At 42.4% G+C, this 71,652-nt stretch overlaps 6 protein-coding genes across 6 annotated transcripts; 4 read left to right on the forward strand and 2 right to left on the reverse strand.

Moving 5' to 3' along the window:
• Nucleotides 1–5,127: 5,127 nt before the first annotated feature.
• On the forward strand, nt 5,128–6,114 carry LOC129339259 (olfactory receptor 6C74-like). The gene has a single exon (XM_054993851.1). It carries the CDS (start codon nt 5,128–5,130, stop codon nt 6,112–6,114), a length of 987 nt encoding a protein of 328 aa, XP_054849826.1.
• Nucleotides 6,115–9,217: 3,103 nt separating this feature from the next.
• Nucleotides 9,218–10,174, forward strand: LOC129339260 (olfactory receptor 2AP1-like). Its single transcript, XM_054993852.1, has one exon. It carries the CDS (start codon nt 9,218–9,220, stop codon nt 10,172–10,174), a length of 957 nt encoding a protein of 318 aa, XP_054849827.1.
• A 6,723-nt stretch (nt 10,175–16,897) lies between these two features.
• Nucleotides 16,898–17,860, forward strand: LOC129339261 (olfactory receptor 11A1-like). The gene has a single exon (XM_054993853.1). It carries the CDS (start codon nt 16,898–16,900, stop codon nt 17,858–17,860), a length of 963 nt encoding a protein of 320 aa, XP_054849828.1.
• Nucleotides 17,861–33,007: 15,147 nt separating this feature from the next.
• Nucleotides 33,008–33,949, reverse strand: LOC129339262 (olfactory receptor 13H1-like). Its single transcript, XM_054993854.1, has one exon. The coding sequence runs from the start codon at nt 33,947–33,949 to the stop codon at nt 33,008–33,010; it is 942 nt and encodes a 313-aa protein (XP_054849829.1).
• Nucleotides 33,950–48,769: 14,820 nt separating this feature from the next.
• On the reverse strand, nt 48,770–49,726 carry LOC129339264 (olfactory receptor 6C65-like). Its single transcript, XM_054993855.1, has one exon. It carries the CDS (start codon nt 49,724–49,726, stop codon nt 48,770–48,772), a length of 957 nt encoding a protein of 318 aa, XP_054849830.1.
• Nucleotides 49,727–58,457: 8,731 nt separating this feature from the next.
• On the forward strand, nt 58,458–65,463 carry LOC129339265 (olfactory receptor 11L1-like). The gene is made up of 2 exons (XM_054993856.1): nt 58,458–58,792; nt 64,845–65,463. The coding sequence occupies exons 1-2, from the start codon at nt 58,473–58,475 to the stop codon at nt 65,461–65,463; spliced, it is 939 nt and encodes a 312-aa protein (XP_054849831.1). The 5' UTR covers nt 58,458–58,472.
• Nucleotides 65,464–71,652: the final 6,189 nt, after the last annotated feature.

Consider the following 71,652-nt stretch of genomic DNA (forward strand, 5'->3'; position numbering starts at 1 on the left):
TGTTTGAGTTAGGCTATGTTCAGCCACTGCTGATTTTTCAGGCTGTCCAAGTCTGCAGTGTCTTTCATGTTCTTTTATTCTTGTCTGGATGCTACGCTTTGTGGTCCCGATGTAAACTTGTCCACAGCTGCAGGGTATACGGTATACTCCTGCAGAGGTGAGGGGGTCTCTGCTGTCTTTTGCTGATCGTAGCATCTGTTGTATTTTTCGGGTGGGTCTGAATACTGCTTGAAGGTTATGCTTTTCCATAAGCTTTCCCATCTGATCAGTAATTCCTTTGATATATGGCAAAAACACTTTTCCTGTAGGTGACTGTTTTTCCTTGGTTGTTTGATTCATCCTGGGTTTGATTGCTCTTCGGATTTCATTTCTGGAGTAGCCATTTGCCTGAAGTGCGTGGTTTAGATGATTAATTTCCTCATTGAGAAAGCGCGGCTCACATATCCGTCTTGCACGATCCACTAATGTTTTCATTATGCCTCTTTTCTGTCGGGGGTGGTGATTGGAGTTTTTGTGTAAGTACCGATCAGTGTGAGTTGGTTTCCTGTAGACCTTGTGACCTAACTGAAAGTTTGCTTTGCGGATGACCAAGGTATCCAGGAATGAGAGTTTTCCCTCACTTTCTTTCTCCATTGTGAATTGTATGTTCAGGTGGATGTTGTTGAGATGATTCAAAAACTCCCTCAATTCTTCCTCCCCATGGCTCCAAATGATGAATGTATCATCCACAAACCGGAACCATACACTGGGTTTGTGGGGTGCTGATTCTAGAGCTGTTTTTTCAAAATGTTCCATGTAGAAGTTTGCTATAACTGGGCTGAGTGGGCTCCCCATGGCCACCCCATCCATCTGTTCATAGAATTCATTGTCCCATTGGAAGTAACTGGTTGTCAGACAATGATGGAATAAGGCTGTTACATCCTCTGGGAAAATCTGATTAATCAGTGCAATAGTGTCTACACCTGGTGCTACACCTCTGAAGATGCCAGCCACAGCTGCTGGCGAAACGTCAGGAACTACAATGCCAAGACCACGGCAATACAGCCCGGAAAACCCCCAACAACTAACAGTCTCTCTGTTTCCACTTCTCATTCAAATTATACCCATGAGCTCCAGGATATAAAGCTTACAATTATGAAATGGAGCTCTAAATTGTAGATGAAGAGATAAGTCTATTTTTGTACCATTCCATTGTGCAGATGGGGATTGCCCTGATCAAATGCATTTCCTTACAAAACAACAACAACATGCTCATCACACATCTAATTCTGAACTTGGCTCCAGAGCACAGATCAAAAACTCCAAACAACGGCCCCTGTTATACACAGGGGAGATTTTTCTATGGAAAGGGAAGAACTAGAAACCTAGGGACACTTCTAGCATTGCAGAATACACAGGTATTAGGACTGTGTTGTAAGGAATTGGCTCAAAGAGATGTTTTGGTAAAAGGATAGGGACTGTAGACGACACTGCTGTGCACTTTCTGTTTCTGTCTTTTATTATGTCATGTCAAATTGCTTATGTTTTGTTTTAGCATTGTTTTGGCTCTGTATCACATTTCTGCTTCTTTTAAAATTTCTGAAATGTATACCCTATTGTGCCCTGACCTTCTGAAATGTATACCCTATTGTGCTCTGAATTAGCAAAGGCATGAGGGAAGACCTCTTGGTTTGAAAGGAATTTCTTGATTCCTTCAATGGGGTATCCTGCTGGAGGGAAGACTTGTTGCTGGAAGCAGAGCTTCAGGTGACTTCTGATGCCTCTGGTTTTACGATTTTGGAGCATATTTTAGGGGGCATTGGTGTGCTGACCAGTGGCCAGCAGATTGGGTGAATGAGGGTCTAACTACTGATTTGACATTTTAAAGTTTTTTCACACTTTGGTGGCAATTCACCTGAGGGGGGGAGCTGGCCAACCAATGTGTCCACTTTTGGTGTGACAATTTGGCAGTGGTTCATGTAATCAATGCCCTGTCATCTAGGCCGTCCCGGTTTATGGGGCTGGTCTACCCATTTGTGCTCAGTTGCCTGCGGTTGAAGGTATTGTTCAAGGCTAGGCACATTCCGGGGATTGACAATGGAGTGGCAGAAGTATTATCTCTCTAACAGATGGAGCGTTTCTGAAAGACGGCTTGGATGCCCCAGGAATTGTGGAGGCTTGGAAGGCGGAAGCGTTCAGGGCAATGCATCTAGCCATTGTTCCTAGCATCCACATGTCATATGATTGCATTGTCCATTAATTCTCAGGCTTTAGGTGGGCAGTGGGACTGCTACAGACATGGATGATCCCTGTGGAACACATGATGCAGTTCTGCATGGAGGGCAAAAGCAGGGGTTTATCGGTGAAGTCTGTAAGAACCCAGCTGGCTGCTTTAGCCATTGCAAGCAAAGCCCAATGCATTAGGGAGTTTACAGGAGACTTTAGGCTTAGGGAAACTAGGGACCAAAGTCAGCCTCTCTCTCCTGCTATCCTCCAGGGGCTATCCTATACTGCACATTTGTCTAAGCCAAATTTCATTTTGGCTCAGCATCACCTTTCCAGTTCCTACTCACCAGTCACTTTCTGTGCGCATTAATGATGATGATGATGATGATGATGATATCACATGACATTGTTGCTGTTGCTGTTGCTGTTATTAATGCACACAGAAAGTGACTGGTGATGGCGACTGGCAAAGTGATGCTGGCAGTGGTGTGCCATCTACTGCTTTCCTCCCTTGTGCAAAGCAAGCCTTTTACAAATCCATTCCTTTGAGGACAAGCCACTCAATGCCAATACCATTTTCTGGGAGGTGTCAAAGAGACAAAATACAGTCATGCAAACATGTACATTTCCTTCCTGCCAATGATATACTAGAGCTTAGTCTCTCCCCTTGGAATCCAATTGGTGGTCACTGTAAGAAAAATGCTGCCACCCATCGAGGTCTCCTCATGATACATTTTCATGAAACTCATATAACAAAGAACTCTGTTTCATACATACAGGTTTTTTAAGAAACACTTGGACTTTATTCATTTATTTGCATTATTTACATTCTACCTTTCTCACCGAGACTCAAGGCAGATCACACAGTGTAAATTAAGATGATCAGCAGCTGGAGCATTCAATAAACAGTACAATACGGTATGGTAGTGGTGGAAAGTGCCCTCAAGTTATAGCTGACTTATGGTGACCTCTGGTGAGGTTTTCATGGCAAAAGATTAACATACGTGGTTTGCCATTGCCTACCTGTGCAACCCTGTCCCTGGTCTTTGTGGGAGGTCTCCCATCCAATTACTAACCAAGGCCAATTCTGCTTAGCTTCTGAGATCTGACAAGATCAGGCTCACCTAAGCGATCCAGGTCAGGGCACAATAGGGTATACGTTTCAGAAATTTGAAAAGAAGCAGAAATGTGATACAGAGCCAAAACAATGCTAAAACAAAACATAAGCAATTTGACATGACATAATAAAAGACAGAAACAGAAAGTGCACAGCAGTGTCATCTACAGTCCCTATCCTTTTACCAAAACATCTCTTTGAGCCAATTCCTTACAACACAGTCCTATTACCTGTGTATTCTGCAATGCTAGAAGTGTCCCTAGGTTTCTAGTTCTTCCCTTTCCATAGAAAAATCTCCCCTGTGTATAACAGGGGCCGTTGTTTGGAGTTTTTGATCTGTGCTCTGGAGCCAAGTTCAGAATTAGATATGTGATGAGCATGTTGTTGTTGTTTTGTAAGGAAATGCATTTGATCAGGGCAATCCCCATCTGCACAATGGAATGGTACAAAAATAGACTTATCTCTTCATCTACAATTTAGAGCTCCATTTCATAATTGTAAGCTTTATATCCTGGAGCTCATGGGTATAATTTGAATGAGAAGTGGAAACAGAGAGACTGTTAATTCTGAATCTCTGTGATTTCTCTCTTTTGCATATTACTCATGATCTCCAGGGCCAGATATGTCTTCTAAAGAAGGATGCACTTGGGAGAGCAATTGATGTTGTGCTCTTTTTCTGTACGCATTTTTCCTACTGAGAATAAAAGCTTGATGCAATCGAACTGTGTGTGTACACATAAATAACAATGGGACAACACAGCAGTAAGTGTAATTTCACACTACCAGAAGAAACCCATCAACAGGTAGAGAGATTTTATTTGGCCTTCTGAAAAAAATGCATGAAATGAAAATATCTTCTAAAAATAGGTACAAACTCACAGAAGCAGGGGCAATTTGCTGTTTGTTTAAATTTGTTGTACAATTGCTTAAAACAGCAGTTTTAAAACTTGGGTTGAGAGAACTTTTGGCATTCATCAGAATTTTGCTCAGGGTTCATCAATGGCAAATGGTAGCAAAGACAAACAAGTTCCTCAGAAATCTTCTTATCCACCAGACTCCAGTCCTTAAATTTTTACGCAGTATATACGATGGGCTGATCCTATTATCTTTTTCACTGGCATACTGACCTCATCAATTACGCTCCTTCTTGTAGCCATCTCCCATTTGGCTTTTTGTCCATCCAAACATTTTCCATCCATACATTTTCCCTGGGAAAAGGTACCCCTCCTTTCCCCTGTAGAAAAGCTGATGTAATCCAATCCAAGATATGAGAGAGAGAGAGAGAGAGAGAGAGAGAAGGCCCTCATCACAAGGAACTTCTGACTTAAATTCCAACAGCACCTCAGTAAAAACAGATGAAAGAGAGAAAAGGAAGAAGGAAGATTAACAGGAAGAATTACAGATATTAGTTGATGATTAACAGTTTGTTCTTTTTTCTTCTCTTTTCTTCCTCTTTTTAACCACTATGCCCTGTTGCTGTGTGTTCTGGAAATTATTTGCTCTCTTCAATTACAAGGACGGGAGAATATTCAATTAGCCTTCTTTTTCACACACGTTCTTCAGTCTCTCTCACAAACATGCATAATAGGAATGGTCTTTTTTTAGTTCTTGTTTTGCATTTTGTGTTTTTGTCCATAACTGCCTTAGTTTATGAAAGGTATTTATGCAGTATTTGATTGGCATGCAGTTATGCAAAAATATTTATATGTTCCCAAAAGTCTTTATCTGAATAGCAGTGTGTATTTGTATGTGTGTGTGAGCGGAAAATCTTTTCTTGTATTCAGTATATGATTTACTATTTACAGATGCAGCATGTGAAAAACTCCGAGTGGCAAAACAGAACAACAATCACCCACTTCATCCTCCTAGGGTTTGGCAATGTCGAGGACTTGAATGTTTTCCTTTTCCTATTATTTCTAGCTATCTACCTTGTGACTTTGTCAGGCAATCTTCTCATTGTTGCTCTCGTCATGGTTGAACAGCACTTGCATACTCCTATGTACTACTTCCTGGCAAATCTATCATTTTTGGAGTCCTGCTACACTTCTACGATACTACCGAGAATGCTGGTCGGTTTTGCTACAAGGGACCAAACCATTTCTCTTGTGGGCTGCATTCTACAGATGCATTTCTTTTCTACCCTGGCAGCTACAGAATGTTACCTCTTGGCAGTCATGTCATATGATCGCTATCTAGCCATATGTAAACCTTTGCATTATGCCACACTTATGAATGAGAGAACATGTATCCTGCTTGTTTCAGCATCATGGACAATTGGGTTACTGCTTATAACTATCTTAACGTGTTTGTTGTCAGAACTCAGGTTTTGCAACCAAAATACAATTGACCATTTCTTTTGTGATTTCACCCCTATAGTTAGACTTTCCTGCAGTGACACACAGGTTGTTGAAACGGCAGCTTTTATAACATCCTCTATAGGGATCCTGCCTACATTTCTCATAACTGTGACATCCTATGGTTTTATTATCACAACAATCCTGAAAATCCCATCCAATACTGGAAAACAAAAGGCATTTTCCACTTGCTCCTCCCATCTCACTGTAGTTTCCCTTTTTTATGGATCCTTAATATTTGTTTATGTCTTGCCGACAACTGATAAGTTCAAAGATCTCAATAAGGTCTTCTCTTTCTTGTACACAGTCCTAACCCCGATAGCCAATCCTTTCATATATAGCCTAAGGAACAAAGAAGTGAGGACCAGTCTTAGAAAAACATTTAATCAGTTCCGAGAGTTTTCTAGGATACATAGAAAATTATGCATGTTTGATTGATATGATTTATTCAATTGTTCTTGCCGCTAGTAAAAATCTATCAGTTTTGGTTTCATAAAATTTCTGAGTATTTTAATACTTTCTATTTATTTTTGAGGAAGAAGTGTTGCATTCACTCATGTATTGTGTGTCCACAAAGACCTAGAATTAATTATTGTCTCCTCCAGATAAAAATATGGCTGCAGCCTTGTTCACAGAAGTTTCGCCCAAGGCTTAAATTGAGAGAGACAGAGAGAGAGAGGAGGAGGAGGAGGAGGGGGAAGAGGGCAGAGAGAGAAATGTCCTGCCTGAGCAAGAAGACAGGGCTGCCCTCCTGCACTCCAGAAGAAATGCCTTGCATCAAAAGAGGAGAATTTCTATGCGAGTGCATGGGAGCGTGCACACTGCAGAGAATGCCGGTCATTGGGGGGCCCAGCAAGGTGCCTTCTTCAAAGTTCAGCTCCTGAGGTGGGGGCCGGTTCCACCTCAATTGAAATGCTGGCCCTGATCCCACCATCCTTCATTCCATCTTTTTGTCCTGAATGTCAAACAAAGCGAGGCACCTCAAAATTGTTCAGTGGCTTCGGGATGATTGAAAGAGTTGCAGTGCTATTCAAGAAGGGAATCAGAATATCCTGGCCCACATAATCTCCTGAACCTCCATCCCTTGCTTTTTTCATTCGAAGCCATGGTTGTCTCTTGCAGGCATAGTCATTTGAAAATAAAGTCAAGACTCTCAACATTTTGCTCAGGCTTTAGAATTATGGTAAGAGTTGCAAAATGAAAGCAACAAGAACATCCTTGTTACAAACAGAATTGAAAGTTCAGTTGGTTCCAGCAACCCGGCCCTCCTCTTCCAGTGCCTTATGTGAATCTGTATAGTGGATAATATTGCTCATGAGTCACGGCTGAACCAAATATAAAAATGCTTTTTATAAAGTATTCATATATTTACCTTTTCTTTTATGTCCACAATCCCATGATTATTTTGTGACTAATCATGACTTAACTGTACATTTTCTGTCTTGCATCATCTGGTTTATGCTAAAATTGGTAATGGTTTGCATAAGTATGAGCTTCAAGGCCAGAAATCTCACAACAAAAGATAAACAACAATGAACTTGCAAATTGCAATGGCTGGTGAGACTTCCGGTGAATTTTGCATTTGTACTATTGCTAATTTTCTGACCTATGTTTTATAATCTAGAATGCTTTTTAACACACGTGAGAAGGAAGAAGCATAGGCTGAAGAAGACTAAGGATACACACTGTGGCCCTAGAACAGTTTGTTCAATTCTGATATGACGCATGTGATGTCCCCCCTCTCCTCCCAATTACCCAAATGGCTTACATGTTTTGCCCTCTGGCCCCAGGAACATCCCCTTGAACATGTACAAGGTGAAAATTGGTACAACTTTTAATTTTTATAACTTGTATTTAGACATGTTACAGCCAAGTGTTTACCAGGGTCTCAGATCTGGGGAGCGCTCGTCAGTAAATATAAGGAAAATGCTGCCACCCACCAAGATCTCCCCTTTTGTACCTTGAACCATTGTGTGGCTTTTTTGATATGTTCTCTGGAGCCCAGTTCAAAATTAGATGTGTGATGAGCAGGATTTTGGTTTTTTTGTAAGGAAATGCATTTGATTATGGCAATCCTCATTCACACAATAGAATGGTTCAAAATAGATTTACCCCTTCACCTACAATTTAGGGCTCCATTTATTTCCAGTAGGTTAGGGATATAATTTGAATGAGAATTGGAAAGAGAGAGACTGTTAATTCTGAATGTCTGTGATTTCTCTCTGTTGCATATGATCCCCTGGGACAGAAATGTAGTCTACAGAAAGATGTACTTGGGGAAGCAATTGCAGTTGTCCTCTTTTTCTGTAAACATTTTTTCCTACTGAGAATAAAAGGCTGATATAATTGAGCTGTGTATGTACACATAAATAACAATAGAACAACATTGCAGTAAGTGTAATTTCACACTACCAGAAGAAACTCATCAACAGGTAAACCAGAGAAATTTTGTTTGGCCTTCTGAAAAATTCATGAAAAGAAAGAAAAAAATTCTAGAAATAGGTACAAACTCACAGAAGCAGACACAACTTACTGTTTGTTTAAATTTGTTGTACAATTGCTTAAAACAGCAGTTTTCAAATTTGTGTTGACAGACCTTTGGGCATTCCCTAGAATTTTGCTCATCGTTCATCAGTGGCAAAAAGTAGTAAAGATGAACAAGTTCCTCTGAAATCATCTTGTCCACCAGACTCCAGTCTTTAAGTCTTTTTATGCAGTATATTCAGTGAGTGTAGCACAGACAGACCTATGGGCTGATCCTACTACTGGCACTCTGATCTCATCCAATTACATTCCTTCTTGTAGCCCTCTCCCATTTGGCTTTTTGTCCATCCATAAATCATAATGCTTGGCATACATTTTCCCTGGGAAAAGACAACCCACCTTTCCTTTGTAGAAAAGCTGATGTGATCCAAATCCAAGATATGAGACAAAGCGCGTGCGAGAGAGAAGGCCCTCATCACGAGGAACTTCTGAAAAGGTACCCTGGCTTTCCCTTGTAGAAAAGCTGATGTGATCCGATCCAAAATGAGAGAGAGAGAGAGAGAGAGAGAGAGAGAGAAGGCAAGGAACTTCTGATTTAAATCCCAACAGCATCCCAGCAAAAACAGATGAGAGAAAAGGAAGAAGGAAGATTAACAGGAAGAATTACGGATATCAATTAATAAGTTTGTTCTTTTTTCTTCTCTTTTCTTCTCTTAACCACTATGCACTATTGCTATTTGTCCTGGAAATTATTTGCTCTCTCCAGTTACTGGAGTGAGAGAATATTCAATTAGCCTTCTTTTTCACACACATTCTTCAGTCTCTCTCACACACGTGCATAAAAGGAATGGTCTTTTATAGTACTTGTTTTGCATTCTGTATTTTTGTCCACATTTGCCGTAGTTTGTGAAAGATATTTATGCAGTATTTGATTTGCATGCAGTTTTGCAAGAATCTTTACATTTCCCCAAAAGTCTTTATCTGAATAGCAGTATGTGTGAGAGAGAGGTGGGGGGGGATCTTTTATAGTACTCAGTATATGATTTACTATTTACAGATGCAGCATGTGAAAAACTCCGAGTGGCAAAACAGAACAACAATCACCCACTTCATCCTCCTAGGGTTTGGCAATGTCGAGGACTTGAATGTTTTCCTTTTCCTATTATTTCTAGCTATCTACCTTGTGACTTTGTCAGGCAATCTTCTCATTGTTGCTCTCGTCATGGTTGAACAGCACTTGCATACTCCTATGTACTACTTCCTGGCAAATCTATCATTTTTGGAGTCCTGCTACACTTCTACGATACTACCGAGAATGCTGGTCGGTTTTGCTACAAGGGACCAAACCATTTCTCTTGTGGGCTGCATTCTACAGATGCATTTCTTTTCTACCCTGGCAGCTACAGAATGTTACCTCTTGGCAGTCATGTCATATGATCGCTATCTAGCCATATGTAAACCTTTGCATTATGCCACACTTATGAATGAGAGAACATGTATCCTGCTTGTTTCAGCATCATGGACAATTGGGTTACTGCTTATAACTATCTTAACGTGTTTGTTGTCAGAACTCAGGTTTTGCAACCAAAATGCAATTGACCATTTCTTGTGTGATTTCACCCCTATAGTTAGACTTTCCTGCAGTGACACACAGGTTGTTGAAACGGCAGCTTTTATAACATCCTCTATAGGAATTCTGCCTACATTTCTCATAACTGTGACATCCTATGGTTTTATTATCACAACAGTCCTGAAAATCCCATCCAATACTGGAAAACAAAAGGCATTTTCCACTTGCTCCTCCCATCTCACTGTAGTTTCCCTTTTTTATGGATCCTTAATATTTGTTTATGTCTTGCCTACAACAGAGAAGTTCAAAGATCTCAATAAGGTCTTCTCTTTCTTGTACACAGTCCTAAACCCGATAGCCAATCCTTTCATATATAGCCTAAGGAACAAAGAAGTGAGGACCAGTCTTAGAAAAACATTTAATCATTTCCGGGGGGGTTTCTAGAATACATAGAAAATTATGAATGTTTGATTGATATAATGATTTATTCAATTGTTCTTGCAGCTAGTAAAAATCTATCAAGTTTGGTTTCATCAAATTTCTGAGTATTTTTATACTTTCACTCCTACTTATATTTTAGGAAAAAGTGTTGCATTCACTCATGTATTTTGTGTGCACAAACATCTAGAATTAATTATTGTCTCCTCCAGATAAAAAGATGTCAGAAGCCTACAGGATTAAACATGAAGCAAGAACGGAAAATAATTTTTAAAAACTGAAGCAAAAAACAAAGTTTCTCATTGTGGTTGGTTGCACCAAGTCTGGTTTGCTCTTATCAGTCAAGCTTCTAGTGAAGTAGGTATTCCTGCTGACTGCACTAGAGAAGGTGGACAGCAGGGCTTGCTCTTTTTCACTAGAGACATTTTTTTCCTTGAACTGGTTCATCATCAGAAGACTGTGGGTCAACCAGTTACTAGTGAGATTCTCTGGAATCTTGCTTGATTCTAAGCCACACGACCTTGGCTGACCAGGCTTTTTTGTGGTTTGAAGACTCCAAGAAGCTTGAGCTAGGTAGACCAATGGTCTGCCACTCTATAAGCATAGTTCACTGGATTGTTGATAAAACTTTGGAATACAGTTTCTGATTTTAACAACTGGCAGTGCAATCTAAAGAACAGTTTCCTGGGAGCAAAACCTATTGAGTAGATATAAGTAGGGTTCTGAGACAACCTACTTAGGATTGCACTGCAAATATGGTGAATATCTTACGCTGATATTGTGGCTGCATTTTTCCTTGAAGGCCAGCTATAGCAGGGAATTTGAGTTATAAATGCTTAGGAAAAAGATAACACCGAGGCTGTAATTCAATGTACATACTGATGGGATTAAGCCCCATTGACCATAAAGGGAATTACTTCTGAACAGAGTAGATTTGTACAGAGCTGTGATGATTATAATGAGTACCACATTTTTTCCAAAATATTCAACTAGCTTTTTCCACTAATGGAAATGAGAGGATAGACTTGAGCCTGACCATCATAGCTCAGTAGGTGAGGCAACATTTTGAGCTATATCAATGTGCGCAATTGCTTTAACGTTTTAAATGCAATGTTTTTGAACTGTAAAGATGCAGTACTAAATTCTGGAATTCAGAATTATTGTTTTGTTTTGGAGATATCAAACTGTCAAGATCTGTTTGGAGATCTCAAAACTTTCATGACTGATTGATAAAAAATAACACTTGATTTATTTGACTTCATGGTCTGTTATCTACAATCCAAAAAGTTCAAAAACCGCTTTAGAACTTACATAACCTACAGTCCAATTGTATGCAAATTTTCTCAAAAATGTGTGTTAATGATGAGTTCAGTAGGACCTAGAAGAGATGGATTGTAGCCCTAGATGTTCTGAAAACAAATATCTACTGAAATTTCAAAAGACAATACTTTTTTTTATACATTCTGGTATACTCCCTCTCAAATTCATGTGAACAGTTCATATAGACAAGATATACCCCTAACCAACATCCTCCTCTGTACAAAAGAAAGACAATAAGAACTCCCAACTCCTGGTTTTACATGCACATGTGCCATCAAAAGATGGTAGTGTTTACTGCAGCACTCTTCACTACAGCTCAGCCCAAGAGACAGTTGTTGTTGAGGAGGAGGAGGAGGAGGAGGAGGAGGAAGGAGGAGGAGGAGGAGGGAGGAGGAGGAGGAGGATGACAGACATTCACAGGTAGACAGTAGAGCAGTTTATACCAGGGCACAGGGCTAGGGCAGTCATGGGACTTTTCTTGGGGTGATCAAAGGAACTGTTGGGTAGTGCCCCCTATGGGCCACACCATAGTTACTGACCCAGATAGAGGGCCAAAGGGGAAAGAAGAGAGTCCACTAAGCCCTGTACCAATGGTTTCCAATGTATGCAAGTGCATCTCTCTAGAGATAGATTTAGCTGTTTTCAAGAGAAAACAAGAGAAGCCAATATTGCAATTTCTTGTTAAAAACATTCAAAAGTGATGAATATTCAACATAGGTCTGTCTGAGACTAATAGTGCAATCCTAAGCAGAGTTAGACCCATCAAAGCCCATTGACTTCTATAGAATTAGAAGGGTATAGCACTGCTTAGGATTGCACTTTAAATTGTTGTGAAAGGAATAGAGCGAAAACAACACAAGAAAAAGTACGTTTAGATGTCAATCATCCATTCATTTTATACTAGATGATTTTTGGTACTGTTTACAACAATAATTCAATACATCAGGAGTAGACATGGGCATGAACAGCATTACAAACGAAAAAAACCCACGAACAGGCCACTCGGCTGCTTGCGAACGGGCTGTTCGTGATGCGCCACTCCAGCCGAACTGGCAGTCGGCTCAAGCCTTGTTCGTTGCGCTCGGCCACCGTTTGAGAAGCTAGACACTCAGGCACCTTCAATCAATTGCCTTAGCAATGGAGGGGGGGTGCCTGAACTCTGTCTGCACTCCCTCTGTCTTCCCAGACACCCCAATCAAAGCCCAACTTATCTTGATGGGCAGGTCTTCCTTCCAAGCATGGAGCTGCAAATCGGTAACAATTGGTAACGTGGGAGCAGACAGTACAGGGGGAGGTAGGGAGGAGGGGGTTGCCCTGTGGCCATGGGAACTCCAATCTCAACCCTGCAAACCCTGTTAGGCAGTTCTGACTGCCAACCACAGACCCCCTGCGTTTCTCCATGAGTCCTCAGCTTATAAAAGGGCACTGCGCTCCCAGTTCTGGTTTCACTTTCAGCAAGCAGTGGAGTGGGACAGAGCTCTCAATAGTGTTTGGGAGGAGAGAATGGGAGAGTGCATTGGAGCTGGGCTTTTTTCTGTGTGTGGTGGGTGGGATAGGGAGCTATCCCCTCTGGTTCCAGGGCTGTCGCCGGGCCCTGGGGCCAAGCTCAGTGGGCACCTCGGCTGAGGGCTCACATTATTATCACTGCCTGATCTGGTCAGATCTCTGAGAGTGTTGGGCTAGGGCTCTACCCCCTCCCTCTGGTTCCAGGGCTGCTACCAGGCCCTGGGGCCAAGCTCAGTGGGCACCTCGGCTGAGGGCTCACATTACTATCAGTGCCTGATCTGATCAGGCTTCTGGGAGTGCTGCTGGGCTAGGGCTCTAGCCCTAGCTTCTGGGGGGGGTTCTAGCCCTAGCTTCTGGGGGGGGGCTTCTGCCGGGCCCTGGGGCCAAGCTCAATGGGCACCTCAGCTGAGGGCTCACATTATTATCTTGATCAAACTTGGGTGGTGGCTGGAGAAGAGCCTGCTGCACATTCCCTGTGAATATGGGCGCTCTAAGTGTTAAGGGGGCCCCCTGGCACCGACGAACACCGAATACTGAACACATTTGGGAAAGGGACATGTTCGGGTCAGGTTGGCTGTTCATGTTCATCGTCGGGAACAAACACCGAACAGCCTGTTCAGGGTTTTTTTCCCATTCGTGCCCATGTCTAATCAGGAGAGGCTACACCTCAGTGGCAGAGTACCCACTCTGTATGCTAATGTCCCATATTAAATTCTCAGCATATTTAGAACTGAAAAAACCTCTGTCGAAGATCACCTGGAAGAGAGGTTAGGTGGAAGAATGACCTTTCTGTAACACAGTTTGTTTTGTTTTATTTTATTGGAATCAGTAGCTTTGTACTTGCACAGTTGCATCCACTACATGACCTCTGCATGGGATATCTCTTAACATCAGAACTACTTATTTTTTGTATACTGTGAGAAAGAATATATTTCCCTTCAGAAACTAATTTCATCTCTACTACATAACCTATTCCCAGGAGAGGACAGGTATTTTCCTTTCCCCATTGATAGTGGAACCCTAGGAGGTCCTTACATATATAAAAGGAGGGGAATGGGAACTAAGGTGTGCTGTTTCACTTGTTAGCTCACTTCTATGAGACAACATAATATAAACAAAGAACATTTTGTTACATCTACCACATATTTTATTATATAAAGAAACAGTTGATAGAACCACATAAGCCAAGTAGACTTCAGTAGCATTTGGTAATGACAACCCATTGGAGGCCTCATCCTGGTCATACCATTGACGAAGGTAACACAGCTTGTCTCTCTATCGAAAAGGAAAACCGGGTTGGGGAGGGGGATAGATCTTATTAATTTTTTTTGCTCAACCTTACCCTCATTTTGTATATCTCATCCCATGCAACTTTTGCCTACATGGGGTTCACAATCCACAGCATAGTCTTTCAGTGGACCAACTCATATACATCTCCTAGGACGCTGGTAATACTACGTGTCTGTGAAACCTTTGTATACTACAATGAAAAAAATGGTTGTAGTGGATAAGTTATCTGAAAGAAATGTATGTATATTTCTGCACAGTAAAGAATCTCAAGGGGATAGTTCATAGTTCTCATCACTGCTGCTTCAACCCCAAAATTCATATTTTGGCTTTGCTTTTCCTTTCTGCAAACAGGACAGAAGAGAGAAATACTGTGTGGAGCTAGTGAGAAAAATAATATTTTCTGGTTTGCAAAAGAGGCTTCTTCAATAATAGGAGGTTTACAGCAACATCCTAAGTGGAATTAAACTCTTCCAAATGCATGGAAATCAAGGACCCTAGCAGAGTGTAACTCTGTTTAGGATTTCTCTGTTAGAGGATGGTGCTTTGGGACTAATATTTCCATCCTGACTGCTTCCATTTGGTCAACAAATACCGTACTAAACAGAAGCTCATAACAAAAGGCTTCTCAGATCTGTAATATCTTCTGCTTGCATGCAAACTGTGCATTGAAAGAATGCCTGGATCTTTCTGATTTTCAAAGGAAGGGATTGGCAAGGTGGCATCATTGATTTTTGTATTGTAGTGTAGCTTTTGTTCAATTTTATTTAGAAAATGTCTTATCAAAGTACAACTATTTAGTGTTTTGTTTAGAACTTTCTGATTGTGTTGGCTTCTGAGAACCTGTAATCACAAGAAGCTTCAGCAAGACTCTTGATTCTGTGTCTAGAGGTCGGAACATATCCCAGTCTCTTTATTGTTTCTTACTCTTTCCTTCTCATTCTACAATCCCATATCAAAGATCAAATGACTGATACATTTTTGCAAGCATTCCGTGCTTTGCACATTCCCCCCCCCAAAGGATTCCCTGTCACTGAATTTCTTTTGTAAAAAGTACTGTTACTTTATACAAGGTCATTTTATTTCCATTGAACGAGACGTTATCAATGCAACTCAAAGGCCCCATTTTGTGAATGTTGTCTGCATTGAGTTTAATACTACATATTGATGTGTGTGCGTTTATATATATTGGCAGTTTCAGGTAGGTAGCTATGTTGGTCTGCAGAAGAAGAGCAGGGTTTGAGTCCAGTGGCACCTTAGAGACCAACAAGATTTTCAGGGTATAAGCTTTGAAGAGTCAAAGCTCCCTTCTTCAGATACCCGAAGAAGTTATCTGAAGGTATCAAAAGAAGGGAGCTTTGACTCTTGATAGTTTATACCCTGAAAATCTTGTTGGTCTCTAAGGTGCCACTGGACTCAAATCCTGCTGTTAGATATACTGTGGTTTTCAAAATGTCCCATGGGGAGGAGATGAGACTATTGGCAAATGGCCTTTATCTCATCATATAAAAAGCTGTCACTATGGCAAAAGTTGACTTACCTGTTGCATTTAAGTTCTGCCTCCTCACCTCCATGGAATTAAATGAAGTGTTCAGGCAGGCCCCCATCAGACAATGAGCAGATGTAAACCTCATTACTTCAGCAAGGCTGACACATTATGTGACTTCACACCCTATCCTGGTCAACTTGTTTTCTGGACAAAAAGAAGCGTTTGGCTTCTGACCTTTTGCACCTGTGTCACTTAACACACAATTAGGGGGATTCAAATAGCAAAGAGTTTGAAGTTGTTGGGGTCCCTGATAACCAGATGAAACCAAGGGTGTTCACACCCAAGTATTTTCAATACTTTGAAATATGGCCCCAACCCTACACCCCACAAATAGGTTCCTAGACCTTGCAATAGTTGATTGGCCAGGTCTGTTGTTTTCAAAGAGGTCTTTTCACTAGGAACAAGTTCCATATGATTGCCAGCTATTTTGTTCATTTTTCCCATTTCCTTTTTTTAATTCTATCCCTCCCCTATCCTGCATGTCTTTTGCCAATACAGGTCCCATAGGCTTTTTTGGTGGAGAAAGATCTCCTCTTTTAATCTTCAGCAGCATAAAAGCCCATTTGATTCAACCCATTATTACATTTCTGTATTACATTACATTATTACATTTTGCAAACAACCCATTATTACATTATTACATTTCATTATTACATTATTACATTGATTCAACCCATTATTACATTATTACATATTATTATATTATTACATTATTACATTTCTATACATTTACCTAATGGTATCATGTATTCCTACGGAAAAGACCTATTTGGAATTTAAAAATTGCAAGCAAAGAGGTAGCCAATCACAACTACAAAGAAGTTTATCCGAGAATGTCTTCTCCTGAAAGCAATTTACTGGAATATTCCAAATGTGCGTTTGGAGACGAGTCATGTGGCCATGCTGCAAACAAAATGCCTCTACTTAGACTTCTCCACTTAAAAATGTTCAGAAGGGATTTTTTTCATGGCTTGAGAAAGCTTCAGCTAACAGGGTCCAATCTTTTTGAATCAGCCCTAGATATTTTTAAAAAAGTCATGTTAATCGGGACTTTTTTTCTTCCACAGATGAAGCCGACAACAAACACAACACCTGTAAACTGCACAGATATCTCAGAATTCATCATGTTGGGTTTTGGAAGGCTTCATGATTTACAGTTCCTTCTCTTCCTGGTGTTTCTGGTGATCTACATAATGACTATTGCTGGAAACCTCACCATTGTTTTCCTGGTTGTGTCCAATCAACATCTCCACACTCCCATGTACTTCTTCTTGGGAAACTTGTCTTGTATGGAGACTTTCTACAGCTCAACCATCCTTCCCAGGATGCTGTCTAGTTTACTGACTGGGGACAGGGCCATTTCTGTTAAAGGTTGTGTGGTTCAGTTATATTTCTTTGGGTTTTTGGTGTGTACTGAATGTTACCTGTTAGCTGTGATGTCTTACGATCGCTACCTAGCAATTTGCCAACCACTGCATTATGGAGCCCTAATGAATGACAAGCTCTGCCTCAAGCTCGCAGCTGGTTCTTGGCTAAGTGCACTGTTACCAATTAGTATGATAATAATTGTGATGTCCTCTTTACATTTCTGTGGACCAGTTGATATAGACCATTTCTTTTGTGATTTCCCTGCATTCATAAAGCTTGCTTCTGGAGACACACAGTTGGTTCAGCTTTTAGCTTTCATACTGTCAGCCATAGATACTCTCCCCCCATTTGTTTTAACCCTGACATCTTATTTTCATATTATTGCTACCATCCTGAGAATCCCATCAACCACTGGAAGGAAGAAAGCATTTTCTACTTGCTCCTCACACCTCACTGTGGTTACCATTTTCTATGGTACCTTAATGTCTGTATACATCTTACCAAAAAGTGAAAGTTGGGAAGGCATGCACAAAATATTCTCTCTCTTTTATACTGTCCTGACTCCCATGGTCAATCCTCTTATCTACAGTCTGAGAAACAAAGAGGTAAAAGAAAATCTGAAAAGAGTGATCAATAAATTGCTAACTTTTAAGAAATTCTGAGAAGCCAAATTAAGGAAGAGATGCTTACAATCAGTATATTGATGTATACAAGATTAATCACATAGCTCCTTACTTACTATGTTTCTTCAAAGAAAAAAGAGATTCTAAGAAATAATTCCCCTTGGATTGGATTCAAACAGCTTTTCCATTAGTGAAAAGGGATGAGGGCAGGCGTAGCATACTGGACAGAGTGTCAGACTAGTTTCTGAGTCAACTGCATTTGAATCCCCCACTCAGCCATGAAAGCTCATTGAATAATCTTGAGCCTGTCACAATCTTTCAGCCTAACCTACCCTCACAAGATTGTTGTGAGGATCGGGTGTAGGGAAGAACAATATGAAAAGCAAATTTGGATCCATGATCATGGAGAAAAGTGGGATATAAAAATAGTTATAATTTGCCCTGTTGTGATCCTGAAAAAAAGTTGTACCAGCAATCATGGGAGTGTAGTGGCATTTGTGGAAGACCTTTGTAATCAGAGGAGTTAGTGGTTTACCACTGTTTCTAACCTTGTGCCTAACCTACCATGTGAGCCAGGCCTGGAGATGTTTTCTCTCTCATAATATTTGTTATAGCACATGGAACTATGGTGATGGGTTAAATTTATACACCTGACATAGGAATGCAAGGAAGCTAGGATACTCCCTATCTTGGACATTTGCCACATTTTAGTGCTCATCAGGTAGTCTTGGAAGTACTCCTCTTCAAGGCCACTAAGGGCCAAGCTACAAGTGACGAATGACACTTGAACGGCAAGTGGATTGAGTGGAGGGCAAGTGAACAGGGAGAAATACACTTGCCATTCAAGTGTCATTTGTCACTTGTAGCTTGGCTCTTAGAAGTAAACATGTACACACTCTGGTGAATCAAGTATTCTAAAATCTATATAAGCCCCATAGGGCCATCCCAACAGTGGAATATCAGCCCAGACTGCTGCTGCAGTGCAGTGCTTCGCCTTTCACAAGGGGGAGACCCATCCTCTGCCACTCTCCAGGCATGCCAACCAGCAGAATGGACACAAGGATAAATTATTCTCCTGCATTGACTCATCTGTGAATATATGATTTCCTTTCTGTAGACTTTTCTAGAGTACTTAAATAAATCTACTTCCTTTCCTTCCCAAAGGGCATTGTTACCATATCCTGCTCACGGCACCAATTGTGTTACCAAGATGCAATTGTTCCTTGTGATATGGAGAACAACAAAACACTTCTGGGAAGAGCAAGATTCAGGTCCAGCAGCACTGTGAAGACCAACTAGATTTCATGAGTATGAGCTTTCAAGAGTCAAAGCTCCCTTTGTCAGTCCCAAACCTTGCTCTTCTACTACAATATGGCTACTCACCTGAAACTAACTTTTGGAATTTAGAAATTTTTTAAAAACTCAGGTATTAAAAATAGGAACATTTATTTTTATGAAGAAGAAACAACCGCACCAATGTTAAGCAAGATTAATCTCTTGTGTAGTCCAAACTTCAGTGAATGATAATACCCCACACCCTTGGATGGAAATAAAGATGTACAAAAGTAACAATAGAATCTACCAGTTAGGTTCTGATCCATTACATTATTTTATTCCTGGTTTAGCTGTCATGTAAACACAGCATTTTATGAACTTGCAGGCTTTGGCCTTCGACCCCTCCTCCATCCTCATTATATTGCAAGAGGTGGTTTCCATCCAACTTTTCTGCTAGAGAAAATCGATATAGGAGTTCTTTCGAATCACCAATAAAGATATTCTGGAGTACATTGGATCTTCAGGTATGAAAGTCACATGTAACAGGGGCTTTAATAAGGAGGAATATTGGGCAAAATTGAGGAAAATATCCTGCAGGGTCCAACCTATTATTTTTCATTCTCTTTTCTTCAGCATGCTTGTCCCTTTTCCCATTTCTTCGCTGTCTTCTCATCTGTATGGTCCCTGTAGACAGAAAGATCAGTACATTTTCAGTGTATTGATATCAGGATCACCCTCATCACCATTTCCAATATTTCATGAAAAAGAAATACAACTGGTGTATTGGTTGATTTAGAAGAATGCATGTGTTCTGGATACAAGGATTGCTTTGATCTTTTTTTTTCCTTTTGGGGAAATGCCTATGTTTATGGAATGAAGCATAACATGTCAAACTTATTATTGAAACATACTTGGTTTTCCCTGAGAAGAAATTTCAGCTTTGTACGTCCCCATACACATACACAGCATTGGATCCAGGACAAAATATTTGCTTGTGCTAGAGAACTTGCACATGTGGAAACCAAAGTGGTTACTTGGGGGGTGGGGGGATTTCTTTTTCTGAAAATTTCTTCTTTAAGTACAGCAATGGGTTCCTCTTATTCACTTTTCTGCTTTCAAAAGAGGAATTCTCTTTGATTTCTCATTAATATATTTTGGAGGGGTGTTTTTGCTTCTGTATATACCACGTGATGGTATTCTGTCAGGGCTTGCCGCGGCCACCACTGGGTGGGGTTCTGGGCGGTCTGCTCCTGACGTCAAAGGGGGGCCAGAGATTCTGCGGGACCCTGCTCTGTGGATGGAGGGGCGGTATACATCACCCATACTCCCTCTCACTCCACTCGCTGGCCCGCTCAACCTGTGCCACTCACTCCCCTTGGTCTCTGCCATCTCCTCCTCCTTCATCCACTCTCCTCCTTGTCTTTGCTCTTGCTTGGCTCTGCTCCAACTCCACTCCATTACTCCTACTCAAAACCCACCCCACCCTGTGGGCGTGCTTCCCTTTTATCCCTTCAGCCTAGCCAGGCTCTGCCTGCTAACCACGCCCTCCTGCTGCCTTCCACCCAGGGACCTAGCTGGCCTAGGCAGCTGCACCTGGGCTTGTTTGGCTGGAAGCACTGAGCTGGTCCACCTGTGCCTCATTGGCTGGCTGTCCAGCCTCCTTGGCTGATCTGATGGCTGAAGGCAGGCACAGCTGAGCCTCCCTGGCCGGCTGTCCATCTCCTCCCACAGAATGCCTCAGGCAGCTCTACCTGAAGCTGCTTAGCTCCTAGCATCCCCTGTGCTAGGTTAATGCTTTCCAGCAGGGCTGCAGGCTGGGGCGTGGCTCTGAGCTGCTGAGGCAGCTTCTCCTCCCTGGCTGGTAAGGCTTCAGCTTGGCCCCCTGCTGGATCCCTGGACTCCCACTGGAGGGTGGGGCTGGCTGGTCTCCACCTGGGTGATGTCCTTGTTGTCGTTGGGGCTGGTTGTGCCTGGCTTGGCGGCCTCTTTGGACCTCCCTCGGGGTGACTGCTCCCCTCCCTGAGCCTCCTGCCAGGTAAGGGGTCTGCCAGGGCCTCTGGGAGCCAAGTGCTCCTGTGGGAGGGTGGGACCCATGGCCCCCAGGCTAAGTCCAGCTGCGCCAGACAAGCTCTTTCAGCCTTAACTACCTCACAGGGTTGTTGTGGGGATAAAAACAGAGATAGTGTGATGTAGTGGTTAGGATACTGATCTGGGTAAATGCCCACCTCTGCCACAAATGCTTCCAGGGTGACTTTGGGCCAGTCACATACTTTTAGATTAACCAACCTTACGAAATTGTTATAAGGATAAATTTGAGGGCAAGAGATTCATATAAGTTGGGGGGAGGCAGGCAGCAGTGAGTAAGAGAGTAGAAAATATCCTATCATTTACATAACTGGGACAGGGGTTAAGATCTTCCCTGCACCATCAGAGAGACTGTGGTGTGGTTAAAATATAGAAATCCTTTGAGATCTAATCAAATTTTCCTCTTCAAAAAGAGGAATTGATTGGACTTCCGGTTTGGGATTCATGGAGGTCTAACGCAGCTCCATTTGCGGAGCTGACCGGACTGCCGTTTTAACCGGCCGGAGGGGTGAAAATAACCCGCGGCCGACTGCTCTCAGGCGGGGAGCAGGCAAAGAACGCTCAAGACCCTAGGGTGAGCTAGATCTCGGACGAGGGGGGGCTCTACTCAAGGAGTCTCCCCCCCGATCCTTGAGGTCCCACCTTGCGACGGGTCGGCTATAATCTCTGCGGCATTTTTGGGGCCAATTCGGCTGGCATAAGACCTACATACCCAAGCTTCGATCGGGGAGGGAAGTCGAGAGGAGAATTTAAGATCGAAACAGCGATTACAACCCGAGAAAGTTGAAGAGAAGGTAAAGATCGCTATCTCTTGAAACGGGACAGATTGATAAAAACAGAGAGGAAAGAAAGTAGATTTTTAAACTGCAACAGACTAGTGAAAAGGAGGTGAAGACTCGGCAGGAGTTGTATTTTAAAAGAGACTAAATTTAAAGAAGTTATTGCAAGAATCGGACTATTGTTTTGAATACCTGTGGTTTTGGAGCTGTGGGAAAAAGACACCATCGCGAGACCTGCTGTGGGAAGACGGGAGACAGGAAGTGCGTAACAACAATAGAGTGGCTGGAGGGAAGCGGCCCTTGCCGACGGACAGGAAGTAGGGAATCGCCATTTTTGAAAGGGGAAGGGTCGCGGCTTCAGCGGAAGAGGAAGTAGGCCATCTTGGATTACAATAACATAGAGAAACCATAGAGAAAAGACGCCCGACATTTTGGATACAAAAAAATTAATTTTGGCAAAGATTGGGACATTTGAAAAAAAAGGAAAACGTTTAAATATACGCCACGGAGCTAAGGAAGAGAGCAGATTCGTGGGAGCGAGCTAAAGCAAGCCCCACGATGTCGAAAAAAGAGTGGCAATCGGCAATAGAAAATTTGGACAAAAAACTTATAGACATGATGAAAGAACTTAAGGACACGAAATTGGAGCTTATTAAAGAGGTCAAAGAAGTTACACAGACAGTAAAGTCGGAACTGTCAGAAGTGAAAAAAGGCGTGGAAACGATTAGTAGTGAATTACAAGGAACGCAGCAGAGAGTTAAAACAGTAGAAGACGCGATGGAGAATTTAATAGACACGCAACAAACAGAGATGAGACTGGTGAAGGGGAGGATGTCAGTTGCAGAAACTAAACACATGGAGAAGCAGCTTCGTTTTCGTGGTCTGCCAGAGGTGGAAGGGAAGTCAGCGCAAGAACAGATGACTGAGGTGTTGGCTGATTACCTGGGGAAGGAGGAGGAGGAAATTGTGGCTATCCTAGATGTGGCGTACCGTGTGAACTCGAGAATTGCAACCCAGAGGAAACTGCCAAGGGATGTGATTGTGCAGTTTACAACTAGAAACATGAAAGAGAGGATTGTGACAAAACAATTTCAAGATCCATTGGAGATTGATGGCAAGACGATTATCATAATGAAGGAACTGCCCAGATCAGTGTTACTGGACAGGAAAAAATATAGAGTGCTAATTCAGACTTTGAAGGACATGAATATTAGATACAAATGGGAGTTACCGGAAGGAGTGTCCTTTGAGTTTGGAGGGGCAAAAAAACGCATCAGATCTGAGCGGGAGATGGAGAGATTTATCAAGGACAATGAAAAAGACTTACCAACAAAACCATGAATATGGAGTGTAAAGTATTATCTTGGAATGTAAATGGACTAAACTCACCGAATAAGAGGAAAAATATTTTTCATTGGCTACTAAAACAAAAATGTGATATTGTTTGTTTGCAGGAGACCCATATTAGAAAACAGGATGTAAAATATTTAAAATCTGGAAAATTGGGCAAAGAATTTGTAGCGGCCTCAAACACGAAAAAAAGAGGAGTGGTGTTGTACATAAAAGAGGAGCTGCAGCCAAAATTTGTTATGAGAGATGTTGAAGCTAGATTTGTAGCAGTGGAATGTAATTGGAATTTAAAGAGAGTGTTGGTAGTCGGACTTTATGCACCTAACGGTGCAAAGGAAAGCTTCTTTGAGGATTTAAGGAAGCATTTAGACGATCTTGTATATGACCAGATAATTCTTGCTGGAGACTTCAATGGAGTGACAGATTTGGAACTAGACAAAAAGACTACAACAGCACAAAAGAAAAGAGGACTATTGCCAAAGCTTTTTTTTGAGTTGATTCAACAAGAGACTCTCGAAGACGTATGGAGGAGAGAATATCCTAAAACCAAACAGTTTACTTTTTATTCTGCAAGGCATCTTACATTATCAAGAATTGATATGATCTGGGCCTCAAAGGACTTAGCGTTATGGACTAAGGAGGTAGAAATAATGCCGATGGTAGGCTCAGATCACAATCCAATTATGTGGAAATTTGGAAAAAGGAGAAAAAGGAAAGCCTGGAGAATAAATGAGGACTTGTTACAGGAAAGTGAGAATATGGAAATATTGAGAAGAGAGACAAAGTTTTTTATACAATATAACGTGAATAAAGAAGTACCAACCAGTAAAGTTTGGGACGCGTACAAGGCGGTTGTAAGGGGCATACTAATGGACTTAAATGGCAGAGCAAGGAAAAAGAAAGAGGAGAAAAGACAAGAGATTGAGGAGAAAATAAAGGCCAAAGAAGCACAGTTAAAAAAGAGACCAGGGAAAAAGAAAATACATCAGGAAATCAAAATTCTTCAAGAACAGTTAACAGCAATGAGTAATAAAGAATTGGAGTGGAACCTTAAAAGACTGAATCAAAAAGCTTTTGAGGGTGCTAATAAACCTGGGAAATATTTGGCATGGCAATTGAAGAAGAAAAGGGAAAAGAAAATAACAAATAAAATCTGTGAAGAAAATAAAACGTACCTGGAGCAGACTACCATTAGTAGAGCCTTTTATAAATTCTATGCTAAGCTGTATAATAAAAAAGAAGTAACCAAAGAATCAATAGCATCATATTTGGAGAAAACCAAACTTCCAGAGATCTCGGAAGCTTGGAGAAATAAGTTGAACAGTGAAGTAACTGATGAGGAAATAAGTAAGGCAATACAATCCGCAAATCTAGGAAAGGCGCCAGGGCCAGATGGACTTACGGCTAAATTTTATAAGACAATGGCCAACGAACTGGCACCATTCCTAAAAGAGGTGATGAACGGAGTTTTCAGGGATCAAAGAATTCCAGACACTTGGAGCGAAGCGAATATATCATTGATCCCAAAAGAGGGCCAAGATCTGACTAACGTGAAAAATTACAGGCCTATATCATTACTTAACAATGATTATAAAATTTTTGCGAAGATATTGGCGGAGAGACTGAAGGGGTGGCTCTCGGAAGTCATAGAGGAAGAACAAGCAGGCTTTTTGCCGGACAGACAAATAAGAGACAATTTAAGGACAGTGATCAATGCTATTGAATACTATGACAAGCGTTGTGATAAAGAGGTTGGTTTCTTCTTTGTAGACGCTGAAAAAGCGTTTGACAATTTAAACTGGGATTTTTTGTTTGCCACTATGGAAAAGCTACAACTGGGAGAAAGATTCATCAGAGCAATTAAAGAAATTTATAGAGACCAGACTGCAGCAATTGTAGTGAACGATGAACTGACCAAGAAATTGACGATTAGTAAAGGAACAAGACAAGGTTGCCCGTTATCTCCATTGTTGTTCATTTTAGTATTGGAGATTCTGATGATACAAATACGACAAGATGAGGAAATACGAGGAATAAAAATAAAGGACTATTCATACAAGGTTAGAGCATTTGCAGATGACATAATGTTAATTGTAGAAGATCCATTGGAGAACATGCCAAAAGTGATAGATAAGATCAAGGAGTTTGGTGACTTGGCAGGTTTCTTCATTAACAAAAAGAAGTCAAAGATATTATGCAAAAACATGACTAAGCAGAAACAACAATTGTTAATGGAAATAACGGACTGTGAAGTAACTAGTAAGGTGAAATATTTGGGAGTTGAGCTGACTGCAAAAAATATAGACTTGTTCAAGAACAATTATGAAAAATTATGGACTCAGATAGAGAGAGACTTGATCAAATGGAATAGACTGAATTTGTCATGGTTGGGCAGGATTGCAGCAGTTAAGATGAATGTGTTACCAAGAGTAATGTTTTTGCTACAGACAATACCAATCATCAGAGACTCTAAACAATTTGAAAAATGGCAGAGGAAAATATCAGATTTTGTTTGGGCAGGCAAGAAGCCTCGAGTGAAAGTAAAAGTTCTACAAGATGCAAAGGAAAGAGGCGGAATGCAACTGCCCAACCTGAGACTTTATCATGATGCAATCTGCCTAGTTTGGTTAAAAGAGTGGATGACATTAAAGAATAAGAAACTATTAGCCCTAGAGGGATATAAAAATTTTTTTGGATGGCACGCATACCTATGGCATGACAAAGTAAAGGTCAACTCGATGTTCCTGCATCATTTTGTAAGGAGAAGTTTATATACAATCTGGAAGAAGTACAGAATTTACCTACAAGAAGGAACCCCCTGGTGGGTGGTTCCATACGAGGTGATAGATCCGAGAGCTGTTGATAATGAACAACAATGTTTAACGTACAAAGAAATAACCAAAACTGAAGCATCTAAACTTAGAATAAAGACGCAAGAGGAACTATCACCTAACTATGATTGGTTCCAGTACAGACAGATTAGAGACTTATACAATTCGGACTCTGCAAAAGGGGGCATACGAACAGAGAACTCGGAACTAGAGCAGACCCTTCTTAAAGAAGACAAGAAAAGAATATCCAAGGTATACCAAGTACTGTTGAAATGGTATACCGAGGATGAGATAGTTAAAACACAAATGGTGGAATGGGCTATAAACTTTAATAAAGAAATAACAATGGAGGCATGGGAATACTTGTGGAAAACTACAATGAAGACAACGACATGTATTAATATTAAAGAGAACATTTTCAAAATGATTTATCGTTGGTACATGACACCAAAGAAGATTGCGCTAGGGAACTTGAACACTTCTAATAAATGCTGGAAATGTAGGAAGCATGAGGGCTCCCTCTATCATATGTGGTGGTCGTGTGAGGTAGCTAGGCAGTTCTGGGGGGAAATAATAAGAGAAATGAGTGAAATTTTACAGTTTCAAATAAATAAGAACCCAGAACTCCTGCTGCTAAACTTGGGAATGGAGGGAATTCCAGCCCATCATAGGACGTTGATATTTTATATGACTGCAGCAGCTAGACTTTTGTATGCGCAGAAATGGAAAGTGCAAGAAGTGCCAACTATTGAAGATTGGATCTACAAATTGCTGTATATGGCTGAAATGGATAAGATGACAAGAAAACTGAGAGATCTGGACTCAGGGCAGTTTAACACAGACTGGGAGAAGCTGAAACAATATCTGGAGAAGAAGTGGGAGGTGGGAGGAAAACTGTGGCAGTTTGAGAACTACTGAAGTACAATAAAAGTATAAAAGAGAGGGGTGACTTTACCGGGGGAGGAAGAGAAATGTGAATTTATAAGCAGTTAGATTAATTAATTGATTGAGATATATATAGATATGTAAAGGTTAATTGATAGAATATTGATAGAGAATAATTAACGGTTTAAACATGAGGATTGAGTAATTAACAATATTTTTTTTTTACTTGATAAGACTTATATGCACCAAACTGAATGTATAGAAGAGTTAAAACGACTGACTATGTGATGAGTTATATAGAAATACTATAAAAAGAAGAAATGATTAATATATAGAGAACAAATCAAATTGTTTGATTTAAATGTGGGAAATTTTTATGGTTTATGATATATAGAAATATTCAAAACTGGAAAATGGGATAAATTGTTTATCTAAAGAAGTATAGTTTGGATGTATAATAAGTAAAAGAGTTAAAGATGTACTGCTTAATATAATGGAGAATATATATTTGTTTTAGACAGAGGAAGTTAATAGAAGTAAGGGAAAAGGGACAGAGGGTGGGAAAGCTGTTGGAAGTCAACAAAAGGGGGGGAAAGGGAGGGGGTTAGAAACGAAAAATTAGGGGAAAATTGAATGTAATGTAATGTAAAAATATTAATGTTCTAACCCAATAAAAATTTTTTATAAAAAAAAAAAAAAGAGGAATTGATTCAAAACTAATTCAAATTCCTAAAAATAGGAATGTAAACAGATTGCTGATTTCAGGGAGAAATTCAACGTTCCTCTTAACAACCTTAGAAAGAAAAAGAAAATGAAAAAGATCATCATGACTGCTTGTATTTAGCCAAAATTCTTGTATCTCCATTTCTGTTTCTTCTCGTGCAAGACGCTGTGCAACTGATTTCTAGGTACTACAACATATATGGAGGAAATCACTCAGGTTTGCATAAGATCTTCTGCAAGCAGAACTACACTAAGTCCAATTATGCGTCCTCTTGCACATTACTGGATCCAAGCCACAATTAGGATCCTAATTCCCTAAGAACAAATTATAATGAATAACTTATTGTAGAATTTAGTTTCTTGAAGAAGTTGTTTACCAGTGACTGATATTTTTTCCTGTTCCTACTAAAGCAGCAGTTCTGTCAGGAAGATCTTCTTAAGTTATTAAGAATGTTACTTATTTCCTTACGGACAAAAAGTTAGAAGTTAATTAACACTGCCAGATCTCATGGGAAAATGTCTTTTTGAAGACAATTACTATTAGTCTATAAATTAGATTCTTACTCTAACTTTGAAAAAAAAATAAACTGTTAAAAATAACCAAAAATATGAATTAAAAACACCATTTTTTAAAACATGAGCGAAAAAGCAGATTTCTGAGCATACGTTCAGCAACTGGATGGAAGGTTGTGCAGTTTCTATGGGGGGTGGTCCCTGTTAGCTAGGTTGTATTGACACCATCTCACATATCCTTTCCTATTGTCCCTTTTATGTAGAAATTTGTAGCACATATCTAAATTTAATTCTGGAAAATAGGACGGGACTTTCTCACCCCACTAAGATCAACTTCATTCTGAACGACTCCTCTCCAGAGAAGGTGGCTATATTTCTGCAATGCGCTATTAAGCTGTGCTCTGATAAGATATTCTGATGACATATTTATTTAATTGTAACCCTAACACCGTCTATATGTCTTGCTTCACTTCATATATTCTTATGCCAATAAAAAAGGACTGATTGATTGATTGATTGATTTGATTGGGGATGGTACAGGTGGCTTACCCAGAGAGGCTGGCACTTCAGCAATCACATGAGTAATGTTTTGTTTGCCCAGGCCCTTGCAGGAGACAGTGTGGCCCTGGAGTATAATGAGGCCTTTTGAAACAGGGGCCGTTTCCACACGGCTCCCCGCTGCTCGTAACAACCTGGAAGATCGTGCAAAAAACGCGAAAGATCGCGTTTTCTCGCGTGAGATTTGCATGGCATCACGTGATGCTGCACAAATCTTGCGTGAGAAAACGCGATCTTCCGCTTTTTTTGCGCGATCTTCCGGGCTGTTATGAGCAGCGGGGAGCTGAGTGGAAACGGCCAGGGTCTCTCAGAACCCTAGGGCCAAGTGGGACCTCATCAGCCACAAGTTGTGGTTATGGCTGGTGGGGCCTCTCATCAGGAACAAGACCGATGCCCCTAGAAGTGGGAAATGGTCAGGGTGAGCAGGTGAAGGGACTTTGCTGGGAGTGCAATCAAGTCAAATGTCAGCGTCCTTGATGCAGATTTGACCATGTTTGCCATTAGGGGTGTGCACCCAAAAAAATTAGTAAATCTGAATTTTTTTCTAGCGAATCTGAGGAAAAAAAACCCAGATCCCCTGAATTCCAAATTGATTCTCTCATTCAGTTCAGGTACTTCTGAAAAATTTGACCCTTTTTTACTATGTGAAAATCACTCAGGGAGATATCTGATTAACTGGAGGGGTCATTTTTCAACCAAACATTCCCAAATTTGGAGGGAATCTACTCCATATTGTCCTCTAAAGATCCCCCTAGTTTCATGAAGATTTTGAACCAGGAGGACAATTTTATTGATCCCCAAATAAGGTACCCCACTCATGCTCCATGATTCTCTATGGGGAAAAATATCTGTGAGCTTTCCGGGAGACGAGTGGCATTTTTCATGAAAAATACTCCAAATTTTCATGGACCTACTCCTGACTGTCCTCTAATGACCCTCCCATCAAGTTTTAGGAAGCTTGGAATCTAGGGGGGGGGCAATTCTATGAGCTCCTGACAGGGCACCCCTAGCCATTGCATTGTTTCCTTGCACGGGGTCATCGACTGGCAAGTAGTTCAGCCAACGCTGGGAGATCTGTGCCCTATGCAACACCAATGTTCCATGAGCTGTAAATCAAGAAAGCTGTTGCCTTTCTCAGCTCCATTGAAGTTGTCTGGTGTCTGTCGCCCTGCCCTCACCTCTTCTCCCCCATCAGGACAGGCCTGAAATAATCTTCCTGTCAACTTAATTTGTGATTCTGAAGAATAATCTGTGACAGATATGGGATCTCTGGAATATGTTATATGTACTATAGCTCTTCATATGTAAGGCAAGAAAATTTGGGGTTTGTCTAGTTTAAAACAAAACAGAGACTGCATCTGCCTTACCCCTGGACTTTGTAGCATTTTCCCCCAACCAGGGTCTGACCTTGGAAATTAAAGATGGAAAAAATGGTAAAAGAACAGTGAGTGATCAGGGCTTATCTTCCCTAGAGAAGTAATCCTAAACAAGTCTGCTTAAAAGTTAGTCCAATTTTATTATGTGGAGCTTACTTCCAGGAAAGTGTTCCTAGGATTGTGCTGTTTGTTTTCTTGATGTTCTGTAAGTAAACATTTGTTTGGATATCAAAGCAAGAAGTCTACATGGTAGTCAGTCCCGCATAATCAGTATTATGTACTAACACGTTAAAATGGCATTCGATCATTGATTCTTGTACTGATTATTTCCACTGCATTCCCAGCTATAATGTTACCATAGTATGTCTAAAAACATTTAAGAAAGACCATAACAATTGATATTAGGGTCACTTTCATCACCAATTGATATTAGGGTCACTTTCATCACCATTTCCAATATTTCATGAAATGGAAATAAGAGTGGTCTGTTGGTTGATTTGGAAGAATGTATGAATTCTGGATACAGGGATTGCTTGGATTTTTTTTTTCCTTTCTGGGAAATACCTAGCTTTATGAAATGAATCTGAAAAGATCAAATGTATTATTGAAACTTACCTGGTTATCCTTGAGAAGGAATTTCAACTTTTTTACCCTCCCCCTCATACACATACACATGGTTGAATCCAGCACAAAATATATGCTGGTGCTAGAGAACTTGCACATGTGGAAACCAGGGTGGTTACTGAGGGGAGGTGGGTGGGATGGATGGGATGTCTTTTTCTGAAAATTTCTTTTTTAAGTACATGAATTGGTTGCACTTACTTTTCTGCTTTAAAAAGAGGAATTTTCTTTGATTTCTCATTAATATATTTTGGAGGGTGTTTTTTGCAATGGGATAGTGTAATTCCTTTATACACCACATGATGGCACTCTATGTGCCTTCCAGGCCTTTCAGCCTTACCTACCTCACAGGGTTGTTGTGTGGATAAAAGAGACAGTGTGAGGTAGTGTTTGCGTTATCAAACTGGGTCAACTCCCACTTCTGCCACGGAAGCTTCCTGAGTGACCTTGGACTATTCACTTACTTTCAGATTAACCAACCTTACAAGGTTGTTGCAAGGATACATTTGAGGGGAATTGATTGATATAAGTGGTTGGGGGGAGGGGGGAGGCAGCAATAAGAAGAAGGGTAGAAAATATCCCATCATTTACATAAACGGAACAGGGCTTAACATCTTCCCTGAGCCATAACAGACACCGTGATGTAGTGGTTAGAATACATTACTTCTTTGAGATCTAATCGAATGTTCCTCTTCACAAATAAAGAGCAATTGATCCAAACTGACTCATTTTTTTAAAAAGAGGAACAGAAATGGATTGCCGATTTCAGAGATAAATTTGGCAAAGAGGAATTAAAAGAATTCATCTTAGCAACCTTAGGGGAGGAAAGATCATGAAAAAGATGATAACTGCTTGTGTTGAGCTACAGTTCTTTTGTCTCCACTTTTATTTCTGTTAGGGCAAGATACTGAGCAACTGATTTCTAGGTACTATAACATATGCAGAGAAAATCACTCTGTTTTGCATAAGGTCTTGTGAAGGGGAACTACTCTAAGTCCTTTTATGTGTCCTCTTGTACATTATGGGTTCCAAGCCACAATTAGGAGCCTTCTGCCCAAGTTTAGATACATGGGGGCAAGGACCCCTGTTCTGTAACTAACTATTGACTCAATGAATGGCTCCATCCTTCCATAGAATCCCCCTGCTATGCCTTACTATTCTGTGCTTTCTTTCCTTCTACACTTTTTTTCAGAGTCCCCTGGCCAATCATGGCAGAGATTAGCCAGGGGAAAAAGAAGACATGGGTCACAGTCAAGTGAGGCAAAGGTAGGGAGAGAGGGTAACTGGCTTTCCTAAAGCACACCTTCCACTTACGTATAGATGTAGACAACTCTATGCTTTAAAACAAATCAGTAGAAATGGGGCTGAGTGACAAAATGCCCCTGCTCCCTTTCTTTATGCATGAGCCAGTAAAGAAATTAATCATTTACAGTCTGCAGATTATACTTCTTAACATTTATTCTTTGTAGCACAGAGATGCAAAGACAACAAAATACTTGCAGATAACCATACATATTCCATCTGCCACCAAAGTCCAAAGATGACACTATACTCAACTTTTAACTGGTGGAGACCACATTCTTTTCAAAAGGAACTAATTCACGCAACGATATTTCACTAATCTGACAAGAACTTTTAATTGTCTGCATGGATTTGCCAAAGTTATAGCTTCATTTAAACTTGAAAGCTTTGGAAAATTTGATTATAGAGATATGTAATTACTACTGAGATACAGCTACACAGCTAAGATGCTGAAAAAAGGGAAATAGAACATCCAAAAGGGGAGATATGATATGCATGAGCCAGTAAAGAAATTAATCATTTACAGAATCATTACACAGAATAGTTTTGAACATCATTCATATCTTGTTTGCAGAGCATTTACCTGACTACTCTGAATTGACAAGTATGGTGAGCCCGATGGAAAATTGTCTGAATTCATGTTAGAATTAGAATGTTCTCACTGCAGGAACTTCAAGATGGAATTTTAGGTAAAAGGTACATTGTCTATATTTGGGCATGGCGCAAGAATGCTGCCAAATAAATATCCCCCACTCAGCTGTTAACCCAGGCCCTGCCATTCTTACAAGTCAGAAAGGATGTTGATGAGTCTGAGCAAGAAAATTGAACAAGGGGTTTATGAGGTGACTACTTCTTGATATTATGAAGTAGATGTCTTCCCATAATATGCTATGCATCTCCTTTTTTAACAAACAGAAGTCGATTCAGTGCTCCCAACACTTCTTGATTTCTTAGTGTATAAATTAAAGGATTGAACATAGGTGTCAGGACTCCATAAAATGCAGATATTATTTTATCCATGTCACTGGTGTTCTTACTCTGAGGAAGGAGGTATGTGAATATACAGGTGCCATAATACATGGACACCACAGCAAGATGGGATCCACATGTGGAAAAAGCCTTCATCCTGCCTCCTTCTGAATGCATTCTCAGGATTGCCATAAGAATACGCAAATAAGAAAACAGGATAAAGCCAAGTGGAAAAACCAATGTGAAAAAGCTGGTGAAGGTGATGCTTATTTGGCTCATAGAGGTGTCTGTACAAATGAGCTTAAATACAGCTTTAAATTCACATGACAAATGGTCAACTTCATTATTTCCACAGAATCTAGCTGGCTTAGCAAGACAGGGCACAACTGTAACCATAAATCCAGTAGTCCATGTCACAGTAGCCAACATGATACAAACTGTCCTGTTCATGATGAGCATGTAGCGCAGTGGATTGGAGATGGCAACGTAACGGTCATAAGCCATGACAGCCAGAAGTAAACATTCAGTTGCTCCAAAAAAAAGACCAGCATAGATCTGGGCGTAGCACAGAAGAAGAGACATAACAGGCCTGTCCACTAAGCAGTTGGCTATAGATTGTGGGATCCCTGAAGTTGTCATGCAGAGATCCAGAATTGACAAATTACAAAGAAAAAAATACATGGGATTGTGGAGCCGTGGATCGGCTATGACTACCAAGACAATGAGTCCATTTCCAACAACAGTTATTGAGTAAGCAACAGTTAAGAACACCAGTAAAGCCATCCTTGATTTCGGTCGACCAGACCAGCCAATGAGGATAAATTCAGTTACTTCGGTCTCATTCTCTCCTACTTCCTGCATCAAGACTGATCTGGATAGGAAAACAAAATCAGACTAATCTGAATCATTGCGAAATAACTCAGAGTATACGTAAATCATTTTCAAAAATCCCCAGCACCAATATTATTATATCTTAGGAGAAGACCAAATTCCATATATGTCTTCAGCCATGGGGGTCACCATTTGGCATTTAGGGAAGTTGCATAAAAATATAAACCAATTATATGAACAAGATTTTAGTGATAGGCAGAAACAAATCTGGAAGTCCTATATGTAGAACAGGAAAGAAGTAAAATAAATTGCAACATTGGAGAGAATACCAAGTACATAATCTTTCAAGACGTATATAAAAGTGCTGTCATTTTGGGACTTCATCATTCTACAAAAAAGAGTATGGAGTCAGTTCAAAGACTAACAGATATATTATAGCTTAAGCTGACATATGCTAGAGTTGACTTCTGCCACAATTTGCAGTGCAATCCTAAGCAGAGTTACATCCTTCAAAGTCCAAGCTTTAGGAAGGTGCAACTCTGTTTAGTGTTGTACTTTTAAGTCTGCTAGTGTGACTCTTTAACATGCCTCAGGCAGCTATCCCAATGAAATCAGTATATTAATTTATATACACTGACTCTATTAGTGTTTCCTCAAGAAAAAGATTTTAATGGAAATCCTTATTCTCCTAAAGATCTTGATGCAATAGGCCGAATTTAGCAGATTTCCACTTATTAATATAGGCATTCTGCTACCAGATGAAAGCTCAGGAAAAAGTCTACAACAGTCTGGAAACATGACTGTCTTACATAAACTCTCAGTAAAATCACTGTTAATTTCATTTACAATACAATCCTATGCACAGTTAATCCAGTCTAAAGTAACCAGTTTCCGTGGGTTTACAATGAAATAACCCTTCGTTTGATTGCGCTATTTGTCAACAGAAAAAAATTAAATTGTTGAAAATAACCAAAAAAATTAATTAAAAAGATCTATAATAAGTTTAATGAGAAATGATTTTAAAAGCTAAACTCGTGTGCTGACTCTCTATTGATCCAAGATCCATTGCACCTCTGAAGAAAAGCTATTTTTTAACCTTTTTCTCCAACACCAAGTGCAGAAAACAAGTGGTATTACATTGAAAGTTGAGCTAAAGGAAATCACCATCACTCGTCCTCCCCGTCAGTCACATAATGCCCCTCATACTTTAAAGTATGCAGCTGGTCTCGAGTTTTCAGCATGGCACATTTCTTCTTCCCAACATAGGAGGCCCCTCTGCTTAAGCAGCACTTTTGGGGTCTTGAAGAAAAAAGCTTGCTCTGTGGACTCAGGGACCAAGCAAACTAAGCGGATAAATGCCTGAAAGTACTATTTGGTGTGTATGTATAAAATGCTGGGCCAGGAACACTAGCTATAAACTGAGGCTCTATCAATCGAGCTTCACTCACGAATGATGGTCAGAAGAAGAATTCACATGAATATCATTTAGTGAGAGGAGCTGCAGGCAAGTATAATTAATAATACACTCAAATGTGGACCTAAGTGCACATGATGCCAATCTGCAGAGAATGGCTTTCAACTGACTTAATATTCAACTACACGCATTAGGAATAGTCATTAGACTGTGAATCCAAATGCCATTCTTTTTGAAAGCCACAAAAACATGTAGAGAAAACATTTACATCTCTATTTTGACATCTGATTTAGACCTTTGGTTCCTGATCCAGTAAGTGTTATACGCGAGGATTCCACTGTGTGGGAATATCCTTTAGCTGTATCATTCCTGCTTTTTCCCCTCTTCTCCATCTCTAGGATCCTACTTGGTTGAACATTACTAACTTTCTACATGCTTAGTTCTTTTAAACCTAAATGCTGTGCTAAAGAATTTTGGTGGTATAATACAGATAGTGAATCAATGCGTCTGGTTTTGTAGAGCAAAGTCTTCAGAAATGTTTCATGTGTTGTGACAGAACTAAAGCCAAAAAAAGAAAGTTACAGGGAAAATAAAGCTTTGTGTAGAGGGCACAAGGGAAAAAAATCAAACCAAATATGAAAAATTTGGGTTTGTTTCATTGTCGATCTGTCTGTCTATCTAGAACATTTTTCCCCACTTGTCCCACTGCTGAAATTGAATTATGAGGAAAATGTATGAGAAAAATTAGTAAATAATAGCATTACTTGCCTTTTTTAGAAGCCTTTTGAAATCAGAAGAATTCATTCCAGATTGAAGAGGTTCTTGGTTATTGTTGATTCTCTATAGTAATACTTGAGCTCTGCTTTGAAGAATTTCTATGATATACTACACATACTGTATGCTGCTTTTGGAAAGTACCATCATTGAGGTTGCTGTATGCAAAAAGGCAATTAAAGAATAGCTGTTTTTTTAAAACTAAATTTTGAGACCAGATCCTGGATGTTGAAAAAAAATGTTGTTTACAAAACGTTAATAAATTCTATATTTTTATGACTGCATTAATGCAAGAGGTCTTTTGACTATATTACCAAGCTGTATCTATCTGGCTGTTGGGTTGTGGGAGGGGGGGAACCATTCAGATCTTTGCTATAGTTAAATTGAAACACAATTTCTAAAATGTGATTAAATTTGTAAATTTGTGAAGGAAGAACCACAGATTAAAAGTTCTTCTGCTTAAAACAAAAGACAATTTAGCACGCTTTTGGCACAATGCAGCACAGAGCATTTATGGAACATTTACATCTTCTACTCAAAAACTGTTTAACAGTGGAAATATATCCAAAGAATAAGAAATCTATCCAGTTGTTGCTGATAGAACTGATAGAACTCTGAGAGTAACCTCAGCATAAATGAATGAAGAAGCACCTACTTCCTCTTCAGAGGGAGGTTTTAGTCTAAGAACCTATGGAATAGATTTGAAAACAAAATATTTTCTGCTTCTCTATTCCCTTTGGTTATACTCCCCAAAGTCCTGTTACATATCAAACTTGGTCCTCCTGACATCAAAAAAAATATTTTTTTTACATATAGTTTCTAGCCTGAGAACTTTTCTATGAAGTTCTTTCAAAGCTGTTTTATGCATTTTTTGTGCTCTTGGTTGGGCTTTGAATGCTAGTTTGGGCTTCTTAGTGCAGGGATTCTAATTGTTATGATTTAGGGTTTATATTTTAATTGTGTTTTACTTTGTAAGCCATCTACAGCAGGTTGTCTGGAGAGATGGCATAGAAATTTTATAAATAAATAAAAATAAGAAATTAATGAGAAACAGTAGTTATAATGGTCTCTTAAATTTTATTAATAAATATGCAAAGTATGGAAATTCACAAATCTACTAAAAATAACCCTCATAATGTGTCAAAGTAATTCAGTCATTCCAGCCAAAGTTCATTCTTTTTTATTCATATTTTTTTTTGCATAGTTCTGCATCAGTATTCGAGGAAATAGTAGCATTGTGGATCAGGTTTTTTGTTAAAAGTGAAGTTCATGCAGGGGCGGTGCTGGAGTTTCTGGCACCTGAGGCTGGGGGCAGCTTCAGGGCTTTTGCCGCGTGCGCACCTGGACTGCATGATGATGTCACTGCGTGTGATGTCATCATGCAGCATGACGCTGCGAGCTGGCCACATTGGGGCAGGCTTGCACTGATTCGTATTATTTTATAAATAAAAACCCTATTGGTTGAACATCTGCTAGCTTACTAAAAGAGTAAGACAGGCAATCCTAGACAGGCAATCCTTGTATACAGAGGTGTGAGAGCTTGCAGTTACCCATCTCTCACTGCATCTCCTTGCATGTTAATTCCCCTAAGTCATACGGAGACCACCAAATAGGGTGACAGATTAATGGTGGAGCCACATGGGCAACACCCTGTACCCTTAAGTCTCATGAGTGACATGTCTTAAGAATGCAAATATAAGGAAAAAATCCACTAGAGAAACTCTCAGGAACATGTTGTCAGATTCTGACTGTGTTTTGTGTGTTTTCAGACCAAAGAGACTCCATTTTAATCTTGTCAGTATTGTAAGTGCTTCTGTTGCAGGTGGCAAGCAGTTCACTGGAACTTCACAGAGAGAAGAAGAATGTTATGTCTACAACTTTTCCAGCCTTGGAAAGCTTTCACTTTCTCACCCTCGGGCCGTTTGTTTTGAGAACTGTGGGGGAGGATGGGGCCTACAGAGGGCTGCTATTCTGTACCTTTGCTTTTGCCTGTCATTCGTAACAATACTTCTGTATCAGCCAAGATCCTAGCATCTTGGATTGTGGACTATAATGGTTGTTTATCTTCAGTAAATCTTTTGAAACCAATGGACTCATGTCTCATTGCAAGAGGTAGTCTGGATTACAACTTTTAGCAAGCCACAGTCTGATATTTTGTTACGAATCACATCTGTTCCAATGCCTAAGCTGGGGGAGACGGATACCAAGGCCATGTCCAACACGGACCCTTTGTTTGATCCTTATGCCTCCAACTCGGAAGGACTGGAACCTACAAATCAACCCGTTCTGGGGGAAACGGTGTTAAGCTGTACAACAGTGTATACCCTCGTGCCTGAAGGAGCAGGAGCTCGACCAAGGGCGGTGGCGGAACCCCTGATATTGCTACCTACGCCAAGGCAGTGGGGTTCGAGGCCGAGAGAGACGAGGGAAAGGAGAGCAAGTACGGTGTTTTCCAGATCGCAAATGGATGGGAAAAGCAAAAGGAATCCTGGCAGGCATATTGGAGGAGGGAGAAATTACCGGGACCACCGGAATGGGAGAGGTTTGACCGTGGCCCCAAGCTGCCGCTTCCTGTGCGGAATATATAGAGACTACACAATTTCCAACCGAACAGCCCCGGGATTCACCAGAGGAGGATGTGGATACCTCCGTTCCAAGACATGTACAAAGATTGGAAGAAAGAATCAGTAGCATGGAAGAGAGTTTAGCACATGCGGTTCATTTGTTGTCAGTGCTGGTCGTAAAAGGGTCAGGAGAAGAGCCCCCCGCAAGAAAAGCACACCAGAGTTTCGATCAGTCGAGGGGTGGCAGCTCTCCAAAGAATTTTACCCAGAATGCATCCAGCACCAGACCCGATTCCCCTTTAGGAAGAGCAACCGGTCTTGCCAGCTGATGATCATCAAGGACCAGTGATACCACCACCTGAACAACCCCAAGATCTCCAAGACGAGGGGCCAGAAGGGCCCCCTCCAGAAGGCCCACTGGGAGATGAAGGAGGAGGAGGTCCGCCAGATCAACCTCCTCTCCAGCCGCAGGAACTGCCAATCCTCCCAGGAGAACAACATCCGCAGCCAGAGGAGCTTCCTCCAGGACTCCCGCCGCCTCTTCGACCTCTGCAACCACAAGAACAGCCGCCTCTTCAACCTCTTCCATGAGGTCCAGCACCAGGGCAGGTACCGCAAGGCCCTCCTCCACTTCCACGGGGTCCTCCGGCCCCGAGACTGCAAGGACCACCACCAAGGCCACAGGGTCCTCCGCCTCTGAGACCACAGAGGCCCCCGCAACCAAGACCCCAACAACTTCCAATGCAACCCATCCCACGCAGACCTGATCCACAGCTGAGACAGGGGCCAGCGCCTTTACCGTACTACCCACTTTCATCACCAGTCGCCAGACCTCAAGAGTTACCGATGGGATGGGTAAAGCTAGAAACTACGTTCGATGGGGACCCTGTGAAGCTGGGGTTTTTTCTTGTACAAGCACTACAATTCTTCAATCGTTGGGGACACTTGTTTGAGGACGAAGCTAGTCAAATTGAACACCTGGGGTCCAGGCTTCAAGGAAAGGCAGCGGAATGGTATGTAGTGTTGTATGAATTCGGGGCTCCAGAATTAGATTCCTTACAAGGATTAGTAGCCGCACTCCGAGCCCAATATGAGGATCCCTTAGAGGAGAGCAGAGCCCGAACGGAATTACAAACCATTAGACAAGGCAGCATGTCAGCCAGAGACTATGTTACTAAATTCCGACAACTAGCCGCCAAATGTCCAAGATGTGAGGAATCTACCAAAATAATTTTGTTTAAACAAGGCATGAATCCCAAATTGCTGGATCAAGCCCTTATGCAAGATAATCCCCACACACTCTTGGGTTGGATTCAATTGGCATGTGAAGTAGAAAACTGCATGCAGGAAGTACGGTTCGTAGAGCAACAGCAAGCAACAGGGCACCGGAGAACTTCAATAATTGTGAGAGGGGAAAGGGGAGCAGGATATGCAGCCAGAGGAGCGAGAGATGCTAGATGGCAACAAGGACTGTGCTTGCATTGTGGCCAAAGCGGTCACTTTGCCGCACAATGTCCACTCAGGCCTGTGCAATGAACTCCGTTCCAATCTTGGCGTCCAGCCTCTACCACCCTTCCCCCGCCGTACCGCCCAACGCCAGCTCCATGAACTGCGAGAGGGTGAGGTTCTTCCCGGAGAAACCCTCCCGAAAAAGGATTAGAGCTTGAAGAAATCATGGAACTTGATTCAACTGCTCTAATCGGAGAAGAAGGACCAGAGAGCCCCAATTCAGGAAACGAAATGGATCTGTCGTAAACGGACCCAAACGGCAGATCAAAAAGCAGTCCGTTCCCATAGTGGAAAGACCTCGAGGGTCCATATTATTCATGCCTGTCACATTAGTCAACCCTGAAAGAAAGACTCATATTCGTGTACAAGCTCTAATTGATTCTGGATGCTCCAGAGACATTATTGCACCCGCTCTAGTAAATGGACTAGTACTCCCAAGGAAAGAACTAGAAACTCCGGTTATTTTTGAACAAATGGATGGTACTAACATGAACCCAGTTACCACTGAAACAATACCTGTAATCACTGGAATGGGACAACATTGGGAGATGAGATCATTTGTGATTAGCTCTACAGCTAAATACCCCTTGATTTGGGGGAGCAGGTGGTTGTGGGACATCGATTGGCCAGCTGGAAGCATTATTTTTAAACACGATAACTGCAAAAATCATCGTTGGAACCAAAATTGGGGTAACAATCCTATCCGCATGGAACAAGCACTTCTAACCCATGAAGAAATCAATCAAATACCTAAAGAATATCGAGCTTATCTGCAAGCCTTCACTGAAGAAGAGGCTAACACTTTACCTCCCCATCGGAGGACAGATTGTGCAGTTGAAATCATCCCCGGAGCTAACTTGCCCAAAGGCAGGTTATATCCAATGAGCCCTATAGAAAGAGAGGAGCTCCGCAAATTTATTGACACTAATCTAGAAAGAGGATTTATCCAGCCAGCAAATAGTCCTCATGCCGCTCCAGTGCTGTTTGTTAAGAAAAAGGATGGAGGATTAAGACTATGCACTGACTTCAGAGGACTTAATGCAGTCTCCTCCACAAATGCCTATCCCATACCTCTCATCAGAGATCTTCTCAACGTCGTAGCCCAAGGTAAGATCTTTACGAAATTGGACTTGAAAGATGCTTACTTCCATGTTCGTATAAGGGAAGGGGATGAATGGAAAACCGCGTTCAATACACCCTTGGGACAGTATGAATATTTAGTCATGCCTTTTGGCCTGGCCGGGGCACCTTCAGTTTTCATGTCCATGATCAATGAAGTATTGCATGAATTTTTATATAAAGGAGTAGTCATTTACTTGGATGATGTATTAATTTATTCAGAAACAGAGGAAGAACATGTACATTTAGTTCAACAAGTATTAACTACTCTAATGTGCAACAAGTTGCCCATCAAATTGTCTAAATGTGAATTTCACAAAACTGAACTCAGTTATTTAGGCTACTGCATTTCAAAAGATGGGCTAAAAATGGATCCAGGCAAAGTTAAAGCAGTTCAAGAATGGCAAACCCCTACAAATCGTAAAGAACTGCAATCATTTCTGGGGTTTGCAAATTTTTACAGAGAATTTGTACAAAACTTTGCCCAAATATCTCTTCCCCTTACAGAACTTCTAAAAACAAAAAACAAAGGGGAACTAGCCAAAAAGCCAACCGCTAAATTAATATGGACACCACAATGCCAAGAGGCTTTTGATCTCTTAAAGCAGCAATTCATATCTGAACCAGTGCTGCAACACCCCGATGAAAATCGCCCATTCATAGTACAGGTAGACGCCAGCGATGCGGCAATTGGGAGCATTCTTCTCCAACGGGGAGAGGACAATAGTCTTAAAACTTGTGCTTATCTATCTCGAAAATTTTCTGAATCAGAAAGAAATTGGAATGTCTGGGAAAAGGAAGCTTTTGCAGTTAAAGCAGCTCTCTCCTCTTGGAGGCATTGGCTAGAAGGAGCCCGCCATCCTTTCGAAGTTTGGACAGATCACAAAAACTTAGAAGCTTTGCGTAGCCCCCGGAGGCTAAATGCCAAAAAATTACGATGGGCGGAATACTTTTCAAAATTCAATTTCACCCTCAAATTCTTGCCCGGTAAGACAAATTTCCTTGCAGACGCACTATCGCGCATGCCCCAACTCAGAAGCAGGAGGGAGGAGACAGTAGACACTGTATTTTCGCCTACGCAACTAGGAGGTGTGGTTACAACATGCAGTCGTGCAACGCAACCTCCTCAGTCAGACCAGGGGTGGAGACAAAAACTGAAAAGCGAAGTGGAAAAGGAGGGGGAAAATATACTCAAAAGAAAACTAAATCGATCTGTACAAGGGGAGTGGATTTGGGGCGATCAATTCTACGTACCAGCTAGTTTAAGAACAGAAGTGTTGCAGCGTTGTCATGATGCCCTGACTGCAGGCCATTACGGATATTTAAAAACTCTCCATTTAGTACAAAGACAATTTTGGTGGCCGGGCTTGCGCAAAGATGTCTCCCAATATGTAGCCTCCTGCCCTATTTGCCTCAGTGCCATGACAAGGAAGGGCAAGCCCCCCAGACTTTTACAACCCCTTGAAACCCCATGCCGACCGTGGGAAATCATTTCTATGGACTTCACAGATCTACCCCCCTCCAGAAACCACACTTGTATATTGGTCATAGTGGATTTATTTTCAAAGCAGGCCCACTTCATTCCTTGTACCACTATACCATCAGCAAAAAAATTAGCGGACATTTTTCTGAAACATATTGTAAAACTACATTCTTTTCCATCAAAGGTGATATCCGACCGCGGCGGACAATTTGTTGCCAACTTCTGGTGGAAGCTTCTCCAACTTATGGGCATGGAACAAGGCTTAAGCTCCGTCCACCATCCACAAACCGTCGGACAATCGGAAAAAACCAATCAACTATTAGAACAATTCCTCTGATGCTACATAAATTTTCAACAAGATAATTGGATCGATTTGTTGCCCTTAGCAGAATTTTCCTACAATAACAGTATGCATGTTCTACTGGAGAAACACCATTCAAAGTAGTTTATGGCTGATTCGGTTTCGTTTTCTCGGCCATGTCGGACGCTTCTCTCCGCAGGTCCGGGAGGAAGCGCCTGAGCAGCCTGACCGGGTGGCTGATCTGCGAAGATTAGCCCCCAGAACTCCCAGTGAGGGAGGTTGGGTCCGGAACGCGGCGGGAAGAGCCCCCTGAAATCGATGTGGGGGTAAATTGCCTCTAAAGAGTCAATTTGGTTTGCATACAGAGTTGGTCTCCTCTATCCATCCTCATGAATTGCCAGTGTTCTCTCTCTCGACCTGCTAATAGGGTAACACCTTGGCAGGTATTTGGTGTTGAGATCGATCCAACCTCCCTCCCTGAGTACATCACAGAACTAACTGGTTGCCTGCTGGGGCTCAGCAGGAATTCCCTTCACTGTCCCTCTGCATTCCCTCGGTCTCTCAAAATCTTAGGTCTGTGAATGACCAACAAGGCACTGTGGAAGCAAAAGTTGCAAAGGAGGTGGCCCAAGTGCCATCATGGCAAAGTGTGATGCCATGACAATTTCTGGCTACTGGGCTTTAAGGTTAAAAATTGGCTGTATGTGAACAAGGCCATACCGATGGGCTGCTCAATAGCCTGTGCTGCCTTTGAAACTTTCAGCTCATTCTTGGAATGGGCTGAGAAGGATCGTATTGGGCGCCTGTATATCACACTTTATCTGGATGTTTTTTTATTGTGGATCTCCTGGGTGGCTTGGCCTGTGCAGATCACCTGGGTACCTTCCTGGGACTTGGGCATCCCCCTTGCATATGAAAACACTGGGGGTATAGCATCTGGTGTACATTGTTGTAGAACTTGACTCTGTCCTGGTACAGTCCTGTCTCCCCCTAGACAACCTACAGAGCTTACAGGAGCTCATTCTTCTGGCCTTTTCCTGCCATAAATGCACTCTCAACATCTCCAGTCCAACATAAGGCATCTGAATTTTGCATGCAGGATGATCTCCCCAGGGAACGGTTTTTTGCTCTCACTTGGCCAGAGCCATGGGCAGGGCTGTCACTGTTCACAAGTACATTCACCTCACACAGAGTATCAAGGAGGGCCTAAGAGTTTAGCTCACCTTTCTCACCAGCTCTGTTAGGATCTGTGGGACTTAGGGCCCAATCTGCAGGTACATTCTGATGCAGCCAGCTCAGGGGTCAACTTGGGCAGGTGCTGGTGTGCTCAGAGATGGCCCAGTTCCTAAGCTGGATCAAACATCATAAGGGACCTTACTTTCGTAGATTTTTTTCCTATTGTGGTGACAATGGTGGTGTGGCAGGAGCGATTCAGGAACAAGTGGGTCAGGTTCTGATGTGATAATCAGCCTGTGGTTTGGGTTTTGAACAAGCAATCCACTCTGAGTAGGTCATGCACCTGGTGCACAGATTCATGCTGGTCGGTCTCTCTGCTAACATCTCATTTTCAGCTCAATGTGTAGCAGGTGTGGATAACAATATGGCTAACACCTTGTCTCGATTCCAGATGGACAGATTCTTCTGCCTGGCCCCAGTTTCCAGAGGACCTATGGGATCTTGGGAACACACCATAATGCAGGAAGCACTCAACTCGATCACCCCCTTGACTCTACAGCCATTCTCAATTTCCTCAAAGGCAGAGTGGGAAAAAAACCCAGGATAAAGAAATATAATCTATTTAAAGTGTAATTACTCCCAAAATCATGTACATTTTCAAAGTGCAATTCATACAGCAAATACAATGATCATACAATAAACAGAATACAAAGTCATAAGCAATAGGACTACACATTCCCCTCCCATTCATTCCAAAGAAGCAGGATGACAACTCCGAGTCCAATAAACAGGTAAGTGTTGTGCTTTTTACAAGGGTGTAAGTCTCATTTGGTTCTTACTTTCTTCCTTATAGGTTTTCTTCAGTATTCCATATAAGGGATCCTAAAAGGTGGTCGCCCAAACTGGTGGCCAGCTGCAATGCCAGATTTCGTCTTCCAACTTCCTCAGGGGCAGGCGAAGGATCACTATAATGTCCATATGCAATATAAGGCTTGCATCATTGAAATAAATGTTAAATATATAAAATAAATTTATATAGCTAAGCTTACCCATTCACAGATTGATTATTTCACATATCTTTTTTCTCATGGAGCCCAGAGAGTGACGTTAACACAAATGTCCCACGTACCTCCTTAGATTTTCAATTAGCTTATATAATGATGCCCATCCTGTTCCACTTAAAGTTACAGTAACCATACACAACTAATTCAACCTAAAAAACAATTTAGTGACAATTCATTATTTAAGCCCTTAAGCTGGTTAAGTGGCTTAACCAAATGAGACTTACACCCTTGCAAAAAGCACAGCACTTACCTGCTTATTCGACTTGGAGTTGGCATCCTGTTTCCTTGGAACGAATGGGAGGGGAATTTGTAGTCCTATTCCTTATGTCATATCATACATATGCATATGCATATCATGCATATATGCATATCATGTCAGCCCTGCATGTGTGTAAAAGAGAGAGTGAATATAGTAGTTTGGGTCAATATATCCTGCCAGCACTCGCTCCCACAGTCCCTGGGATTAACATCTCAGGGCCAAGCTACACATGACGAATGACACTTGAACAGCAAGTGGATTGAGTGGAGGGCAAGTGAACAGGGAGAAATACACTTGCTGTTCAAGTGTCATTCGTCATGTGTAGCTTGGCCCTCAGATCATTTTGCTTTGACCTTCCCTTCCTTCACTTATTTTACTTATAACATTTATTAGCTGCCTTTCTAACATTCAGGAAGTCAAGGTGGCTTACAATTGAATAAAATAATCAGAAAATGAATAAAACAATGTTTTAAATTGCAGTCATAAAGTGAATAAAACAAAGTTTAAAAACATCATTTTGGGCTGCCAACAAAGTTAATTAAAAATCAAACCTAAATAAAAAACATCTTCAGCTGCCTTTTGAATATCAGCAGTGAGGTCGCCAGGCACACCTTCCTGGGGATACTGTGTCACATCATGGGACTGCCACCAAAACTGCCCTCTCTTGTGTACCCAACAGATGAGCTTTTTTAGCTGATGGAACATTCAGGGCCTCTCCCTGTAATGCTAATTATCCGGCAAGAAAATATGGAAGGAGATGGTACTTCAGATGTCCTAGTCCCCAGCCATGAACAGCTTTAAAGACCAAAACCAACACCTTGAATTTTGCTCAGGAGATTAGTAGCCAATATAATTGCTGTAATAACAGAGGCACGTGCTCCTAGTAGTTGGCCCCAACCAGCAGTATAGTTGCAGCATTCTGCATTAGCTGCAGCTTCCAAACTCTCTTCAAGAATAGCCCTAAGTAGAGCATATTGCAATAGTCCAATCTAAATGTAACTAACAATGCAATCCTAAATAGAGTTACACCAGTCTAAGACCATTCATTTCAATGGGCTTAGACTGGAGTAATTCTGCACAAGATTGCACTGTAAGGCACAGATCACTGTAGCTAGATCTGACTAAGCAAGGAACAGCTGCAACTGATGCACCAAACAAAGCACTCCAAACCACTGCAGCCACCTGGTTTTCTAAGGCGACTGTTGTGTCATGCAGTGCTCCCAAGCTTCACAGACCGTGGTGTTAGACCGATCATGAAATACCAACATGGTGGTATGATACTGAATAGTGCATTTGCAACATGAAGAATATGTCTGTGAAGAAGTGACTTCACGAAACGGGATGTGATAACATATGCCGGCAAACCCCGTAGGCATGGCACTCTGCATTTTTGTCATCCTTCAAGCAACTTTACAGCTTTACAGTTTCATATTTGACTTACTTTTGAGTGCCTGTGTGCACCTACTTGAATGTATTGATCTCATATTTTTGTATGTTGTTCCCACCATCTTGGGTATAATTATATTGAATATTTCTTTGATATTGACCTTGTGATATTGACTGCGATCACTTGGACTTATTGACTTTGTGCTATTGATTGTGATTATTAGGATGTATTTATTGTTATGATATGGAGCACTTTTTGCACTTGTTGTACTTTATATAAAAGTCATTTTGATATATTTCCTTTATTGTTAACTTCGGGAATTTTGTTTTGTTTTGCCTTGGTTTTAAAGGCCAGCAGCACAGATATCCCAACAGTCAAAGGAGAAGCCTGGCTGAGGCACACAAATTTTAACTAGGTATGGCTTCAATTTAAGATTTTAATTTCAGGTTACAACCTTTCACACATGCACAGGATGATACCCACACCAACCTGCCCTTTCCTAAGAATCAGACTAACAACAACAACATTGAACAACATTCAATTTCTATACCACCCTTCAGGATGACTTAACACCCACTCAGAGTGGTTAACAAAGTATGTCATTATTATCCCCACAACAACAAACACCCTGTGAGGTGGGTGGGGCTGAGGGAGCTCCTAGAAGCTGTAATTGACCCAAGGTCACCCAGCTGGCTTCAAGTGGAAGAGTGGGGAAATCAAACCTGGTTCTCCAGATCAGAGTCTCACACTCTTAACCACTACACCAAATTAAAGGGTATGAGGTTTGTTCATCACCAGAGGCAGTCCTCACAACTCTCTCCCAGAAGCAGAGTTAAACCACTCTGCTGCAATATCAGGCAGAGATCTACACAAAGCTGTCTTCTCTCTTAGAGCCAAGCTACAAGTGATGCCGGACACAGGTTGGACACTTCTCAGCTTCCCTCAGGTTTTGATGGGAAATGTAGGCATCCTGTTCTTGCAGCTGTAATGGAGAGCCAAGCTATAAAACCAGGATGCCTACATTTCACATCAAAACTTGAGGTAAGCTGACAAGTGTCCAACCTGTGTAAGGTGTCACTTGTAGCTTGGCTCTTAGTGAGGCAGACCTGAACTGCTACTATGTTTCCCTCCAAGAATCCATCTCTCCTCTGAAAGATAATTGGATGCTGGGGCAGCACTCCCATAGACTCAGAGAGAAAAATGCTGAGTGGCAGTTTTATCTTTCAGTGGCAGGGCAGCCTCCTGTCCATCCCTTGTACCATCAATACAAAGATTGACTACATATTGCTAACTTACCAATGAGTGAACTCTGAGTGAGCAAAATGTTATGTAAAAAGGGATTTTAACAACAGCGACAATAAAAACACAATTGTAAACTTGCATAATAGAGTTTAATATCTACCACAATGGTTTTGAAACAAAGGCAGTGATTTTCTTATGGGGCATTCACAGTGGCACTCATATCATCTTAGAGATTACAAAAGTGACAATTCGCATGTAAATAGTGCTATTGTGGTTCAAAGCTCTTTGCATTATCTTGTTAACATTCTTACAGTGCCCAGTAAAATATTATTCCCTTTTCAAATGAGGGGCTGAGACTGCTAGAGATTAACTTTCCCAAGGACTCATCATAAATTTGTAGCTAAGGAAAGATTTAACCTCCAGGATCACACCATGTTCTCCTCACTAGTACTCTACATCAGCTCAGAGTACAAACTCAGACAGATATTTCAAGAGATGGAAGAACCATTTTATTCCCATTCATTGTCATCACTTGTTTCACTGCCCCCCCACCTTTTCCTATCCATATCCCAGCTTTAGATTATTCTTTGAATAGGCTGCATGCCTGATGAAAATTGCCTTCAGAGCATCTTTCACCTGCTGGTTCCTCAAAGTGAAGATGAATGGGCTTAGCAAAGGTGTCAGCACTGTATTGATCAAAGAAACCATCTTATTAACTGAAGGGTTGCTTCCCGAAGGTCGTACATACATGAAAATGCAGCTGCCATATCCGAGACTGACAATAATGAAATGGGAGGAGCAGGTGGAGAATGCCTTGTGGCGCCCAGAGGCTGATGGGATCTTGAGAATGGTTCTGACTATGAAGGTGTAAGTCATCACAGTGAAAATGAAAGATCCCAAAACAGTGGTTGTGGAGGAGAAGAAGCTCACCAGCTCCACCAAGCTGGTGTCAGTGCAAGCTAGCTTCATCAAGGCCACACTGTCACAGAAAAAGTGGTCAATACTGTTGGCATGACAGAACGGTAGGTGTGAAACCAGGATGGTGGGGAGGATTGTAGCCAAAAAGCCAGCAGCACAAGATCCCACTACTAGCCACAGGCAAAGCTGAGTAGTCATAACTGCTGCATAGCGCAGTGGGTTGCAAATGGCCATGTACCGGTCATATGACATGACAGCCAACAGGGCGAAGTCACTGCTTCCCAAGAAGAAAAAGAAATAGCACTGGGACATGCAAGCTGGGTAGGAGATAGTTTTGTAGCCTAGTAAAAGGCTCACCAATACCTTAGGCACTATCGAAGTTGTAATGAGGATCTCTAAACAAGAAAGGTTCCATAAGAAGAAGTACATAGGAGTGTGTAAGTGATGGTCATGAATGACAACAATGATGATCATGGTGTTCCCTGCTAAGGTGAGCAGGTAGGATGCAAGAAGGAACATACCCAAGAGGTGCTCCTGCTGGTGAAACTGAGGAAAATCAAGCAGGATGAATTCTGCAATAAAAGACTGGTTCTCCATCATGGTTCCAGGGGTTTCTGTACTGCTAGGGTGAAAATAATTAGTAGTGCATCAGGAAGGTGACAAGGAGGAGAAAGAGTACACATGTTAATGGGGAAAACAGTTCATTTTTTGTTGCTGTTAAAAGAGCCATTTTTAAAGGGAATGCCTTGATCTTGTAAAATATTCACTTTTATTGGCTTTTAGGGAAAAAGTGGAGAATAAGAAGAAGGTAGCGATAGGAAATGCAAACAAAAGGTAAGAGTATAGCAATAAAGAATTGGAAGAGGAACTAGTGCAAAAAAGGCATCATGATATTTGTGCCCAACAGCTCACAGAAGAAGAATATGGAGGATTTTATGCTCAAGAACTATATTCTTGCATGACTGGCTCCATGACCTTAGACATGTAAACTGAACGGGGACTGTTTCTGATACAGTGCAACAGTTGGTGTGTATGGAAAAGACTTTGTTAAAGACTATGTTAAAGACTATAACAGATTATTATTAATATATTATTTTTTATTTATAGTCCGCCTTTCTCACTGAGACTCAAGGTGGATTACATAGTGTGAGATTAGTATATGCCATATGGTAAATAAATGGAAGTTTATAAAGACATAATATTAGCAAAAATCCAATACAAAGTTGAAGAAATGCTGAAAAAGAGCAGAGCTATCATGCATGGCAGACAGTTATCTAACCTATGGTGCACATGCAGTGAATAAACTTCAGTGCCATTGAAATAGATAAAATTTAAGGATGTTTCAGTTGACATCTGTTTATTTCAATGAACTAAAATAGGATTGAATTTATCCTGTCTGAGCTGTTGGATTATGAGGAAGAAAGAGAGGGGATACGCTTTTTTGTAAGGATATGAAGGTATGTGAACTTAGGAAATCGAATGCTCTACCCAACAAAAACTGCCAGCATCAAATTTGTACCTCTAATTCTTTGGTGATGGTACAACTCTATTAAAATAATTCAGTTGAGAAGGCAGCTTTTTTGTTTGGTCATTTTAATTGGTAACCAGCAATCTGTGACTTTCAAATTATTCATTTGAAATGTGGTCCTGGTGGAAAATTTGATGGATACCATGGATGGCCAAAAAGACAAATAAACAGGTTCTAGATCAATTTAAGCCTGAATTTTCCATAGAAGCTAAAATGACAAAACTGAGGCTCTCGTAGTTTGGTCATATCATGAGAATACAAGACTGTCTGGAAAAGTCATTTATGCTAGGAAAAGTTAGAAGGCAGTAGGAAAAGAAGAAGACCCAAAATGTGATGGCTTGACTCAATAAAAGTAACTGTGTCATCTAGTTTGCAAGATCTGAGCAAGTTTCTTAATGCTAGGAAGTTCTGGAGGTCTTTCATTTATAGGACTACCATAAGTTGGAAGCAAATTGATGGCACATCACACACACAGTCTGTGACTTACATGAATCATGCCTGGAGCTGGTTCCTCTATGCTGAATGCAGGTCTTTGGTGAAAGTATTTCCTACCATTTCAGTCCTCATTGCCTGTTGAAGTATCACCAACTGCAAAAAAAGCTTCAGCTGCACATTAAAGAAACTGGTTTTGTTTGTTCAGTAGCTTCATAATGAACCTGCTCTCCAATCCATTGGCAATATTTTCCTCACTTTCATCGCATTTTTAAATGTAGCTTCTGGGGGCAGTAACATTGGGTTCTTGTAGAGATCAAACATTGTTTAAAAAAAAGGATGTATCTTTCTAATAGATTTCATAAAATACAAATGTTTATAATAGAGACATTCTCATGAGACTGTAATAATCACTTAAGGGACTAAATTAAGTGTTGTGCAATAAAATAATGTACAATATAACATGCTATTGTTCAGTTTATATCAGAGATCTGTGTGCTATTGAAATTGGAACTAATGCAATTTCCTTCACCAGTATGAGTATTGGTACTATTGGTATTACTAATGAAACCTTTTAACTGGTCATTTTGGTTTCATTTTCTCAGGCAGTAAGACGCAGGAGGGATATTGAGATGGCCTGTTGTTGTTTTTTCATTATGATAATGATGATGATGTGCTAATGGAAGCAAATCTTAGCCTTTTAATCTGTTTATCTTCCAATTTTAAAATAGTTTTACTTCTTAAATTGTGGAGCCCAAAACTGGTGCCCAAAACTGAACACAATACTCTAGGTGAGGTCTAACTAGAGCAGAGTAAAGTGATACCATGTTGTGTGATCTGGACACTATACTATACCATACTTCTGTTGATACAGCCCAGAAAATCACATTTGCCTTTTTAGCTACCACATCACACTGCTGACTCATGTTTGGTGTATGGTCTACTAAGACCCCTAGATTGTTTTCACACATACTACTGCCAAGACAAGTCTCCCCTATCCTATATTTATGCCTTTGATTTTTCCTACCTAAATGCAGAACTTTACATTTATCTCTGTTGAAATTCATATGATTTGTTTTAGCCCAGTTTTCCTGCCTGTCAAGATCATCCTGCATCCTTACTCTGTCTTCTACCGTATTTGCTACTCCTCTCAATTTAGTATCATCTGCAAATTTAACAAGTGTTCCCTCTATTCCTTCATCCAAATCATTTATAAAAATGTTGAACAAAACATGTCCCAGAACTGAGGCACTCCACTTGTCATTCTTCTCCAAGAAGATGAGGAGCCATTAACAAGAACTCTTTGGGTGTGATCTGTCGACCAGTTACTGATCCATCCAACAGTAATTGCATTCAAACCACATTTTACCAACCTGTCAACAAGAATATTATTTGGAACCTTATCAAAAGCCTTACTGAAATCAAGATAAACTCTGCTTACAGCATTCCTTTGATCCAGCATGGTAATAACTTGAGAGAGAGAGAGTTAATCTGACATGACTTGTTCTAGCACCTTTTCTGAGAGCACACTGCAAAGCGGCTGCAACCATTTTGAAAACAGAGATGTCTGGAGTCAAGGGGAAAATTCACCAGCATTTGGTGAGTGGGCCATCCCTTTAAGAATGTGTAGTAAGGGCCTCAGATGAGAAGCAGATAATATGCTTCTGATATTAATGGTCTGGGAAGCGACAACAACATTTGATTTATATACCGCCCTTCAGGGCAACTTAACACCCACTCAGAGCGGTTTACAAAGTATATTTTTATTAACCCCTCAACAAACAGCCTGTGAGGTGGGTGGGGCTGAGAGAGCTCCGGGAAGCTGTGACTGACCCAAGGTCACCCAGCTGGCAACAAGTGGAGGAGTGGGAAATCAAACCCAGTTCTCCAGATTAGAGTCTTGGCACTCTTAACTACTGCACCAAACTGGCTCAATAAATATCTATAAAATCAAACAAGAATGTAATTCATGTATTGGAATTTCTTGACGCAACCTAAGGCAACATCCCCTTTGGCATAAAAATTATTTTGCAGATACATTTATTTCTAATGGATGGAGGGTGGTGTGAGAGAATTATGTAATGTGGGCCCATGGTGATCAGTGATCAAAGTCAGATGACAGATATGTAAATAGAAGAACTGAGGGTAGGTGTGGCATGAGATATACCAGGCTAAATTGTGACACCTATGCCATGGGAAGAATCTTTATTTCTTCTCATATGATGGAACAGAGAAAATTAATGGTAAAGAAAAAATATTTGTATTTGTGTGTTTAAAACAGGTTACAAGCAAAAATCTAGTAATCCTTCTAAGAGCAAAACCTGTTTGATACTTACATTGCCACAAGGCATTGCTATACTAGCACTCTAACACACAACATCGAAGTTGGTATGCATTAGTTGCTTGCAGAGGCTAGCAAGGCCAGAGTTTACATGTTATTAGTTGGGATGGTCTTAGAAATCAGAGGAAAGACGGTGGCCCAGTTTTGAAGAACGTCTTCTTGATGACTCACCAGAGACCTTGTGCCTTGTGCCTACACACATTTCCACCAAAGGTTGTGACTTTTCATTCATTTCGATATACTTACCAGAACTGATACTAGTTAGTCATTAAATGTGCTGTGTCAACTGATATGGATATGAACTTTTCTTTTTCAAAACTTGAACAGGATTCTATAACAATGGAAGATAGTTGAACAGGGAAATCAATCTATTGACAATTTCATTGGTTTCTAGGGAAAATGCATTTTCAGGTATAATCCTATCATCCTACTGAATTCAGATGGTCAAGGGTTGTATCCCTCCTCCATGGGGTTCCTTCTTCCCCAATTTCAGGTATGTAGGAGAAATCACCTGAGGTTTTCATTTCCGAAATAAGTACAAGGACACATGAATTGGCATGTGATTTGAGACTCTTTTTTCTGTCTCTGGAGACAATCCATACATGTCTTTTTCATCTTCACGAAGCCTGGCTGAAATCTGACAAACATGTTTTCTCTCACTTTCTATGGTCAAAAAGACAGAAATAGCCTGTGGGGAATTGTATCATCCCTGCAATTATGTCAGTGGAACAAGAACTTCTTGTCACTGTGCAAAAGTCCAATAACAAGAAGCATCTAGACATGGGCACGATCCCCCCAAAAATACCGATCAAGCTGTTCATGGATCCACGCTGGTGACGACACCAGATCACTGATTCACTCCGATCAAGTCCCGTTTCCGATCTGGGATCTGGGATCGGAGGGGCGCCCCCCCACACACACACTTAGAGCAGATGGGGAAAAAAAATTTAACCCAGCGACGAGCCGCCTCCCCTCAGGGAGGGGACGTTTTCTCACACACATACATGCACGCACTTAGAGCAGGGGGGGAGTTTTTAACCCTGCGACGAGCCGCCTCCCCTCAGGGAGGGGACGTTTTCTCTCTCTCTCTCTCTCTCTCTCTCACACACACACACACTTAGAGCAGGGGGGGAGTTTTTATCCAGGCGTTTTCTCACACACACACACACACACACACTTAGAGCAGTGGGGAGGAAAGTTTTTAACCCGACCCTGCCTCCAAATAGAGAGGGCGGGCACCCCGTCAACAAGTTTCAGCCAGCTTTTTTTAAAAAAGTAGGGATAGAATCCTCCATCCCACCCGATTTTAAAAGCAAGCAGCCAATCTTCCAAAAACATATTTTAAACAGGAAGAAAGTAAAACCAGGATCCACATGGATCCTCGCGGATCCTATGGTTTTTTAAATAGGAAAAACACAAACGAAACATCAAATCACATATCAACTTCTTGCAAAAAGCAGGCACTGGGCTGAGAAGCCAGGAGGAGAGAGATATCTCTTTTCAGTTAACTCTTTTGGTACTGAACCAACTCAGGAGAGGAGTGCAAAACAGCTTGATAGCTGCAATCAAAGCAAGGGGTTTTTGAAAGAGTTAACACTGAAAAGAGATCTCTTCTTAACTCTTTCAACGGCACTGAATGAACTCAGGAGGAGCGCAAAACAGCTTCTGCTGATGATAGCTGCACTCAAAGTTTTCTCTCTCTCTCTCTTAACCCATTCCTCACCCAATCACTTTGCTTATATTTTTCTCAGGAAGCCACCTTTTCACTCAACTGCTTGCTTTTCCTCACTAGGGGAAATATTATCAAGTTTCAAACAGAGCTCAGGCATTCCCCTGCCTCCATTGCCAGGGGAACAGATTGTTGGCACCTGAATGTCTAGCTTCCCGGTCCTAACACGATCGCCTTGGAGTCCCAACTGCTGGATCGTTTGCAGTGGAAGACAATGATCCACCAGGTCACGATTGGGAGATTGCCATTATCGTGGGGTTTTTTTTATCGTAATCCAGATCGTGCCCATCTCTAATCACCAGGCACGTAAGAGATTGTCCTGACAGGGGTTCAATAAATATTCCCTGTATTATTTTAAAGAGAAGCTTCCTCCTGAGGCAGGCAAAGTTATTTTAGCTCCTAGCTCAAGCTTATTCTTAGCTTGGAAACAGGTTTGTCAGCTTCAGCACAGAATTTTCCACGATCTGTGACACTGAAAGACATTTGATTACACAATATATTTCAGACTGAGCCATATGAGTTTATCTGATGTTAGAGCAAAACACACTGGGAGTAAGGACAGCCTTGTTTCTACTGCTAGTTATTGGCATTCCTTCTCATGCCTTCCTCTGTGGAATAGGATTCTGAGGAGACCTCCTTAGCATTACTCCCTAATTAAGTAACATCTCACAGATCTTTTATCATGGGGTGTTATGATTATCTTTATACTCTACTTCTATGTATTTCGGTAACTAAGGGAAGGATTCCTCAGTGTGTTCCCTCAATAAAAATTGCCTTCTTGACATTGATGAGAGATTATGCTCCCCAAGGAGGTGAGGAGGTGCCATCCTAGGAAACTTTTATGAGGTGAAGTAAGGCTATTTACAAGAGATTTAAATAAAAAATAGATTACAGGTATTATATTAGGCTGAAGACAGATTGAGGTTTTGAGTGCACACATATATACCACTGTGAAGCTAGAAAATGACATCAGTTCCTGGTGCGACAGGGAAGCTATGAGTTGCACCAGGGCTGATTCATTAAAAATCAGCCTCAAACTTAGTTTTGTTTAAAAAAAAATATTTAACCTGTAAAATATAGACATAATAAATTCAGATAAACAAACATAATACAGTCATTAATCCATATAATTAATAAAACTACAAATTATCAAATAATATATATCCAAAACATCAATTAATCTATTATGAACTACCTACCAATGAAGACAACATATAATACAATTATTTAATACAAATATAACAATCCATTAGCCAAATCAAAACAATAACCATTTTTGGTAAATGGGATTGCTTGACAAAATTTCATATTCCATCAAATATTCAAGTATACAATACCATGACTGCATGAACTTTTCTACTTAGTTATTATTCATTGGCATATCTAAGTTGATCACAATTTTCTGCATAATTAAATAGTCCTAAGGATACAACTCACTTCCTACCCTGGTGTGCCTTCAGAGGGCGCTGCTATGGAGGGAAGCACAGATGAGGCAACCAGACCTCCAGAGAGAGTGCCATGGTGGGAAGTCCAGGCTGAAATCAGGTGCAGTGCATGTGGCAATGCCTGCCCCCCACCTTCACCCAGCTGGGATCCAAAGTGGAGCAGGTGGCAATGCCCACCCCCTGCTTTGACACAGCATTTTATGAACTTTCAGGCTTTGGCCTTCAACCCCTCCTCCATCCTCAATATATTGCAAGAGGTGGTTTCCATCCAACTTTTCTGCTAGAGAAAATCGATATAGGAGTTCTTTTGAATCACCAATAAAGATATTCTGGAGTACATTGGACCTTCATGCATGAAAGTCACATGTAACAGGGGCTTTAATAAGGAGGAATATTGGGCAAAATTGAGGAAAATATCCTGCAGGGTCTAACCTATTATTTCTTCTTCTCTTTTCTCCTGCACGCTTGTCCCTTCTCCCATTGCATAAGTACTTTTTTAATTCACTAATCTTTGTTAGAAGATTCTACCAAAGCCACTAATTTCCCTTATGATTTAGCTGTTGTCTTCTCCATATTCACATCCCATTGAGATTTTCATGGGGATAAGTAGATGTGCCTACCTTTTATATAACCTGTCTATTCACTGCATTCAGCAAGAGATGACATATATCAATAGATACAGGCAAATGTTCACTGTAACGCAAGACCCCCAGGGTTTCAAGAATCTTGCCTATGGAAATTCTGATATACTAGGTGCAGGATTGCCCGTGGCACCATTACTTCTATGTAAATTTCATTTAAGTCCCCTTTTGTGCATTAAAGACTTAAAGAAATTGTTTTGTTTGTGTGATCATTTTGACAGCTACAATCATCAAGCGCACAGTATGCTCTGGATTTAAGGTAAAGATTATTTTATAATTAAAGTGTTCTCTTAATCCATTTTTGGAGAAACCAAAATACTTAGATTTTATAATGCTGATTCAGATGTTTATTTCTATTTAGTTCCAATTCAATTTAATGGAATTGAATATATTTAAGAGTAGAACTCTCCCACTTGCATGTAAGACTGAACAACTTAATGATCCTAGTCCAAATCTGGACTCCAGTTATTACTTCAGAGGTATATCCGCGAGGTGGGTTTTTTTGTACCAACATTTGCCCGCACAGCAACCATAGAGAAGGAGGAAGTCACTGCCCTGGCTTAATTGATGAAGTAAGAAAATGAATTGGTGACCAGAACCCTATGTTTATCATATCCACTCTCTTTCTTACACACATGCAGATTTCTTTGTTCACCTCACCTTAAATGTCACGAGAGTGTCCATCTGTATTGATGCAGTGAGTTCTGAACTCCAGTGAATATTCTGGAGGAATAGTGTAGGACTCTCATTCAGACAGCCTCGTTTTCTGGCTTACAGCTGAAGCAGGCACTCCATTTCTTGGCCTCCCTGCCCCGGTGTGGTGACTCTCTGGCAGTTCTCCTCCTGACCTGTACTGTGAGGTTCTGGTTACAGTTGTGCAACTTTAAGCTAATTAAATGCCATGTTTAGATTTCATTTTGTTTTTATATTTATCTGATATTTATTGTGTATTGTCCGCCCTGAGCCTGCTTGAGGAGAGAATGGGCAAAATTTCTAATATAATAAATAAATAAATATTCAGAACATTCATTTAAAGCATCTGTTGTTTCACTATACCAGTTTGTGGGTGTGTATTGCTTATTAGAATAGTCCTCATTGGGGGGGGGAGAAACCCTCCTTGTGAATGCAAGCATGTTTACAATACTCAAGTCTAAATATGTTCTGATTTTCTCTGCTGATTCTTAGATGCACCAGGTGAACTTAGAAGAAGGAAACCAGTCGACTCCTATGGAATTTATCCTCCTGGACTTCAATACTGAGGATCTACAGATTTTACTTTTTATACTGTTTCTACCTGTTTATGTTGTGACAATGGCAGGCAACGTCCTCATTGTTATTCTAGTAGCCTTTAATCCACATCTTCACACCCCTATGTACTTCTTTCTGGGGAACTTGTCCTGTTTGGAGACCTGCTATAGTTCAGCTATCCTGCCAAGAATGCTGTTTGGTTTTCTGAGTGGGGACAAAACCATTTCTTTTAGCGCATGCCTTGCACAATTGTATTTATTTGGGGTTCTTGCAGGCACGGAGTGTTACTTTCTAGCAGTAATGCGGCACCTTCCTGGCAGGCAGCTTCGCTGCTTAAGCCAGGGGCCGTTGATTGGCACGCCGGAGGGGGAGACGGCACCATCCCCCTCCTTCCTAATAAGGAGATGCTGGGAGGGCGGAGCAAGCGCCTGTTGCGCAGCTCTGCCCTTCCAGCTCAGTTCGGTTAGTCGCTCGGAGGAGAAGGACGTCTCCGGACGAGCGGCTGTTCCGAGCGGGCCTTGGCCTTCGGAGTGGTTCCAGCGGTGGCTGGAGGCTCGGAGGCGGGAGCGCTGCGCGGCGGAGAGGCCTTCCGGCGGAGGAACAGAGTCGGAGCCCTCCATTAGCCGCTTGCATCCGCCGGGCTGTGCGGCTTCTTGGCTGGGCGGTCCGGCGCTTTACCCCGCGGTCGCGCCAGCAGTATTGTTGGCAGCAGCAGCGTCCTTGGGCGCGTGCGGCCGCCGGGGTGGTGCGGTGCGGCCTTTCGGCTGGGGATCGGGCGGCGCTTCGCCTTTGTACGCGCGCCGGCTGTGGCCTGGGTGGCTTCAGCCTCCTTTGGGGCGTGTGCGGCTCCTGGGGCGGTGCGGCTTTTTGGCGGGTGGGCGTCCGGCTGTGAGATTGCGCCGACGCGCTTTGCCTTGCCTGGCCGGGTTCTGGTGGCTCTCCCTTGGGGCGGCGCGGCCTTGCAGCCTTGGGCCCCTGACGGAGGTTTAGGCCTTTAGGGTGGCTTCGGGCCTTCAGGTTTTTGGGGCCTTCTTTTCTTCCCACTTGTTGGCGCCCCCCCCTTTTTTCCACCCGTTGGCTGGCTTCTTCTCCACCTTTTGCCCTCCCCCCCCGTTTTTCACCTTTTGTCTGACCCAGGGGGTGGCTTGATAGGCGGCCATTTTCTCATTGGCCTGGGCAGGGGGCTGCGGCCATTTTGGATTTCAATAGCTTGGGCATAGGGGCGGGGAGTGCTAGCAATTGGCTCTGCTTGCTCTGCCTGTGGGTAGCACTACTCCCTGTATTAGCTGGGGGGTTTCTGTCCCTTCCTTTAAAATAAACAAATAAATAAGTCTTAGTGCACAAATGGCTCCTAAGAAGGGAAGTGGTACCGCAAAAGGTAAGCAGCCTGCTAAAAGGGCGCCTGTTAAACGGCCCCTTCCCCCGGCTGTGTCCTCCTCTGATGAGGAGGACTCCTTGGGTCATCAAGAGGAGATTTTGAGGCGCTTGGAGGCACTTGAGCAGGCGAAGGGGGATGGGGGTGTGTCTAGGCAGGTGGTGGATACTGTGAGACCAGTTCGTCGTGCATCTAGGACCGCTGTTAATCGTACTATCTTACGTCGTTTAGCAGCTTTGGAAGGCTCGATTGGATCGCCAGCAGCTGGAAGCAGCAGTGCACAGAGGACGGAAGGGCCGACAGCCCAGGAGCCAGCAGTTGACGTGGAACAGGACTGGCCTGAGGACCCACATCCGGTAGCTGTGGCTGTGGACCCGGTGGAAGTGTCGGGTAAGGACAATGCACCGCAGTACACTTACCCTTGGCCTTGGGGGCCCTGGGCACTGGGGGCCATGGGAGGGTCCACTGGTGTACCACCGGATATGCCAGCTAGTCAGGGATCCTCTGCGGCTGCCGGGGTGCAGCCCATTCCTAGTATGGGTTTTCCACCTTCTATCCAGCAACAGCAACCTGTTGCTCCTCAGGCTTGGGGTGCTCCGGGGGCAGCAGCTTACATGGGTGCGCCGTTTTGCTGGCCTGGCTATCCTGCCAGCCCCTGGGGCTATTATCCTTCTCCACATCTGGCTTATGGTCAGGTTCCTTTTAATGCTATGCCCTTTGGTGACACGGCCCTGCCTTTAGGCGACCATCTTGCGCAGGCCACGAGGGATAAAATTTTGCGTGGCGAATATGTTGACATCTTTTCCCTTCTCTACCGTGAGTTAGAGAAGAAGGATAAAGATGAAATGGATGATAGGGACAAGGAGCGATTGAAGAGGAGGCGGGTGGATAGGACATGGAATAATTGGCTCCCTGGTTTCCTAATTTATGCCGGGGTTATTGCCAGGGCGCAGCCCAGCCGGGCTGCGTCTTTGTTTCAATACCTTGATATTATCTTGAAGGGTTATACGGGCTTCTCAGGTGCTGCATGGATGCAGTACGACGAGGAGTTTCGTATGCGGGCAGCAATGAACCCTAGTCTCCAGTGGGACCGTATCCACCAGCAATTATGGTTGTCGGTGATGTCCCCTGCTAAACCCAATTTGGGTGATCGCTCCGATAGCGGTCATGTGGTGTACCGCAACTCCCAGGCATCCAATACCCGCGGTGGAGCGGGGCAGCCGGTTCAACCCCGGCTGCTCTGCTGGGAGTATGCGTATAAGGGTACCTGTGCAAGAAAGCCATGCCGATTTAGGCATGAATGCCCCTCCTGTGCGGGACAGCACTCATACAATGCATGTGGCAAAGCCCGTCTGGGTTGGGGCGGTAGGAAACAGGGTGGAGGTGGTTCCGGCGGTCAGCAACCTCCTGGTAAAGGGTCCCAGCCCGGTAAGGCTGAGGGTCCTTGAGCGTTTGTTGCGCGCTTACCCTTGTAAGGAGGATGCAGTTTATTTGTTTCAAGGGTTTAGGGATGGTTTTAGAATCCCTGTTCAGGGACCTAGGGCCCCATTTTTGGCTGAGAATTTGCGTTCAGTGCAGGGTAAGGAACACATAGTTAGGCAAAAAATTCAGAAGGAATGCGCGGAGGGTAGGGTCTTGGGGCCGTTTTCGGCCCCCCCGACCCCCAATTTTAGGGTTTCCCCCTTAGGGGTGGTACCTAAGAAGGCAGCCGGTGAGTTCCGCCTCATCCACCACCTGTCTTACCCTAAGGGTGAGTCGGTGAATGATGCCATCCCGGGGCATTTATGTTCTGTGAAGTATACTTCCTTTGACCAGGCGGTCAAGGTGGTGCGTGGGTGTAGGGTGGGCGCTGAGTTAGCGAAATGCGACATTAAGTCTGCATTTCGCCTTCTCCCCGTCCACCCCGGGGATTTTGAGCTTTTAGGGTTTGCCTTTGAAGGCAAGTATTACATGGACCGTGCCCTGCCGATGGGCTGCTCCGTATCTTGTGCAGCCTTTGAGCGCTTCAGCTCTTTTCTCGAATGGGAGTTTAGGCGACGTGCAGCTTGTACTGACTCCGCCCACTATTTAGATGATTTTTTGTTTGTTGGGCGGGCGCGATCGTCTCAGTGTGCCAGGCGCTTGGCCACCTTTATTGAGATGGCCGAGGAGCTGGGAGTGCCATTGGCTCATGAGAAGACGGAGGGCCCTTCTACAGTTCTTACCTTCTTAGGGATTGAGTTGGACACGGTTCGGCAATCCATGCGATTGCCTTTAGATAAGGTGCAGGATCTTAGGGTCCGGCTTCAGGAATTTTTAGGTAAGCGCAAGGTATCCCTGGTTGAGCTGCAGCAGCTCGTGGGACATCTTAATTTTGCGTGTAAGGCGGTCGCTCCGGGTAGGCCCTTTTTGCGTCGGTTGTGTGACGCCATGGCTCTACTGCGTGCCCCCCATCACCGTTTGCGAGTGACGAGCAGCATGCGTGCAGACGTGACAGTGTGGAACGCTTTCCTGGAGGGGTTTAATGGTATTACCCTCTGGCGTGATGAACTGCTGCTTGAGGCGGAATTGCAAATAACGTCCGACGCCTCGGGTTCCACAGGCTTCGGAGTTTATTTCCGGAAGCATTGGTGTGCTGAACAATGGCCAGCGGATTGGCTGGCATCAGACTTAGTTAGGGATTTGACTTTTTTAGAATTTTTCCCTATGCTGGTAGCAGTCCGTCTTTGGAGTGAGGAGTTGGCTGACCACTCAGTCCACTTTTGGTGTGACAACCTGGCAGTGGTGCATGTGGTCAATTCCTTGACGTCCAAGTCTCCAAGGGTGATGAGATTGGTCAGGGAATTCACGTTGCTATGTCTGAGGAATAATATATTGTTTAAGGCCAGGCATGTCCCGGGGATAAGCAATGGTGTGGCGGACGCCTTGTCTCGCCAACAGATGGAGCGTTTCTGGCAGCTCGCACCGGAAGCGGATCTTCGTCCTGCAGTGATGCCCCCAGAGCTTTGGCTGCTTGGGAGGCCGAAGCGTGTCGTGCCATCCAGCTAGCCATCGCGCCCAGTACAAGGAGGGCGTATTGGAGAGCGGTAGGCCAGTTTGAGGAGTTCAGACGGGGGGCTGGGATTGGCCTGTGTTGGCCCATCCCTGTCGAGCATATCATACAGTTCTGTGTTGGGCAGAAGGGCCATGGGCTGGCAGTCAAATCCATTAGGGGACAACTTGCTGCCTTGGCCTTTGTTAGTAAGGCCTGGGGATTTCCTGAGGCCACGGGTGATTTCCGGGTGCGTAAGATGCTCGAGGGTTGGTCCAGGGAAAGCGTGATACGTAAGGATCCGCGTGAGCCTATTTCGCCTTCAGTGCTTAAGGGCCTTGGGGCGGTTTGGAAAGTAGTCTGCAGGTCCGGCTACGAAGCCAGGCTTTTTCTCGCAGCTGCCTTAACTGCCTTTTTTGGTGCCCTTCGAGTGGGTGAGCTTGTGGTGGCATCAGTTAAGGATGCCTCTGGGTGGGCCCTTATGGCTAGTGACCTAACCTTTGAAGGTGATGCAGTAGTGTTGACGATTCGTTGGTCCAAGACTGACCAAATGCATAAGGGGTCTAGCATCCGGTTGGGAACTTGCTCTGAGGTGGACTTATGTCCTGTCAGGGCTTTGAGGAGATATTGGCGTGTGCGGGGTACTGGGCCAGGTTGCCTCTTTAGACACCAAGACGGTGCCCCGCTAACCCGTTACCAGTTTTGGGCCATAACTAAGCGGGCCTTGGCAGAGCTGGGGCTGCAGGGGGTGAGATTTGGAACGCATTCCTTTCGGATCGGGGCAGCCTCGACGGCTGCTGCCATGGGATATTCAGGGCATGTCATCCAACGGGTAGGCAGGTGGCGGTCGGCGGCATTCCGCTCCTATGTGCGCCCTCTTTCTCAATTTGACAGGACTAATTCATGTTTTTCTTAGGTCCAGCGATCCTGGTAGGACGGCAGCGCATCCTGATATGCGGGCACAGTTATGTCTTCTGGGCTGCCCATCAAGCACGCAGGACGCCGGTCGGGTCGCAGCTTGGCCTTAGTGCGCAAGCCGTGATTGAATGGCAGGGCCGTCGGGGCCTTCGGTGGCCGGGCCTGTTGCCTCTGTTGTTCGGAGTGGGGCTGGGTACGCCACCCCACATCCTTGTTATTCACTTAGGGGAAAATGATCTGGGCCTATTACAGGGTAAGGCTCTGTCTTCTCAGGCGCTGGCTGATATGCGCCTCATTGCAGCGCGGTGGCCGGGGGTGCTGATCATGTGGTCAGCCATGATTCCCCGCCGGGTTTGGAGGGAGGCTGAAAATCGTCAGGCCATTGAAAGGGCCCGGATGAAGGCCAACAGGGCCATCCAAAAGGGATTGGGGGAGGGGTTAGGCGTATATCTGCCTCACCCCAGGATCAGGGCCGAATTCCCCGACCTTTACAGAGGTGATGGGGTGCACTTGTCTCATGTGGGTAATCGGATCTTTCTAGAAGATTTGCGGCAAGGACTTCAGTTGGCCCTGGGCCATCAGTGGGGCGCCAGGACCTAAGCAGAGGCTTGGTCCTGGCGTTGGCTGGTTTGAGTAGGAGTAGGGTGCGGGCCGGTGAGCACCCTTGGCGCTTCCTTATTGGGAAGAGGGGCCTGCCTATAGGTCTGGTACTGCTGTGACGGCTGCCAGATGCAGAGGCAGGCTGCCTTCGGGAACCCCAGCCTGCAAGTCCTTCCCTCACTGCTATACGGCTGAGGTGTTCAGGAGCTTAATGGGGGGTGACCAAAATTGCCTGGCCGGCTGGGTCCGCCCCATCCGTTGGATGGGTCCCACCTGGGGCTTCGGGGCTCGCCCAGACAGGTCAAGGCGGTGGTCCTGGGGGACACCGTGGCTTGACCTGTACCGCTTTTAGGTCCTTGCCACTGTTTGGATTGTTTATCTGTATATAGTTAATAAAGTGGCCCTTAGATCCAACTTGGTGTCCGTCTCTTATTCTGACTGGGGTGGCAATGTCTTATGATCGATATTTAGCAATATGCAAACCACTACATTATACAATGCTCATGAATGGCAGAGTTTGCAGCCTTTTGATTGCTGTATCCTGGATATGTGGATCTCTGGGTATCAGTGTCCTAATATTCTTGGTGTCTCAGTTGACCTTTTGTGGACCCAACAAAATTAACCATTTCTTCTGTGACTTCACCCCAGTAATAAGACTCTCCTGCAATGATACTGCTTTAATTGAAATTATAGCCTTCACAGTCTCCTTTGTATGTACTCTCCCTCCACTCCTGATAACCCTCACATCTTACGTTTGCATCATCCACAGCATTTTAAGAATCCCTTCCACTACAGGGAAGCAAAAAGCCTTCTCTACTTGTTCCTCACACCTTACTGTGGTTTCTTGCTTCTATGGCTCTCTGATGATAGTTTATGTCTTACCAAACATCAGCTCACTTAGTGAGGTGAAGAAATTGTTGTCTCTTTTCTACACACTTCTCACACCTCTGCTCAATCCACTCATATACAGCTTGAGGAATAAAGAGGTAAAGGAAGCAGTGAGGAAAACCTTCAGGAAGCTTCACAAACTTAAAATCCAGAAGAGAGAGAACAAAAGGAAGTTTTGAATGCACTGGTTTCACAATCTGAATGCTTTCCAGTGGCTGATTGTGAATGTTATCACCTGAAATGCATCGTGTTTATGTCTTCATTATGGAGGCAAGAACCTTGAAAACCATCTTCCGTACTACTAATGTTCTGGCCTGCTTGCATCTTTACAGAGTATCTATCCTTTGACAATCAGTTGTCTAGATATGATTTGTCCAGGTACGTCAAATAACTTCCTTTGGTCCATTGTTTGAAAGAATCTAAATGTTTATCTTCAGCCTTTGAGAAAAGTTCATGGTACATTTTCTAAGCAGCAATATTTCTTAGTGGACATCTATGGTTGTATCCAATATAAGTATGGGCTCTAATGAAATGTTATTGGTTCAAAGATAAAAGAATATTTAATAATATTTTAAACCAAATAAGCAAAAAGGAAAGAATGGGAACTATTTTATACTGTAATTTCCTTGAAGATGCTCATAAATAGTTAAGATATTTTACTGTTAGGACATTGATAAAGGGACTGGCAAAATAGCAGATACAATGTTGTGGCAATAGAGGAAATACAAGGGGAATTTGACTGGCAGAGTAATGATTTCCCCAGTCTTCAGGATGGCTATTGGGCAGAATTAATTAAAAACTTTACAACTAAATATTATTGAGAGTTAGTCCTGCTCCCGACCCTTGTGGCTTGGGAGTTTTATTTGCCTGCTTAACTTGCCCAAAAAGGAGGACAATGCGGCATTGGAAAGTCTGCGTTCCTCTTTCACTGAAGAAGGCAGAGTAAGCCAACCTCATAGGCTGGCTCTTTCCCTGGAATAGCATTTGCTGTTGAGAATTGCCCACAAACCCATCCCTGTGTTTTCACAAGGTGAGATTAGCTGGTCACTTTTGGACTATGGAGGCATTTGGGGGCACTTTCAAATTAGCCATGAAACTTTATCACCTGCTTTACTTTGCCACTTTGTGGGGTGGGCAATGATTATGTTAATAGGCCAGGTTTAGACTGATTGTGCCCTAGTGGAGTTGAGTGGAACAGTGTAGACTTTTGCTCATATTAGGAATGTATGGACAGCACCCTGAGGCTAGGTAACCTAGCTGGCTTCAAGTGGAGGAGTGGGGAATCAAACCCGGTTCTCCAGATTAGAGTCCCGCACCCTTAACCACTACACCAAACTGGCTTTCCAGCGTTAACAACTGCGAACAACTTAACAAGATTAACTATCAATTTAGAAGTTAATTTACTCTTCCTTTTGGGAAAACATCTTTCTGCAGGCAATTAAAATGATGCTCTTAGATTCTTACTTCTGTAACTTCCCTCAGCATTGAGGAGGCTCATTCTGCAGAAAAGGAGTCCTGTTTCAGCTTCACCTTAGCAGAAGGGCATTTCAGGAAACTCCTTCTTCATGTGTTTCAAGCTATTATTTATTATTGGTACCTTTCCTGATGCCTGCTCAGGTCAGGTTTCTGGAAGTGGTGCAGTAGAGATCTTGACTTGGATGATGGCTGAAGGAGAGCTTGTTGGCCCCCACAAACAGCCAACCATGAACATGTTCATGAACAGGGCCATGTTCATGGTTGTTCGTGAGTCCCTGTTCATGAATGGCAACGAACAACTAATATGTTCATTCTTTTTCTGTTCATGCCCATCTCTACCTGTGATCCCTTGAATACCTTAAAAGGAGAATTTTGGAGAGTACTGTTTGAATTTTAAACCTAGAGGAAGTAAAAAAGGATTTTGTGTAAGGAATTTTTAATTTGTGAGAGAAATATGATTTAGTTTTGGAGAAGGGAAATGTAGCCACCCACCTTAAAACTGTCCCAAGAAAAACTTGAAATGGCCAATGCTACTGTAGTGGCTGCTCAACATAAAGCAGTTTCTCTGGAACAGCAATTAGAGGAAGCTAGACAGGGAGCTAAAAGTTCTGGCAGACGAAGTTAAAATCCAAAGGGTTGAAGTCAGCCATCATACCTGCCATATTGGAATAGTGCCTCTAAAGAGTTGATTTGGTTTGCATGGAGAGTTGATCTTCTCTGTCCATCCCAGTTACTTGCCAGCATGCTCTCTCTCGCTCTACTTGCTAATAGAGTAACACCTCGGCAGGCAAGTTACAGTAATCCAGCTTCTAGATGACCATTGCATGGATCACTGAAGCTAGATCATGGGTCGCCAGATAGTGAACAAGTTGCCTGAGCTGATGGATTTGGAAAAACGCAGACCTGGCATGTGCCATGACCTGTGCCTCCACTGATAAGAAGGCATCCAGGTCTGCACAATCGGCACTGGCATAAGTGGCACCTCTTCAAGCACTTAAAGCTTGATCCCCAAACACAGCTGCCCTCTAGTCAGGTGCACAAATTCCATCTTCACATGGTTCCGCTTCATTCGACTCTATTTCTGCCATCTAGCCTACAAAGCCCTGGTCAGATTGTTTGGGGTAGAGCCCATCCATCTATCCATCAACAGTTAAAGTTGAGTGTCATCAACGTCCTGGTGACAACCCAATTCAAATCTCTGCACCAGCTGGGAGAGGTGGGTCATATAAATGTTAAACAACATCGGGTAGAGTATTTCCCTCTATGTGTCATCATCTGGATTTGGCTGGCAGCTTAGTCTGGATGTAACCATCAACATCACCTAGATTGGCATCAGGGGAATGTTGTGGGAATCTCTCATGTCAATGATCTTCTGTCACACCAATTGACAGAGGCTCCCCCAATGCCCTAGTCATCAAGCTTGCGGAGAATGATCTGGGCAAGTGACAGGGCTGGATTTGAGGCATTCCATCACGGCTGGCCTTGAATTCCTCCATGGATGCTTCTCTCAGATGCACATACTGTGATCAGATTTGCTGGAATGACTTTCATAGCATAGGACTGCTAACCCAGAGAGGGTCAGCCTTGCAAGGAAGAAGTTGGCCAGGGCCATCTGACAGTTTTTGGAGGCATGGTGATTCCCCATCCAGACATGTCTTTCAGACTGGAGGCCTTGTTCCATCCTGATGGGGTGCACCTGTCCAGTTGAGGACAGGATATTTGGTTGCAGGACATTCAAGATGGCCTGTGGTGTGTGTTACAGCTCTTGGTGGGAGCCATTTTGTGGCTCTTGTGGCAGTTTGGACATTGGATTTGGATCCATTTGGGGGACTAGTTTTCCTAGTATATGGATTCCCTTAAGGGATTGTAGGTGTAAGACATGGCAGGTGTATACAGAGATGTGTTCCCATGTGGCATCCCACTAAATGCCATCTCATAGTTCCCCCCTTCAGTATATGGTCTTAGGGGATATGGGGGTCATTGGCAGGTGTTTTGCCCGATGCTGGGGGATCCACACCCTATGAATTGCCAATGCTCCATGAGCTGTAAATCAATAAAGTGGTGGCTTTTCTCAACTCCGTAAAGGTTGTCTGATGTCATCTGTTGCCTTGCTGTTGTCTCTTTTCCCCATCAGGTTGATCCTGCAAATGCTGGCCCACAGACTTATTTGGGATATCTGGTGGCAGATCCATAGGAGTGGAGGGGTGAGGCGCATGTTCTGAGGTGCAAGGAGGCTCCCAATAGCCCCCACAGGCTACAACTTGCTTTCCTGCCCCTCCTCACTTAGCTTAAAGCCTGCTTTTCAACGGGCATTCCTTGAGTCTCTACTATCCAGACTCTTTTTGCGGATTGCTGCTGCAGGACATTGGAGGCAATGTCAGAATGTCAGGGAATATGCATGCGGATTGTTATTATTGCTTCCTTTTCATCACAATTTTGGGTTCAGGCAGTTTAGGCTTTGGGAACAGATCTGCTTAGGGGGAAACAGAGCCTGCAAGCCTAGTTTCCCTATAGTGGGGATCCCCTTAAAGGATCTTGGGAGTGAGGCATGGCAGATGCATGCCCAGTTCAGGGCCTGTCAGGGCATCCTCACTCCTAGGTAGCAATGGATCCATACAGAGTTGCATCCATGTGCTATCCCGCTGTTATCCCATGCTTCCCTCCTTTAGCAGGTGATCGCAAAAGGCATAGGTGTTGCTGGCTGGCAGGCGGGTCAGCCAATGCTGGGAGATCCACAACCTATGCAGCTCCAGTGGTCTGTAAGATAAAAATTAATAAAGTTGTGGCCTTTCTCAACTCCATCAAGGTTATCTGGTGCCCTCTGACACCCTGTCTTCACCTCTGCTCCACCATCTGGTTGGGCCCACAACCATTAGGCACCACAAATTGCAAGATTTTCCAACAGTCATCCTATCAAGTGAATTTGTGATAATGAAAAAAATCTCTCTGTGACAGATGAGACCTCTTGAATATTCTATTATATTTAAATGTACTATAGCCATGGAAGTGTACCTGTTCATATTTTAGACAAAGAAATTTGGGTGTTGTATAGTTTAAAACAAACCGGAAAATGTACCTGCCTTACCCTTGCAGTTTGTAACATTTCCCCCAAGCCAACATCTGATCTTGGAAATTAAACCCTGATCACTCACTGTCCTTTTATAATTCCCCCCCTCTCTATCTTCCCTGATATGATCTCTGTGGCTCAGAGTGGTCAGACCTTTACCTTTACTTATTTTCCCTAGAGAAGTAATCCTAAAATGGTCTCCTTAAAAGTTAATCCAATTTTATTAAGTGGCACTTATTTCCAGGAAAGTGTTCTTAGGATTGTGCGGTTTGTTTTCTTGGTCTTCTGTTGTTGTTCTAATAAAGGAAATGTATGTTTGGATATCAAAGCGAGAAGCCTACATGATATTCAATGCAATGGAATCAGTGTTATATATTAACATGTCAAAAGGGCATTAGATAATTTATTCTTGTGCTTATTCCTTCTACTGCCTTCCAATCTGTATGATTCCCATAGACAAATTTTTCTGAAAACACTTAAGAAAGAAAGATTAGTGCATTTTCAGTGCATTGACATTAGTGTCAACCTCATTACCATGGATAGCTCAGGTGAGCCTGATCTTATGAGCAGGGTCAGCCTTGGTTAGTAATTGGATGGGAGACCTCCAATGAAGACCAGGGTTGCAGAGACATGCAATGGCAAATCACCTCTGTTAGTCTCTTGCCATGAAAACCCCACAAGGGGTCACTATAAGTCAACTATGACTTGAGGGCAGGATTTCATTTTTTTCTCATTTCCATATCCAGTATTTCATAAAAAGGAAATGAGACTGATGTATAAGTTGATTTGGAAGAATGTGCATGTTCTGGATACAAGGATTGCTTGGATTTTTCCCCTTTTTGAGAAATATCTAGCTTTATGGAATGAAGTTGAAAATGTCAAATGTATTATTGAAACTTATCTAGTTAACCCTGGGGAGGAATTTCAACTTTGGTGCCCTCCATACACATAAACAGAATTTGATCCAGCACAAAATATCTGCTTGTGGTAGAAAACTTGCACATGTGGAAACTAGGGTGGTTACCTGGAGGATGGTGCAGGGGGATGAGATTTCTTTTTCTGAAAATGTATTTTTAAGTATAGCAATTGGTTCCTCTTATTTACTTTTCTGCTTTCAAAAGAGGAATTATCTTTGATTTCTCATTAATATATTTTGGAGTGGGATTTTGCCATGTAATACTGTAGTTTCACATAATGGTACTCTCTGTACCTTTCAACCCTTTCAGTCTTACCTACCTCACAGGGTTATTGTGAGGATAAAATAGAGACTATGTGATGTAGTGCTTAGGATGTTGATCTGGGTAAATGCCCACTCTTGCAATGGAAGCTTCCTGGGTGATCTTGGGCCTTTCAGATTAATAAACCTTACAAGGTTGTTGTAAGAATAAATTTTAGGGGAAGAGATTGATATAAGTGGTTGGGTGGGGGGAGGCAGCAGCGAGAAGGAATGTAGAAAATATCCCACCCTTTACATAACTGGGGCAGGGGTTAAGATCTTCCATGAACAATCATAGACACTGTGGTGTAGTCATTAGAATAATGACATCTTTGTGATCTGATCGAATTTTCCTCTTCACAAAAGAGGAATTGATTCAAACCTGACTTGGAGCCCTAAAAAGAGGAATAAAAATGGATTGCTGATTCAGGGAGAAATTCAACAAAGAGGAATTAAGAGAATTTCTCTTAACATCCTTAGAAAGAAAAAGACCATGAAAAAGACCATGGTGACTGTTTTTGTTAAACTAAAATTCTCATATCAACATTTCTATTTCTGTTTGTGCAAGACCCTGAGCAAATCAATCTGTTTTGCATAACGCTAAATCCA

The sequence above is a fragment of the Eublepharis macularius genome, chromosome 12, assembly GCF_028583425.1.
Source record: "Eublepharis macularius isolate TG4126 chromosome 12, MPM_Emac_v1.0, whole genome shotgun sequence".
Taxonomy (NCBI): domain Eukaryota; kingdom Metazoa; phylum Chordata; class Lepidosauria; order Squamata; family Eublepharidae; genus Eublepharis; species Eublepharis macularius.

What these genes read in the sequence shown, in the direction of transcription:
- LOC129339259 (XM_054993851.1), top strand. Translation starts at nt 5,128, where the DNA reads ATGCAGCATGTGAAAAACTCCGAGTGGCAAAACAGAACAACAATCACC.
- LOC129339262 (XM_054993854.1), bottom strand. Translation starts at nt 33,949, where the DNA reads ATGCAGGAAGTAGGAGAGAATGAGACCGAAGTAACTGAATTTATCCTC.
- LOC129339265 (XM_054993856.1), top strand. Translation starts at nt 58,473, where the DNA reads ATGGAATTTATCCTCCTGGACTTCAATACTGAGGATCTACAGATTTTA. An exon ending in GAGTGTTACTTTCTAGCAGT is followed by an intron (nt 58,793 to 64,844) that starts AATGCGGCACCT and finishes GACTGGGGTGGC; the next exon opens with AATGTCTTATGATCGATATT.
- LOC129339264 (XM_054993855.1), bottom strand. Translation starts at nt 49,726, where the DNA reads ATGGAGAACCAGTCTTTTATTGCAGAATTCATCCTGCTTGATTTTCCT.
- LOC129339260 (XM_054993852.1), top strand. Translation starts at nt 9,218, where the DNA reads ATGCAGCATGTGAAAAACTCCGAGTGGCAAAACAGAACAACAATCACC.
- LOC129339261 (XM_054993853.1), top strand. Translation starts at nt 16,898, where the DNA reads ATGAAGCCGACAACAAACACAACACCTGTAAACTGCACAGATATCTCA.